Source organism: Cololabis saira, chromosome 21 (genome assembly GCF_033807715.1).
Source record: "Cololabis saira isolate AMF1-May2022 chromosome 21, fColSai1.1, whole genome shotgun sequence".
Lineage (NCBI taxonomy): Eukaryota > Metazoa > Chordata > Actinopteri > Beloniformes > Belonidae > Cololabis > Cololabis saira.
This window is the reverse complement of record NC_084607.1, coordinates 32,172,072-32,243,810: the sequence shown is the minus strand read 5'-3', so window position 1 is coordinate 32,243,810 and position 71,739 is coordinate 32,172,072. Positions and strand designations below refer to the sequence as shown.

General features: G+C 44.4%; 2 protein-coding genes across 8 annotated transcripts in view; both read right to left on the bottom strand.

Annotated features, from left to right (window-relative positions):
* Positions 1–11,301, bottom strand: part of LOC133422159 (oxysterol-binding protein-related protein 7-like) — a 15,075-nt gene extending 3,774 nt beyond the window's left edge. The window contains exons 1-18 of one of the 3 annotated variants that reach the window (XM_061712081.1): positions 11,179–11,301; positions 10,246–10,443; positions 9,956–10,099; positions 9,774–9,827; positions 9,572–9,685; positions 9,328–9,486; positions 7,792–7,930; positions 7,551–7,669; positions 7,271–7,360; positions 6,020–6,176; positions 5,759–5,892; positions 4,337–4,429; positions 3,675–3,855; positions 3,530–3,604; positions 2,612–2,826; positions 1,450–1,587; positions 1,288–1,351; positions 1,135–1,213 (exon numbers count right to left, since the gene is read on the bottom strand). In XM_061712081.1, coding sequence (XP_061568065.1) covers positions 1,135–1,213; positions 1,288–1,351; positions 1,450–1,587; positions 2,612–2,826; positions 3,530–3,604; positions 3,675–3,855; positions 4,337–4,429; positions 5,759–5,892; positions 6,020–6,176; positions 7,271–7,360; positions 7,551–7,669; positions 7,792–7,930; positions 9,328–9,486; positions 9,572–9,685; positions 9,774–9,827; positions 9,956–10,099; positions 10,246–10,413 — 2,123 coding nt within the window. In that variant the 5' untranslated portion in view covers positions 10,414–10,443; positions 11,179–11,301. The remainder of the gene's footprint in view (positions 1–1,134; positions 1,214–1,287; positions 1,352–1,449; positions 1,588–2,611; positions 2,827–3,529; positions 3,605–3,674; positions 3,856–4,336; positions 4,430–5,758; positions 5,893–6,019; positions 6,177–7,270; positions 7,361–7,550; positions 7,670–7,791; positions 7,931–9,327; positions 9,487–9,571; positions 9,686–9,773; positions 9,828–9,955; positions 10,100–10,245; positions 10,444–11,178) is intronic. The other 2 variants (XM_061712082.1, XM_061712083.1) reach the window with 2 other exon arrangements.
* An 11,599-nt stretch (positions 11,302–22,900) lies between these two features.
* On the bottom strand, positions 22,901–60,471 carry nbr1b (NBR1 autophagy cargo receptor b). 5 transcript variants are annotated; one of them, XM_061712076.1, is made up of 23 exons: positions 60,342–60,471; positions 57,449–57,511; positions 56,913–56,931; positions 56,796–56,818; positions 56,517–56,705; positions 54,057–54,146; positions 53,133–53,386; positions 49,214–49,339; positions 48,799–49,005; positions 46,003–46,162; positions 44,343–44,426; positions 42,301–42,486; positions 42,009–42,116; positions 40,467–40,542; positions 39,371–39,481; positions 38,659–38,826; positions 35,216–35,458; positions 33,039–33,210; positions 30,019–30,387; positions 26,083–26,153; positions 25,924–25,984; positions 24,827–24,956; positions 22,901–23,459 (listed from the first exon to the last, which is right to left on the bottom strand). In XM_061712076.1, the coding sequence occupies exons 1-23, from the start codon at positions 60,459–60,461 to the stop codon at positions 23,286–23,288; spliced, it is 3,204 nt and encodes a 1,067-aa protein (XP_061568060.1). In that variant the 5' UTR covers positions 60,462–60,471; the 3' UTR covers positions 22,901–23,285. The 5 variants fall into 5 exon arrangements, with proteins under 5 accessions (XP_061568060.1, XP_061568061.1, XP_061568062.1 ...); XM_061712077.1 differs by having other exon boundaries at positions 26,083–26,150; XM_061712078.1 differs by having other exon boundaries at positions 54,069–54,146.
* Positions 60,472–71,739: the final 11,268 nt, after the last annotated feature.

Below are 71,739 nucleotides of genomic sequence, written 5' to 3'. Positions count from 1 at the left end.
TTTGTTCTTATGAAACTTCACAGTAACCAAAATGAAACACTCCCTGGAACAGCGCAGGACCAAATCTGGGCCTCGTCTTAGATGGCCTGTTGAACCTACGCCGTTCCAAAGTCACAGATCGAGATACCGTGTTTCGGCACCAAATGTTAGGTTCCTAAATAAACATACATAAATTAATAACTTAGGAAATGTGATGCGTTCACACTCGAGTCTGATATAGGACACATCCGGTCATGACGAGTGTCCAGGGAAGCACTCGAGGTGGAAATGGATGTAAAAGATCATCTCTACGTAGACCAAAAAACACCCACCCTGATGAATAAATATGCAAAAAAACACCATTGACTGCAGTCTGACGATGACTATTATTTATGTGGTTGCTCAGCCACAGCAGCTCTGCTCAGACAGGACTAGAGATGGGAATTGATAAGAATTTTATGATTCCAATTCCATTTTCGATTCGATTCTTTATCGATTTTCATTTGGAAAAAAATGACAACAATGAGGCAAATGGTGCTTATATGATAGGCAGTGTTCGTTTGTTAACTTACCTGCAGTATTATTAGCCAAGGACATGCTAACGTTGCTACTGAGCATGACTGACGTTGGCCCGGAGCGGATCGAAAAGGCAACATTCATTGATTGTTATTAGTTGCTGTTTGCACAAATGTTTTAGCATGTTGATAGTATGTTTTCCCTTCGACGATATAACCACTTGGCAGGTATTGCAAGTTTCCCTGGTCTCTTTTACTGAAAGGTAACCAGACTTTTGAGCATTTGTATTGCTTGGGCGCCATGTTTACTATTGACTGTTGGCTTACGTACATTGCTTAGCAACGTGTGTGCTGACGTCATTCATGCCCACTGGAATCGAAAAGCAAATCATTTGCAAATGGAATTGAAACACTGGGGGCCGGTTCTGAACAAGAACCGGTTCTCAATTCCCATCCCTAGACAGGACCAGGTTCTCTTTGTACCCGTGTTGAGCTCAGAACTGCAGACGGGCCTGAACCAGCACTAGTCACCCACAACCAGCCTCAGTGAACATTTATACTGGAATCATCGGTTTAAACCCTTCACGCCACGACTGTAAAGACGTTTACTGGGACTGTTGTGGGTAAAACAATGACTCACTTAGGGAGGGCCACATTCACCATCCCTGACGAGAGGATCTCCACCGACTTCCCCCAGAACTTGTTCTTCCACCTCTGATCTGAAGGCAGAGCAGAAGAGTGTTTGTTTCCTCGTGTCAGATGCAGGAGTCGCCTGTAAACGCGCTGCCCCTACCTTGCCAATAGGAGAAGTTTTCAGACTCTGCGTAGCAGGCGGAGACGGGCGGGTGGTGGCAGACCTGCAAGAGAAACACGACAGTCAGGTTCCCCGGCAGCGGCAGCAGCGGCAGCAGCAGCAGCAGTCATGTCCTCCAACAGTCCCGTTTGTCAGAATTACCTGCTCACTGACGTAATGAAATCCCCGGTCTTCTCTGTGGTTCTCGTAGGTCTCTCCCAGGACGGGGTTGAACGGCTTGTAGCGATATCTCCAGGTGGCCCAGGCATAACCAGAGATGGAGAAGGCAGCCACGTAAATCTAAAAACAAGGATACTTTATAGTAGGGCTGGGGATCGACTCAAATGTCAAGAATCAATTCGATTCTTAAGACTCAGAATAGATTATCACGATTTGATTCCGATATTGATTTGGGTTAGTGTTATTAAAACTGTTTTTTGAGCTGTTGCATGAATTATGCGACTGTAGTTCTGCAACATCTTAATACTAGTATCATATTGAGATTCAACAGCAAGTATTGGCAGCTAATGATGCTGTAAGGACCAATCAGCTCCCAGAATGCTGATAGAACTGCTTTCAGAAACATCGTGGGGCAGAATTACCAAACAGATCCAGGGAGGAAACAGACGGATAAAATCAGTTTGTTTTTCTCACATTCCGTTTTAATTTTTTCCATTTCCGGTCTTTAATTTTGGAGAATTTAGTTTTTAGCATTTTATGAAAATGTAGGTAAAAGTAATGAAATATAGACAATTTATGCAATTATAACTGAAAGCTTTAATGTTTTCATACTTTTAAACATATTTAAAGGCAAAAACATGGCACCAGTTATTCTCATGTCCAACAAAACATTCCTTTTTGGGCATAAACCGAGGTCTCCTCAAACTCCTCCCTCAGACCTCTCCCACCCAGACACAAACTGTTCCAGACTCTTCCCTCTGGCAGGAGGCTGCGGTCCATCAGGACCAAAACCTCACGCCACAAGAACAGTTTTTTCCCATCTGCAGCTGTCCTCCCCATCCCACTCTACGTTACATTAACGTAAAGATTCCAATCCTGACCTTGTGCGTTACATTAACGCACATCCTAAGTCACTTTTGCACAGACTCATATCCGGCACTCTAAAAACCTCATATTGTACATTTTTGCTTATACATTTTCTCTCTTTTTTATATATATATATATATATATATATATATATATATATATATATATATATATACATACATATATATGTGTATTGTATTGTACCAATCACTACAACAAACTCCTTGTGTGTGTTTAACAAACTTGGCAATAAACATTTTTCTGATTCTGAACTCACCATCCTCTCGTAAGGATCATCGATGTGGTTGGCGATGTCCAGCAGGTCCGAGTACTCCAGCTCCTCGCTGAGTCTCTGCAGCAGAGACAGCGGCTCGTTGAGCAGGACGGGCATGGACACCCGGGACAGGTCCTTCCCGATGTTGTTGTACAGGATGGTCATGATGCCAACGTGGCTGTTGTCCGTGGAGCCGGCGGGGAGGATCGTCCGACGGCCTGCGTGCCGAGAGCAGGAAGTCAAGGAAACAGAATTCATCCTCCAAAGAGAGGAAAGAGCAAGCTATTGAACTAAACTAGTCATCTGTCTGAGAGGACTGGATGTCCACGGGTCTGCCAAGTGGCCCCAAACCTCAAACTACTGGAACCCTGGTCGCTCAAGTCTGTTCTGTAGTTATAAACCTTCAAAATGCCTGTCACTTTAGTCTTTTACAAAACAGCTGTCCTGCATTTTTAGTAACAAGATGAACTTGTAAAGCTGCTTCTGCAAACGCCAGGGCGACGCCCATCACCGAGCTTTAACGTCTTCAGCAGTGAAACTCCAAGTGGCCGTATCTGATCCACACAATCAGGTCACTTCAGGTCCAGTTGTAGTTTAGCTGATTAACACCACATGCCAACTTTATCTCTTGCAACAATGATTTATTTATGTTTTCCTGCCCGATCATGGTCTGTATTTAACCGGTTAGCCTGGTTTTCAGTCAGACGGCTGAAGCTCTGGCCTTTGTTCAACATTCCCATGGTTCTAGTCATCAGCTCTTTATCACAGATGACTGACAGGCTGCAGGAGAACACGTGGTGGGGGTGCAGGTGCTTTATCCCGGCATCACTCGCCAGATCAGATCACTGTGTAGTGAGACTGATCTGTGATATGGGTGTACTATGTGTACTATGACCCGCGTGGCAGCGGTGCAGGCGTTACCCGTGTCGGCAGGAACCAGAATGGGTTTGTCGGCGGCGCTCTTCAGACTGGCCCGGTAGTTGACGGTGGCGGCAGCTGGGGAGGAAGAGGAACACACTCAGAACACGGCGGTGGCGGTCGCGGTAATAGTAGCAGCTCCACTCACAGTGGCCTTCCTCGGGCTCCGAGGTGCTGGTGGTGGTGATGTCGCTCAGCCCCGACTCGTCCGACGCGTCCGCCTCAGACGAGGTCTCGCAGATGATCACCTCGCTGGCGTCGAAGTACTCCGCCATCGATTCTGCTACCGACGGGGTGCGGTGAATGTGCCGGCCCGCGGAGGGCGTCCTCTGCAAAACCAGAGGAGGAACACTTCATACCCGAGACATTAACACTCAGCTGAAAGACCTTCGGCTTCTGCCCGGGAAGAGAAACGCGGAGCAAATCCAACCAGCCAAAGTGGTCATGCTCAGGCTAGTTTTCCCCTCGTTTAGGATCTTTTGCTTTAGAAAAGTGAAATTCCAGATGATTTGGAAATGGTTTTATTAGCATCAGGCTGATATTAACACCTGTGCTGATGTCTTCCCCTCTTGGCATTACGTTAACGCCAGTTAACAACCCCCAACTGCTGCACGACTGGATGGAGGAAGCCGACAGCAGGAAGATAAGGCCCTCAGCCACCACCCATCAACCAGCACCAGTCAATCGTTTACACTTTTCTCAATCAGACACATGCCACGATAGCTGCAAGGAAATCACTCCGCTTTTGGGAAATTTTAAATGAAAAACAAAAATAACTTAAGCAAATTACAAGAAAAAGGCGTTACGCACCTGGTCCTGACGGACGGTGTGGAAGGATTCTTCAGTAGAGTCAGAAGACAAGGAAAGCGAGTGGACTTTGGTCAGATGGGACTGTACGTCAAGCTGCAGGCACACGAGCGCACGCGCAAACACACACGAGCGCACGCGCACACACACACACACACAGCCATGCAAGACAAATGCAGAGGAAGGAGATACAGCAGATGAGCGTCATGCAGAAACATGCTCAGCATCAGCGTTTAAGCGACGGCCCTTTGATTCATTTCTTATTTTGTTGCATCATGAGAATTTCTCTCAAGTAGAGAGTGTTTAAAAAAATAAAAGTTAAACCACTAACCAAGTCACTGTTCTGGTAACCTCAAAGAGTCTAAATGTTAACTATGTCAATGATCTTGAAAAGCTCATTAATCCTCAATGTCAACCAATAAGAGACATTTACAACTCACTCACAGGAATCTTGAAACGTGCACGTCCACCAACTTCAGTTTAACACTCGTGTCATCCAGAAATGTTAAATATATCTGAACCTGAATGTTTCCCTCAGATATGCTCAGCTGCTGATACCATCACACCTAACAAACTCCTCCTGCAGCTGAACTTTGATCCAAATGCAGGGGAAAAAAAAAAAAAAAAACCACACACACACACACACACACACACACACACACATTACACAAACCAGAAATAACTTCCTGCACATCATTTGACTTTTGAGACACAAACCTGTGTCGGAATGAAGAATTATCCAAGTTTTGTAGCCAGATGGGGGCACACACGTAAACCACCATCATTGTCCTGACTGAATAAAAAACATCCTCGCATCAAAAACGTTGCTTCCTGTTGGGTGAGGGGGCGGATGACCAGGCTGAAGGTTGGTGGTGTGGTCGCCTACGGGCCCGTTCCCCGCCCCCCAGGTCTAGACCTCACCCAACTCATCACAGCTAATGTGCACCCGAGGTCAGAGGCCACCAGACAAAACATCTGAGACAAGAGTTTAGCAATCTAAACTTACTTCAGCAGCAGTTCCATCAACATGTTCCGCCTCTAAATACGTCGTTTACACCTGAGCACCAGGTGAGATCCTGCTGCTAGGCAACCAGCCACCAAAGAAAAAAGCCAGAAGAGCAGCGTCCTTAAAGACAGGCGGAGTGAGTTGAAGCAGGAACCAACATGAACCAGCGTCACCGCCCCATTTTTGTGCCACACCAGTTTATCTGAGTGTGTGTGTTAGTTTCTAGCCAGCGAACCCCTCCTGCAGGGAAACAGCCCAAACCTGCTCAGCAGTTTCATTCAAACAGTCGCTTTTCTCGTCACACAGATCTGCAGCCACAGATCTGCAGCCACAGATCTGCAGCCACAGATCTGCAGATCTGCAGTTACGCACCGTCTCCTCCGGCAGAGCAGCAGTAGTTCGGTTCCAGGTGCAATTACCTCTGACATAGTGGTGCAAAGCGTAGCCAGCTGGTGGGAGGTGTTCTGCCTCAGGTCCGGTCCAGTCCAGGCCTGTCCCAGTCTCTCCCTCTCCAGAGACAGAACGTCATGGATGGACTTCAGCGAGGAGTGGACTGCAACAACATTATTCATGAGTGGAGTCTCAGAAATACAGTTTCCACCTCAGAGCCAACATAAACAGAGCTGCAGATAAACTGCCGGGTCCTCATGGACCTGCCAGCATCTGCGTGGAGACGTTACCTCTCTGAGAGACGGTGCAGATCTCCTGGTGCAGCTTCTTGGCCTCCGGCGGGGTCACCTGAGGGTTGGACAGCTGCGAGTACACGTAGCCGGGGATGGACTGCACCGACGGAGCCATGCCGGAAACACTGTTGGTACTCAGGTGGCTGGACGTGAACTATGAGAGAGAGGAGCGTCCAGCGGTTAGCCCCAAAGCTTCTGGTGATGGACTCAAGCACATCTGCTGCAAATATCTCTTATCCTAAAGTGTCAATGATGTCGGTTCCTTTTTTTGTTGATACTTAAAACCAAATTGTTGCCATGAAGTCTCTTCTCCAGACTGTCTGCGTGGCTCTGACCCGGGTTCAGGGGCTGCAGATGAGCAGCCAGTGAAGCCATGCAGCAGTAGTTTAGAAAAAACTACCAGAGGTGTCAAGTAACAAAGTTACTCCTTACATTTTCATGCAATTATCTGTACTTTTTACTCTTTACATTTTAAAAACAGCCTCGTTACTCCATTTCATTTCGGCCTTTAAAAAAAAAACTATCCAGTTAAATTGCTCCATCCGGATAGAGTGAATTTGGTTGTGGTTGTTTCAGATGTTCTTGTCCAGTTTTGTTCTTACATCCGTTCCCTCAGATTCCTGCAACTACCGTAAACTTGGATGTACATTCCAATAAAGGTTAGGATAAATGATAACATGCCTCTGAAGTTTGACTTTTTGCACCATTACAATACTTATAGGCAACTAGTCATCATATCTCCTGCTCTCTGAAACACATGTTAATGCTCAATAGTACACATATGGTTCTTTAATATGTTTGCATTATACTAAAATGTATTCATTTCAATGGCTTTTTTCCCCTTTACATTACTTTTACACTTTAAGTAGTTTTGAAACCAGTACTTTTATACTTTTACTTGAGTAAAGACTTGAGTTGATACTTCAACTTCTACAGGAGTATTTTTAAACTCTAGTATCTATACTTCTACCTGAGTAATGAATGTGAATACTTTTGACACCTCTGCTAACTACCCTGAAGCCGATCAGATAAGCCAATCTTTTGAAAATAGTATTTTTTCTCTCCTTTATATTCTTTAAGATTTGCACAGTGTCTTTTTTGTGTTTAGCTGCTGCACCGTAAGGCCTTTGAGGATGACGATTTCAATCCTGTATTGTGTTGCACATGTCAGAATGGACAATAAAGGTGACTTGACAAGGTTCTCTTCAGATTCACCGCCGGGATCTGTGCCTAAACTCGGGTTCCTACCATTCCTCCCATGGCCTCCACACGGGACAGCGTCCTGGAGTGACCCACCATCTTCCCTGACTTCTTCTTGGGTTTCTCCAGGGTCAGATTCTGGAAGAAGAACCAGATCATCAGGATTAGAGCTGCTTTCCAGACGAGCTCATCTCTGAATAGTCTGATTTGCCACAGGCAGGTTTATGACAAACAGGAATGTCAAACCGTTTCAACTGAACTCGTTTACCTTCTCTGAACTACTTCCTAAAACGCTGTAAGATGGAGGACGGAGGAGGCCGGGACTCACCTGCATGCTGATCCTCCTCTCCAGGTCAGTGTTGGTGATGGGCAGGCCTCCCTCCAGCCAGGTGAGTTTCTGGATGAGCTGAGCCAGTTCCGTCAGCTCCGTCTGACAGCGAGCCAGCTCTGACAGATCCGAGGGGGGAGGGGGACTACTTTAGTTTATCATCTGCAAGTCAGGAGGTTCATCTCCCCGCTCATCTTAAAGCCTCCAACATTTTCATAGCTCCGGATCACTCAAGACTCACCATTGGACGTGCTGTCGATCTCGTGGGTCTGCTGCAGCCAGGCCGACACCTTGCGGGCCACGGCCGGGTGAGAGGGGACGGCGTCTGGGCCCGCCGGCTCTGGGTGGTATATGGATGCTGAGCTGGCGTAGTGAGCAGGCTGGAGAACCGACAGATGAAACAGGAGGCTACATTTATGTATACACACACACGTCAGTACGACAGATTTAAAAAAGAAAATGGTCAAAAGGGGCTACGGGCACCGGCTGGAGCATCTAACGTTTGGGGACTGTAGACTACTGCTACAATGATAGAGCAGATGCTTCTCACAAGCTTTTTCATTAGAAACCTGGACCATAAACTACAGAAGAACCCTGTGATGTCACCCACAGGTTTTCTAAAGAGTTATTTTAAAATCTTTTGTCATAAGTGGAAAACCTTTTGCACACGGGATTTGCGGAAAGGTGCGTTGGAAGAGGAAATCAGCAGCCAAACTTAACAAGAAAACTCCCGCACACCTTCTTCTCTGGAAGAAGAAGGTGTGTGGGAGTTTCCTTGTTTAGATCTTTTGTCATACCGCACAGCGGCCCGTTCTAATGAGGGGAAGAAACAGACCACGAACCCGGCAGGAACACGTCCAACTCATGTCAATCCCTTTCTTCGCTGGCTATGCTTACGCTAGCCTATGAGGCTAAATCAGCTTACATCCATCAGAGATGGGAATCGAGAGCCGGTTCTTGTTCTGAATCAATTCCCTGTGTTTCAATTCCTTGGAATCGTTTGCAAGTTTTACAAACGATTCCCTTTTCAATTCCAGTCGTTTGTAAGTCAGCAGTCAATAATAAACATGGCGCCCAAGCGATACAAATGCTGGAAAGTCTGGTTACATTTCAGTAAAAAAGAGACAACAGGGCAACTTGAAATACTTGCTAAGTGAATATTTCGTCACAGGGAGGAAATACTACCAACATGCAAAAACATTTGCACACACACACAGCAGCAACAACAATCAATGAATGAGGCGTTTTCAATCCACTCCGGACCGACGTCAGTAATTCTCAACCCAGCAGCAACGTTAGCATGTCCGTGGCTAATAATACTGCAGGTAAATAATTAACTAAGGAACACTGCCCATCATATTAGCGCCATTTTCCTGATTATTGTGCTTTTTTTTTCTCCAAATGAGAAATGATAAGGGGATCGAAAAAGAACCGAATCGTTAGGCAGAATCGAAAGTGGAATTGGAATCGTAAAAATCTTATCAATTCCCATCCCTATCCATCATGATCAAATCTAACGCAAAGACTGATTTCTGAAGGTCCCACTGAAATGAGTTCTGCCAGAGCTGAACCGACCACCATCACAGCCAGGACCAGCAGTAGCCGGGGCCCAACAGTAACCGGGGCCCGAGCCGGGCCGGCCGCTCAGCGACCTGGGTCCAAAGACCGGCCTGAGCCGGTCATGATATGTCTTAACCATAGCCAGCGGTAAACCTGGAAAGTTGGATCCAGGCCCTAGTGGCCCCAGTGGAGGGAGGGGGGGGTTCTGGATACTAACAGCGGGTCTGTTGTTCGGGGCCACACCCGGCATGCTGTTCTGGCCCAGCGAGAGAGCGTGGAGGACGCCATGATGGACACTCATCGCCTCATTCTTCCTGAAGACGCGGTGGGCGGACAGCTTGGTCAGCCAGATCTGGAAGATGTCGCTGCTCTTCGCCTGTAACGGGGGAAACACGGGGACCGTCAGCCGGGGTCTTTATTTCAGTAAAGGTGGCGTGTTCAGGAGCACGTAGGTACTGTACCTTCAGGTGGTAGAGGTTGTCCCCGGCGTCCAGGTCTATGCTTTTGGACTTCCTGTTGACGGACATGACCGCCAGACTGACGTCCATGGAGCCGTGGAGCTTCCCTCTCTGGATCTACAACAGTCAGGGGGAACTCAGTTTAACCTTTAGTCAGACTGGAAGAGCGAGCGATAGGGCAGGTCATTTTGCGTTGAGAACTCACGTCTTGCTGCGTCTTTGAGTACTTGAGAATCCCCCTCTCCACCAGGAAGTACCTCTGCAGAACAGACCACAGTTACATCACGGTCCCCCCGTTGTGTTGGAGCTCACAGCTCAGATCTTTTAGTGTGGACATCTCTCTGTACTACAAGACTACAAGACCCAACCCCGGGGCTCCAGACTCACCTTGTGCCAGCCTTTGAGTGGGTACTTCCTCCTCTTCATCAGGTAGCCTTCGCACATCCCCGGGATACTGAGGTCCACGGAGGAACCCGGGACAGAAGTGCTGTCCAGGTTTTCCAGGTCACCCATCACCTCCCAGTTACGAGCCTGAAAAAGGAGCATTTGTGGGTCAGGAATGAAAACTCTACGGGATCAGGACAAAACCGTTTGCTGAACCTCAACCCAAAGCCCAGAGAGAGACCTCAGACCCAGAGAGAGTCCACGGTCTGGTCTCCACGGTCAGGTCTCCTCACCTGTTTGGAGTGCTTGGACGAGCCGGTGCTGCTGTTGCGCGAGTGGCCGGGTTTGAAGGTGCTGGTCGGGGACTTCTCCAGGAAGCTGGCCACTGACTGGCTGCTGTTGGCGGCCGGTGGGACCACCTGAGGGTCCATGGGGACCACGTGGTGAGGAAAGCTCTGCATGGAGCTGCTGCTCGGGGCAAACAAGCAGAGCTGTGGAGTCAAAAGATGAACATTAGAGAGGCTACAAGATCCAAACTAATAAAATACTTCAATACTATGTAGGGCTTTTCTAAATGTTAGTGTTTAACACAACTGCAGGAATAAAACCAGTTTGAAGCAGCAGGGGAAATTTAAAACAAAAGACATTCTAAGGCTGATTCCTTTCAAAGAAGGTCTTTTCTATCATCTATATATCTATACCCCTCCCAAACTTAAAACTTACTGACCTAAAAAAAAAAAAAAAGGGAAGAATTAAGCTGGTCAGAGCAGGAGTAGGATAAAAGATATGTTTAAAGGATACCAGAGGAAAGCTTAAGAGTGCAGCAGACACAGGGTTGCAGGAGGCTCAAATGGAGAAATCTGGATCTCCCTTTGTGACAAACTGAAGTCAGGATAAGCTAAGATGGGTAGAGTGCTCCGCTCAAAGTAAAATGTTAAACCAAAAACTACTGACAATCCAGTTAAAATCTGCTTTCATGCCTCAATGATCCAAACCCCCACCCTAAAAAGGTGCAGGTGAAAGTTTAAGAGGAAGCTCATCGCTGACATTCCAGCCTGTAGTCGGACCGGATCCTGGTTTTCAGGCCTGGTTTCACCTCTCCAGAACAAAACAACACATTTCATTCTACCCATTCAATTTCAGACAAACAAATTGATGAAATCAAGCAAACAAAGCAGAGCAGGAAGGAGGAAAGTCCAGACTAGGTGCTTGGTAACGGGACCCACCTGTGTAGAGACCAGGCAGCTCCTCAGGTCCAGCAGAACTCCTCAGACGTTAGACCAAGACCAAGACCAAGAGCTAAACCTGCAGCGCTGCCGTCGCCTTCCTCTGCTCCGAGCAGCCACACCTGAACTAGCACACCTGGGAGCTGATGAGCAGCTTTCAGAGCAGCAGGTATCTGGGCGGGGCCCACGGGGCCACCTGGCAAACAGGTCCTGCCGCCCTGATCTCAGAAGACAGATTTGTGTTATCTACAGGCAGAAGCAGCAAATCTTCTGTTCAGTAACAACTTGTTTTTTCTAAAGAAGTTATAATCTGCTCTTTCGGAAGAACAAATCGTTCACCGCTGCCATGGGTGACGCATATTTCACCATGAGTAAACAGAATCATTTATCAAGAGTCAGAATCAAAACATTTTTACGGTCATGGTGGCACAAGACATTGTACTGTACGTGAAGTGAAGGTGCATATGAGAAATAAGAGAAAAGTACATTTCCTCAAAACTAACTAGAGCATGCTGAAGGATCGCAACTGTTTCTTTGCTCTTTATCGATGTGAAACATCTGATGGCTGCTGGACAGCCGGTACGACCCCGGGGAGGTCTGTCCTCCGTGCTCCTGCAGCGCTGGAGAACCGTGCACAGACCTGCAGCTCACAGAGTAGTAGCAGTAACATATTGGAGTAAGCTTCCACCACATTTAACCATGATGAATGAATGAATGAATTGTCTTTATTTCAACAAGTACAAGTTATTTTACAAAACAAAATGAAAAAAGTAAAATAAACATTGCTTTTGCCGAAAAGGTGTAGGCTGAAGCTTATAGTGCCTACCCTTTTTATCTTGTGATCAGCTTAAATATGAGACATTAGCCTTAATCCTTGGAAAAAAACAATGCATAAAGAAGACAAAAATAAATAAGACAATTTCACATTTTAGAATGTTTTTGTTAATATACTTTATAGTTATGGTGTTTTATATTTATTTACAATGTTTTCTTTAAACATTTTCTTAAACTTGAAGATAGAACTACACATTTTTAGGTCGTTGTCACAACTATTCCATATTTCTCTTGCCTTAATTGATGTACATCTTTTTTTAATATTTGTTAAAAAATATGATAAACAATAAAGTTGGATTCAAAAATAAATTAGGAAAAGCAGTACTTAGCAAAGAAGTCAGTTTTAGTTAGTTGGTTTATTCTGAAATTCTTGGTTTATTCTGAAATTCTTGGTTTATTCTGAGTGTGTAAAATGGAATATTTTTTGTTGTTTGGTTCTGGATGGTTTCAACAATTGAAGGGTTGAATTCCATCACATCTCAGATCATTTTTGTTTAGATTGAGTTATGTTTTAATTGTCAGGATTGTATTGTATTGTTTTATGTGTGCAATGTTGGACTCCAGGAAGAATAGTCTTCACTGCAATGAGGACTAATGGGGATCCGTAATAAATAAATAAATAAATAAATAAATAAATATATAAATACATGAATAAATTGAAGTGTGAGACCCTCTCCACATGCTCTCCAATGAGGATGGGTGCCTGGTTTCTGCTTTCTTTCTGAAGTTCACGATGAGGGGGCAGTTCAGGCTTTAGATGAATGTCTGGAGTCTTATTCCCTGGTTAAATGAAGGTGTAATACAAGAGGAGCTGTTGTTTAGTTGGACATCTGCTTTAACATCTTTAAAAGAAAAAAAAGGCTCCTTGTTGCTGTCGTGGCCCTGGAATGATATCAGTTATGACTGTGGCAGATATCCCTGCAACAAGGTCAAAGGATGAAGTACAGCACAACCATGTGAGGTATGAAGTCTGACGAGTAGAGCAGGAAGTCCTCAGGGAACATCTCAGAGACAAAAACACAGATCCATGCATGCTTTACAACCCCAGCACTGTGCACAGCTGGACCACAGCTGGACCACAGCTGGACCACAGCTGGACCACAGCTGGACCACAGCTGGACCACACTGGTAACAGTCAGCCTTCTCGTGGAGATCTTGGTGCGTTGTAAAGAACCTCTGGATGAAGGTTAAAGTACCTTATAATATTAAAAAAGCATGAGCGCTTAAACTGGGACAACATTGTAAAATATAATTACGCTATTTTGATCTATAACATCTTTCATGGCCAGGCACCACCCCCACTACAAGAATCTGTGAAAAGAAATTCAAACAGATTAACCAGAGCTGGTGTTAGAGGCGACTGTATACTTCCTTTTAGAAAAAGTGCTTTTAGTCAAGCCACTTTTTCGGTTCGTGCCTCTCACACCTGGAATCCAACACCAAGCACGATACGTGAACTCTGACCTCTTTCACCAAACATTTTAAATCATGGCTATTGCAGGAACAACACTGTTATCACAACCAGGCTTAAACTTGTGTAGTTTGTCTTAATGTAAATTATCTGTTTTAATTTGTACGTACTAGGGCAATGTGCAATGCTTTGTATGTCACACTTGGATACTCTCAGTACCATAATATTACCATCACTGGTATTTCATTATTGTAATATGCATTTTTTGCTCAAGTCACTTTAGATACAATCCATACTGCTTTTAAATGCTGCTAAATCTATTTTACTACTATGTATGTTTTATGTTTCTTCCCTTGTTTGTATTGTTTGACTGAATTGAGTTTATGTTTTCTGTGGGGACTGCGGGTGGAAACTAGCATTTCTGCTAAAATCCGGTGTATTTACACTGCTTAATGTGGTGTTCATTAATTAATATGCATTGTCCCGTCTAAATAAACTTTGATTTGACCTGACAAACCTGAGACTGAGACATGTAAACAGAGAGCACCGGTGGGTGTAGTTACCTCCTGCAGCCAGCAGGGGGCTCCGAGCTACAGGCTCAGTGTCAACGTCCTGATTTCATTATCTTACCGTCCTTGTGAAAGAAAACAGATATTTGTTTTAGTTTTGAATGAGAAAGTCTGCAGATATGTTGATTAAGTCTCTATATGCTTAACACAAGTAACTAATGAGATGTCTGCCCTTGCATCAAGAGACCGGTTCTGTTGGTGCTCAGAGTCAGACTTCAGGCCTCCTGAGATTTAACTCTTCAGTCCATCAGATGAACCTCTATCCCGTTTTTCTGGAATGACGTGAGAGTTGACGCTGCATACAGTATTTAAACTGAACTGAGTTAGGTTTGGATAGATTATTTTCCCTGATAACCACTTTGGTCTCATCTGAAGAGTTCTTTCTCTTAGTGGAGAGCTGAGGTTAAAGTGCTCCTGTGGGGTTGAGTTTAATGTTTCAAATGAACCCAACTCAACAGTCAAACTCCACACAAATGTCTTGATCTGTTCCTAAAAACAACTTTTCGTATTGTTGACTGGTAGGAAGGCGAGGCTTGGACCTTGTGACGGGTCTTCGGGGCTCTGAAACGTGGGGTAGAACACCGAGGTCACGAGGTCAGGACAGGAGGTGAACCTGGACTCATACCTGTTACTGATGGATTTACAAAAACCCAAGTCCACATCCATCCCAATGGAAGGACGCCCAACTGCACAGGAGATGGCAGGGCCCGGCTCAGCGGATGGAGACCACCCCCCCAGCAGTACTCGAGTTGTAAAAAAAAATCAGGGGGGATGGTGGATATTATCATATGGGGACAGATAATTTGTGCTGATTACAAATAATATAATATATTACAAATATTAGCACTGACACCTGCAGAAATACTGCAGGAATGACATAGCAGCAGTTAAATGCAGCCTTCTGTAAGCTTTAAATATCCACTGGGCTTACATCAAATACATCAAAACACAACAATAAAAACACTTTTCTGAACTTATCAATATGACTCTGTTCTTCACAGGATAAGTAAAATAGATCACTGCAAAAACTCACAATCTTAACAAGAATATTTGTCTTATTTCTAGTGAAAATGTCTCATTTTAGTAAAAAAAATCTCATTACACTTAAAACAAGACTCATCACTGGAAAAAACAATTTTCATCTGTTTCAAGTAGGTTTTCACTTAAAATAAGTAGAAAATCTGCCAGTGGAACAAGATTTGTTTGCTTGTAATGAGAAGATAAATCTTCTCCCACTGGCAGATTTTTCTACTTATTTCAAGTGAAAATTTACTTGAAACAGGTGAAAATTGTCAAATAAGTTATTTTTTCTGGTGTTCTGGTGCAACTTTGAAAACCTGTGGTACATATCCTAAGTTTAGGGATCGGTTGATCTGGTCCAGTATTGTACCAATAAGAGAAACATTTTTGAATAGTGGAGTTGGGATGGGGTCTAACATACACGTGGTTGACTTAGCTCTATTGACTAGTGAGGTCAGCTCAGGGAGGTCTATAGGATCAAAACAGTCTAGAGTCAAGTCAGAGCGTAGGGAAGTCGCTAAAGCTGAAGAAACGCCCACAACCGATCTGTTTACTGTTTTGTTAAAACTGTTTTAATTGTTATAAATTGTTCTTATGTTATTTGTTTTTGTAACCATGTTGCTGCCTGTCTTGGCCAGGACTCTCTTGTAAAAGAGATTATTAATCTCAACGAGACTTTCTCCTGGTTAAATAAAGGTTAAATAAAAAAAAATAAATAAATAAAATAAAAACAACCGGCTGGTTGATTTCTTCTCTAATTCTCATGATTTTACTGTTAAAGAAGCTCAAAGTCTTCACTACTGAGAGCTGCAGGAATGCACGGCTCAACAGAGTTGTGACTCTTTGTCAGCCTGGCTACAGTGCTGAACAGAAAACGTGGGTTACTTTTGTTATGTTAGGCTTGAGGGAAGGAGGGCGGACCCAAATGCAGGACAACACGAGCAAGATTCAGGTATAACAAAGTTTATTAAACAAAAAGCGCTCCACAAAAGGGGAGGAAGACAAACACAAAATCACAGACTGTAAAAACGCGTCTGGAAAGTCCAACAAAAGGCACAGTCCGGAGTGAAACTCACGGCTGGAAAATCCAACAAAAGGTGCAGGCCGGAGGGAAACTCACGGCTGGAAAAAGGTAATCCAAAAGACCCAGGAAGGGAAGGTCCATGAACGGGAAACTAGGGAAGTCCAGGAAACCGGGCCAAGTACGGGGCTCTGGGCTGGAGAGAATCATCCGACACCACAGCTTGTGCCTCCGGTCGTGATACACCTGCGAGACCGTGGCGAGATCCACTGCCACGGAGGGGGAGGTCAGGTCCCGAGGAGACGGAGGAAGAGCTGAACGCAGGCAGCGTGAGTGGCAAGCCACGCTCCATGCCGTGATGGTGCCTGTCATCCAGTCTATCTGGGGATTATGAGTGGCCAGCCAAGGAGAGCCCAGGACCATCGGAGCTGCGGAGGAAGGGATTAAGAACAGTTGAATGTGCTCCCAGTGGTTACCTGACGTGAGCAGGGTGAGCGAGGTGGTACGGTGCGTGGAACAGGTGAGTGTGCGGCCATTGAGGTCCTGGACGGTGCAGGGTTCCACAACGGGAAGTCCAGCCTGTCTCACGAGGGCCGCATCGATGAACGAGTCATCTGCGCCTGAATCCACCATCAGGGGAACCAGAAGTGAGGAGTTCCCCCGAAGGAGCACCCCCAGTAGGATCAGACGCGACGACTCTGGGTAGGCAGAAACTGCGCTCGCCAGCACGCCTACCTTCGCTGGCGAGCCTGGTCTTTTGGGCGCAACGGACAGGAGGCGATGAAGTGTCCTGTCTTGCCACAGTAAAGGCAGGAGTCGGAGGCAAGACGGCAGCGTCACTCCGCCGGCGAGAGGCGAGTTCCCCCAAGCTGCATCGGCTCCTCGTCGCCAGACGGAGGCTGCTCATGGTGCGACGATTGTTGGGGTCTTGGAGGAGGGGAGCGAACCCGCTCTCGCTCTTGCTGTCGCTCTCGCTGGTAGTTATCCAAATCGATTGCCCGGTCAATCAATTCGGACAAACCACCAGGTCGTTGAGTCCACGGCTAAAAACGCATAAGAGTGCCGGAGGGAAACTCACGGCTTGAAAATCCAACGAAAGTCGCAGGCCGGAGGGAAACTCACGGCTGGAAAATCCAACAAAAGGCGCAGGCCGGAGGGAAACTCACGGCTGGAAAAAGGTAATCCAAAAGACCCAGGAAGGGAAGGTCCATGAACGGGAACCTAGGGAAGTCCAGGAAACCGGGCCATAGTCGTAGGGTCGGTGTGGAGGAAGGGAGAGAGCCACAGTAGAGGCAGGAGTCTCTACTGTGGGGAGGGGAGCGAACCCGCTCTCGCTTTTGCTGTCGCTCTCGCTGGTAGTTATCCAAATCAATTGCCCGGTCAATCAATTCGGACAAACCACCAGGTCTTTGAGTCCACGGCTAAAAACGCCTAAGAGTGTTGGCTCATTCCATTCACTCTCGGCGGCCAGGGTGTCGAACTCTACCGCATATTCCAACACTGAACGGCCCCCCTGACGGAGAGTTAGCAGCCGATCCCCCGCACACCCCGCATGGTTGGGGCAAGGAATTCGGCCAGAGAGTCGAAGAAGAGCGGACGCGTTTGCCTGTGCCCAGGCCAGAGCTCTCCCCCACAGCAAACTGATAACATGGTTAATTTTGGAGCTGTCCGACGGGAATAGGCGTGCGTACTGGGAAAAAACGAGCGCACATTGAAAAATGAACCCCCGACATCTTCGTCGGGGGTTCGTCGTCAAAGGGGTCCGGGTCGCGAGCGCAAGAGGAGAACGCCTCTCCGTCACTGGAGGAACCCGGTGTCCCAGACCTTGGTCTGACCCAGACGCTGCACCAACGTGTCCACAGAACGAGCCAGCAAGGCAATGTTGTCATGCACCATCCGTATTGACTGCTCATGTCGAGCAACGGCAGCGTCCCGGCTACTGAGACCTTGTCGTGTGTCTGCTGGGTCCATAGTGGTCGGATGATTATGTTAGGCTCGAGAGAAGGAGGGCGGACCCAAATGCAGGACAACACGAGCAAGGTTCAGGTACAACCAAGTTTAACAAAAAGTGCTCCACAGGAGGGGAGGAAGACAAACACAAAATCACAGACCGTAAAAACGCGGCTGGAAAATCCAACAAAAGGCACAGATTATCGCTTTCAACATCCATATGAATATTAAAGTCACACACTATGATGAATTTATCTGTACTGATCGATAATACAGATAGGAAATCTGAAAATTCAGACAGAAACTCTAGGTAAGCACCAGGCACCAGGTTGCTAATGGAAAATGTTTGTGCAGATGCAGGTCATGTTCTTGGTGTGTGTTGAATTAGTCTTTTCTGTTTCTTCTGCTGGATGGGGCTAGAACATCCCAGAGAAGAACCCGCAGCTCCTTAAAACATGTCTTTTTGAAGGGATTCACTTCATCCCTTAATTTCTCAGTCAGCTGCCTTGCTTCTTCATCCTGCTGGTCTTTGCTCACAGGTCTTTTTGCTGGAGAATTTTTTTCTACACAGGAAATTCCTTTATATGATTTGTCAGTGGCAGCCAGTTTTTTAAAGGCATCTTGCTCGTCTTCTTTTACACATCTTGGGTCAGATGTTGCATCATCTTTACTGGAGCTGGCATCATTTGACCCCTTTGTAAATTGTAATCTTTTTTTATAGTCTTCATACTTAACTTTCTTCAAAGTTGTTTCTACACAAGTTGCTTTTTGTTTATTAGAGCTGCCTTCATTTGATCCATATTTAGCAGGTAATATTTTAGAGTCATCATGTTTGACTCTCTTGCAAGTTTCTTCAACATATGTTGCTTTTCGTTTATTGGAGCTGCTTTCATTTGATCCATGGTTGATAACAGAGTCTTTCTTCTCTGTAATTACAGCTCTCTGCACAAACCTTGCATCTTCTTTTCTGGAGCTGGCCGCATTTGATCCCTTTTTAACGGGTAATATCTTATGGTCGGCTAGCTTGACTTTCTTGGAAGCTCTTTCTACATATGTTGCTTTACGTTTATTGGTGGTTATCTTGTTAAAGCTGGCTGCTGCTGCTGCTGTTGCTGCTGGTTTGTGAAAGCCGCCACCATCGCTTCCAGAGGTTCCAGCCTTTTTCTTTTCACATTTAACCGAAGTCCACTTTCTTTCATTAAGGTGACACACTGCCATTAAAGTATTTGCTGAGATCATATAATGTTGATCATCAGCAAGAAGAAGGTGTTTCATCGTGATGAACTTATGATCGAGAGCTTTTCTTGGGGTGATCCGGTTTCGTGGATTAATTGCAAACATCTGCTTCAGGAGACTGATGAAAGCTTTCGTGTCTTCACGACAAACAGGGTTCATTCTGTGTGGCTGCATTGCCATTAGTTGATCCAGAGAAAACATATTTGTACAAATACCAAAATAGTTTCCATAGTTCTTTCTTGTTTCCTGCCAGTATTGTTTTGGGGAATTCAGCCACCACGCACGACGAGAATCCTTCTGGACCAGATTAAAGTAGCGACGGGTGTTGGCTGCCTTGTCCAGGAAATCATTGTCAGGTTGACCGTTCAGTTGCACCATCACCCTCATGACCTCATATTCACTATATAATGGATACAAGTGTTGTCCGAGGTACAAATAGGCCAAAACACAACCAAGGCTCCACATATCGACACCCTCATCCAAGGTGGGATGTTCTAGTAGGACTTCTGGGGCCCTGTAGGAAAGGTTTGGAAAAATCCCTTTCTTCCCCAAGTTTGATCCCTTGGTTGCAAGACCAAAGTTCATCAGCTTCACCTTGAAAGGCTGTGAATGATGGTTAACAAGCATAATATTCTCTGGTTTAATGTCAGCATGAACCAGATTTATGCTCTTCAGAGCCTTTAGAGCGACGAGCATCTGCTGAGCAATCGGCCTGATTTCACAAATGCTAAGAGGAGTGTCCCTTCTCTTTTCCATGAAATCAACCAAACTAATGTCCAAACTTTCTAGGACCAAACAAAAATTGTTTTCATACGTGAAATCTTCTGTGAATTTGAGCAAACTGCTCTTGTCAGGCTCAAGTTGTCTGAGTTTTTTCAGCGTCTTGGCTTCTCTCCAGCCTGCTTCAGCGTCTTCTTCTTCCATCACTTTGACAACCACAGGTTGTAGTGTTTTCAGGTTTATACAGCGGACCACTTTTCCAAAAGTTCCTTCACCAAGCAACTTAACAATGATGTAGTTGGAAGAGCCACCACGGAGAACTTTTTTCGGTTGAATATCAAACTGTGAATTTGATACAGAACTGCTGTTGTCAGACTCCATTTTTAAGATTTAAAGGTTTTTAAAGAGAAAAACAAATGCCAACTGTCTCCAAGAGAATCCAGAGAGGGTTCTGACGGATAATTCCAACTGTGGAAGAGCTCACGTGACTGCCTTTGATCTTGTATGACGTCACAGTTGGTTTGCATTCTTAATTGTTTTTTTTTTTTTTTAAACCGAAGCAATTTTTTTATGTTAAAAAAAGAACTAAAAATATCAGCTTGTTTACGTTCATTTTCAATCCAAAACACCATAGCGCAATTATGTGTGTGGGAAAAATGTATAATACACCACGTGACCGACCGCAGCTCACGTTAGATCACGTGATTAAACAAACGTTCGCCACATAGATACATATAAAGGCCTTTACAAAGTTTACAGTATATATATATCTATGTGGCGAACGGTCTCAGTTTTTTTGTACCACGCCAGCAGACTTTATATGAAGCATTAAATGAATTTATAATATAATTGATTGACAGTGGGCTCAGCCAATGGCTAGCCGTTATCAGCTCCTCATCTGTAAACAACACGCCGTGTGTCTCAGCGGAGCAACCAGCCGCTTTTACCCATAGACATAGTACCCGAGTTGTAAAAACAAATCAGGGGGGATGGTGGATTTTATCATATGGGGTCAGATAATTTGTGCTGATTACAAATAATATAATATATTACAAATAATAGCACTGACCAAAACACCTGTAGAAATTCTGTAGCCTTCTGTAAGCTTTAAATATCCACTGGGCTTACATCAAATACATCAAAACACAACAATAAAAAACACTTTTCTGAACTTATCAATATGACTCTGTCCTTCACAGGATAAATAAAACCGATCACTGCAAAAACTCAAAATCTTAACAAGAATATTTGTCTTATTTCTAGTGAAAATCTCTCATTTTAGTGAAAAAAATCTCATTACACTTAAAACAAGACTCATCACTCGAAAAAAAAACAATTTTCACCTGTTTCAAGTAGATTTTCACTTGAAATAAGTAGAAAAATCTGCCAGTGGAACAAGATTTGTTTGCTTGTAATGAGAAGATAAATCTTGTCCCATTGGCAGATTTTTCTACTTATTTCAAGTGAAAATTTACTTGAAACAGGTAAAAATGGTCAAATAAGTTATTTTTCTGGTGTTATTTTTCTGGTGATGACTCTGATGTTGAAATAACAGTTAAACCACATTCATTGATGAAATGACATAAGGGATGGAAAAGGGGGATGGCAGTTTTACAGGGGGGATGATTTGGACCGTTTTTATTTCAGGGGGGAAGCGGCAGGAAGTCCGACATGTGGAATGTCACCGATGACAACCAGGGTGGCAGAAACAAGAATAAGCCAGAAAACATTTGACATGTTTGGAAAAAAGAAGCCAGAACCCAAAACCTGAGGTTAATGGTTGAGTCAAATGATCATTTATTATACAACAACAATCACAGCTGCAACAACTCTCTACATCCATCAACCCTGGAAAACACCACATTTATATTTACACTTTTCTACAGAAACCCACACTTATATTTAAGCGTTCGGGGGAAACCGTCCGGGACGCGTTTTCTCGGTCTGAACAGAGAAAACGCTGTTCTACTCGTTCCTGTCCGAACCAGACTCTGCACCTTTACTGGACCGCCCAATGCAGGAGAAACATTTACCCTGGATTTATGGGTAATTCAAGAGAGAAACACGGTGGTGGAGTGATGGATATGCAATAATATACACAACAGATCATCAATGAGCAGCTTTTATCAGACAAGTCAAGAAAACATCATCATAAATCAATCTGAACGTCAACATTTCTGACAAACACCAACATCAGAGGAAGTTCTACCGACAACTTAGATTAAAACATTCACATCAGTGTGTGTGGGTCACATTACAGACCAGTCCTTCTGCTTTCAGGACTCTTGATCCATCTCAGCTCTTCCTGAAAAGGAAATCAGAGCTGCTGACACCACGACCATGTGACCATGACCATGTAACCACAAGCATATAAACTCCAGCCAAGTCCCACTGAGCTGTGGTCCCACGGTCGTGGTCAAATGGGACAGAGAGCATCAATATAAATACAATAAATAAATTAAAATGTCATCATAAAAGAACTCCAAAAACAGAAGCTTTAGTTTGGATCTTCGGTGAGACACATCTTGGACGTTGACCGCTGCGATGCTGCGCATGAGCGTTGCCAGGGAAACCTGCTGGACCTCACTGAAATGCCCCTCTAACAAACTCTGATGCATTCTGAAGACGTCACGACATCTGCTCTCGTCAGCTTCTAATCACTGCAAAAACTCAAGATCTTAACAAGAATATTTGTCTTATTTCTAGTTAAAATGTCTAATTTTTTGTAAAAAAAAATCTCATTACACTTAAAACAAGACTCATCACTTGAAAAAACTACAATTTTCACCTGTTTCAAGTAGATTTTCACTTAAAATAAGTAGAAAAAATCTGCCAGTGGAACAAGATTTTTTTGCTAGATAAATCATGTCCCACTGGCAGATTTTTTCTACTTATTTCAAGTGAAAATTTACTTGAAAACAGGTGAAAATTGTCAAATAACAAGTTATTTTTCTGGTGATGACTCTTGTTTTAAGTGTAATCAGATTTTTTGACTAAAAATTAGACATTTTAACTAGAAATAAGACAAATATTCCTGGTAAGATTTTGAATTTTTGCAGTGCAGCCAACAGAGGGTTCATGTCAGGAGCTCATCTGTAAATAAAACCATCTTTTTAGTCTGGAACCTTAGGGGTCTGACAGTAACTATAAACACCAGGGCTGGATGGTCTGCTACGGGATCCAGGGAGGATTCTGGGACGTCACAAGAACGCAGTTCCTCCATCAAAGGAAAGATGCATGGATGGAGAGAGAGAACAGATTCAAAAGTCCCTGTTCACTGTCAATCATGACTGTCTTCCCGTCTGGGTCGTATCATCAGGACTCGGGACTCGGGCCGGGACTGGGGTCAGTAGTGCGTGGAGTACCAGTCGTTGTCGGTGATCTGGACCAGCTCGTTGACCACGTCCAGCAGGTTGTACTTGTGTTTCTGCAGGAGCTGCTGGTTGAGCGCCCGGTCGGCGAAGCCCATCTCCACCAGCACCGCCATCATGGTGTCCTGAGTGGACGGGTCCACCGGAGGCTGAAAGACAAGGACACGGACCAGTCTGAGCTGATTCTAACACCTGAACACCTGACCCTCCACCTCGCGCCAATCTGCTTCTGGTTTTATCTGACGGAGCTGCAAGTCCAAACAAAAGATATAAAGACGGAAAAACACTCTGAGTGCACTATTTGGGGTTGCTCCCACTTCCCTCACTAAGTCTAAAAAGGATATACTGGCTTTTGCTACCCTGCTAGCCAGAAGATTAATTGTGATTAATTGGAAATCAGGAATACCGCCTTGTCATGCCCGCTGGATTAGATCCTGATATATTAAAGGTTTGTACTTCAAGTGAGTGCTGTCGGATTTTGATTCGTTGGATTAGATACCCTTTATTTTCTTAAATTGGAGAAAATCAGACTGTCCTTAACTAAACTGGCTTCTCCAGTAAATTTGGTAAATTATGGGGCCCATTTCTTCAATTCGTTAAGAATATGATTAGATATGGATAAGATATGTTATTTCTGTTGTGATGAGGGTTATATGTTGCTTCTTTAACTTGGGATGTCTGTTGCTATCTCTATTGCAAATCACTATTACCTGACTGATGTGCCTGTGCCTTTTTTTTTATTTATTTAAAATGTAATTAATAATTCTCATTACAATTCTTTATTTATTATTTTTTGTAATTGTCCATTTCTTTTTTATTTTATTTATTTTTTATTTATCTATCTAATTATTTTATTGTGGTTGTTCTAGTTTTATATAAATTGTTCGGGTATGCTGCAATACTTAAGTGACTACTGTTTTTTTTTTTGTTTTTCCTAGAAGAAAAATGTATGCTTAACTCTCTGTAAATGTTTTAATATAATTGTATACATCTGCAAAACCCAATAAAAAAAGTTGGAAAAAAAAAAGATGGAAAAACAGCTGCAAAGTACTGCAAGAACGTGTAATCACGGTTGGGTTTGAAGCTCCAGCCAGTTACATCCTGGACATCCAAGTCAGAAACAACAATGGATATTATATATTATAAAGGGGGACAGTGAATCCATGGTAACTCTCCTCACAACATTAAAGAAAAAGAAAATGTAAGGTTTGACGCTTCCGTATTATAGCATCTCACTGATGTTAAAGAACTCTTACTGCCAACTCTGATATCTTTGGTTTTTAAGCATTTCCATTCTATTTATTTTTTTCACACAAAACGCATTTGCTTAAAAAAATGTGCCTCTCACTTCTCACATTTTCCTGTTTATTTGTTTATTTGCTATCGTGGAGTCACATGACCTCAGTAAACGGGACAGTCGTGCGCAGGAGTCAGCAGCCTCTTTCATACGTTTATCGGTCATGTGACCAACACAAGCTGAAACGAACATTCACTGTGGACCCCAGCGGTCTCTGACCTGTGCAGGGTTTTGTCCGGTCAGCAGAGCCTTGTACGCCGACGCAGCCACCGACAGCGCCCCCTTCACCAGCCCGCCGGTGACCCCGGTGACCCCGGTCACCTCGGTAACGCCAGAAACCGCCGAGGTCCTGCGTAAGGATGGAGGTTTGAGGAGTCGACATTTCGGAGAACAAGGGGCACAAACATGTCATCACTGACTACATTTACATGCTATCAAAATTTGGGTTAAGGTCAATATTTCAGTTACTGAAACATCTGGAATAATGTGTTTCCTGCGTGAGCAAACAGGATTATTCCTGTTTACATGGTAATTAATCATTTGGGATATCTGGATCAAACCAGCAAAGCACGGAGAACGTCATGACTCAATTCCCGTCAAATCCAAAACAATAACAATAACAGCAGCACGGCGGATAATGAACAGCCCAGTAGAAGTCATTTATTGTCCCTGTAGTTCGCCTTTTTCAGCGTCTTCCAGCGGAGCTTGATCTGGTCTGGCGTTCGTACAAATCCTGCTTCGCGCAACTTTTCGCTCACCTTTTTGTAAATCTGGCTATCCTGGTACTTTCTACCATCTACAAATGCCAAAATGTTCATATCCTTCATTACATTTATGAAGTGATTAGTCTCCTCCTGGTTTTGCGTTTCTCCACGTTTATAAGAACTTCCTGGACTCAAAAGACCAAGATTCCTTGCAGAAAGGACATGCGCAGAAAACAAATTCCTGTTCCTTTTGATGGGGATATCCCGTTAGGCGTTTACACGACCAAATATTCGGGTTAGAAAAGGAGGAACACGGGTCATATTCAGGTTTTTAAAAACCGGAATATGAGCAAATTGTGGTTATTCAAAGGGTGTTTGCGCAACCTGGTTATTGCTAATATTCCGGTTAGAAAAGAGTTATTGACACATCGGATGATAGTTGGATCTCAAACGGCATCCTGACCAAATTTCTCCGGCGTCTGTTGGTTCCACCAAACTCAATCCGAGGAACCAGACTGGTGTTGATATCAAAGATGAAAACAGTCAGCATGGCCAGGTCAGGTTTGGCCCCACTTGGGGAGTTTTTTCTGCATCTGTGTGCGTGAGTCTTACTGGTTGTCTCCAGAGTCATCTCCTTCAGTATCGCCGGTGTCAGTTTGCTCAGAACCAGAAGCTGAAAGACAACATTTGTGTGAAATCAGAGCTGTTTAGATCCAGCAGCATCAGTAACATACATCAGGTGAGTCAACGGTGAGGGGAAGGCGTTCTTACCTTCCTCAGGTGTGTTCAGATCAGACTCCCCAGCGCTGGTTTCATCCGTCTCTCCGCCGCTGTCTGCACTGCTAAGGTGAAAAAACAGAGTTTTGTTGGATCCATTCTGGGAACTCTGCTCCTCATCTTTAACGTCACTTGAACGTCAGGGCTTCTTAATTCTTCCTGTTCTGTTTACGGTAATTCGCTTATCCGTTACCAGTCGCGGGGGCAGCAGCCTCAGCACAGATGCCCAGACTTCCCTCATCCCAGACACTTCCTCCAGCTCTTCCTCCAGCTCTTCCAGGGGAGTCCGAGGCGTTCCCAGGCCAGCCGAGAGACATAGTCTCTCCAGCGTGTCCTGGGTCTTCCCCGGGGTCTCCTCCCGGAGGGACATGCCTGGAACACCTCCCTAGGGAGGAGGGACATGTCTGGAACACCTCCCTAGGGAGGAGGGACATGCCTGGAACACCTCCCTAGGGAGGAGGGACATGTCTGGAACACCTCCCTAGGGAGGAGGGACATGCCTGGAACACCTCCCTAGGGAGGAGGGACATGTCTGGAACACCTCCCTAGGGAGGATCCAGGAGGATCCGGTACAGATGCCCAAGCCACCTCAGCTGACTCCTCTCAATGTGAAGGAGCAGCGGCTCGACTCCGAGCTCCTCCCGGGTGACCGAACTCCTCACCCTATCTCTAAGGGAGCGTCCAGCCACCCTGCGGAGGAAACTCATCTCTAAGGGAGCGTCCAGCCACCCTGCGGAGGAAACTCATCTCGGCCGCTTGTATCCGCGATCTTGTCCTTTCGGTCACTACCCAAAGTTCATGACCATAGGTGAGGGTGGGAGCGTAGATTGACAGGTAAATCGAGAGCTTCGCCTTTGGACTCAGCTCCTTTTTCATCACGATGGTCCGGTACATCGACCGCATAACTGCAGATGCTGCACCGATCCGTCTGTCAATCTCCCGCTCCATTGTTCCCTCAATCGGGAACAAGACCCCGAGATACTTGAACTCCTCCACCTGAGGCAGGACTTCTCCACCCACCCGGAGAAGGCACGCCACCCTTTCACGGTGGAGAACCATGGCCTCGGTTTTGGAGGTGCTGATTCTCATCCCTGCCGCGTCGCACTCGGCTTCAAACCTCCCCAGCACATGCTGATGGTCCCGGTCCGATGAAGCCAACAGGACAACATCATCTGCAAAAAGCAGAGATGAAATCCTGAGGTTCCCGAACCGGATCCCCTCCGGTCCCTGGCTACGCCTAGAAATCCTGTCCATAAATATTATGAACAGGACCGGTGACAAAGGGCAGCCCTGCCGGAGTCCAACATGCACCGGGAACAAGTCTGACTTACTGCCGGCAATGCGAACCAGACTCTGGACTCTAGAGGGCCCCGGACTCCATACTCACTGACCCCCCACAGAATGGCACGAGGGACACGGTCAAATGCCTTATCCAGATCCACAAAACACATGTGGACTGGTTGGGCAAATTCCCATGAACGTTCGAGCACCCTGCAGAGGGTATAGAGCTGGTCCAGTGTTCCACGACCGGGACGAAAACCGCATTGTTCCTCCTGAACACGAGGTTCAACTATTGGCCGTATTCTCCTCTCCAGTACCCTGGCGTAGACTTTCCCGGGGAGGCTAAGAAGTGTGATCCCCCTATAGTTGGAACACACTCTCCGGTCCCTCTTTTTAAAGAGAGGGACCACCACCCCGGTTTGCCACTCCAGCGGCACTGTCCCCTTCCTCCATGCAATGTCGCAAAGGCGTGTCAACCAAGACAGCCCTACGACATCCAGAGACTTGAGGTACTCAGGGCGAATCTCATGCACCCCCAGTGCCACTGAGGAGCTTATGAACCACCTCAGTGACCTCGGCTTGGGTGATGGATGAGCACGCCCCAGAGTCCCCACTCTCTGCTTCCTCAGTGGAAGGCATGTCAGTCGGGTTGAGGAGATCCTCAAAGTATTCCTTCCACCGTTTGACGATGTCCCCAGTCGAGGTCAAGAGCTCCCCACCCGCACCATAAACGGTGCCGGCAGAGTACTGTTTCCCCCTTCTGAGGCGGCGAACGGTCCGCCAGAATTTCCTCGAGGCCGACCGAAAGTCCTCCTCAATGGCCTCCCCGAACTCCTCCCACACCCGGGTTTTTGCCTCCAGGACCGCCCGAGCTGCGGCTTGCTTGGCCTGCCGGTACCCATCTACTGCGTCAGGAGTTCCACCGGCCAACATAGCCCGGTAAGACTCCTTCTTCAGTCTGACGGCATCAGTGTCCACCACCGGGTTCTAGGATTGCCACCACGACAGGCACCGGAGACCTTGCGTCCACAACTTCGAGCCGCCGCGTTGACAATGGAGGCAGAGAACATGGTCCACTCGGACTTAATGTCCCCCGCCTCCCCCGGGATCCGAGAGAAGCTCTCTCCGAGGTGGGAGTTGAAGATGTCCCTGACAGAGGGCTCAGCCAGACGTTCCCAACAGACCCTCACAATCCGTTTGGGTCTGCCCGGTCTGTCCAACCTCCTCCTCCGCCAGCACATCCAACTCACCACCAGGTGGTGATCAGTTGACAGCTCAGCCCCTCTCTTCACCCGATGTCCAAGACATGCGGCCGAAGGCCAGATGAAACGACAAGTCGATCATTGACCTCCGGCCTAGGCTGTCCTGGTGCCATGTGCACTGATGGACACCCTTATGCTTGAACATGGTGTTCGTTATGGACAAAACATGGCTAGCACAGAAGTCCAACAACAAGCACAGCTCGGGTTCAGATCGGGGAGGCCGTTCCTCCCAATCAAGCCTCTCCAGGTATCACTGTCATTGCCCACGTGAGCGTTGAAGTCCCCCAGTAGAACAATGGAGTCCCCAGTTGGAGCACTATCCAGTACTCCTCCCAGGGACTCCAAGAAGGCCGGGTACTCCGCACTGCTGTTCGGCCCGTAGGCACAAACAACAGTGAGAGACCTTTCCCCGACCCGAAGGCGCAGGGAAGCGACCCTCCCGTTCACCGGGGTGAACTCCAACACATGGCGACTGAGCTGAGGGGCTATAAACAAGCCCACACCAGCCCACCGCCTCTCACCCTGGGCAACTCCAGAGTAGTGGAGGGTCCAGCCCCTTTCAAGGAGCGGGGTTCCAGAGCCCAAGCTATGTGTGGAGGTGAGCCCGACTATCTCTAGCCGGTATCTCTCAACCTCCCGCACAAGCTCCGGCTCCTTCCCCCCCAGCGAGGTGACATTCCATGTCCCCACTGCGAAGGTTTTGGTCCAGGGATTGGGTCGTCGAGGCACCCCGCCACGACTGCTACCCAGTCCACATGGCACCAGACTCTCATGGTCCTTCCTGCGGGTGGTGGGCCTACGGGAAGGTGGGCCCACGTCGCCATTTCGGGCTGCGCCCGGCCGGGTCCCACAGGCAAAGACCCAGCCACCAGGCGCTCGCAAACGAGCCCCAACCCCAGGCCTGGCTCCAGGGAGGGGCCCCGGTGACGCCGATCCGGGCGACGTAACGGTTCTTGCTCTCTTCTTTGCAATGATAAGCTTGTGAACCGCTCTTAGTCTGGCCCGTCACCTACGACCGGTTTGCCATGGGAGACCCTACCAGGGGCGTAAGTGCCCCCGACAACATAGCTCCTAGGATCACTCGGGCACACAAACCCCTCCACCACAGTAAGGTGGCGGTTCAAGTAGGGGCCATTTGTTTTAGTCTTTGAATTTATGTCTGTCTGTCTGTCTTTAATCCTGCTTTTAAACTCTGCTCCGTGAGGCATTTTTCAAAATGTTTTATGTTAAGCACTTTGAATCATCTTGTACATGGAAGGTGCTGTACAAATAAACCTGTCTTGAACATACTGTAAGTAGATTTTGTTGGTGTATTTTTGCCACCGCTAGTTTTACTAGTGAAAAATCGGTAAAGATATCAGGGAGAATGACAGGATTTCATACTGACCTTGGTGTGATGATGGCTTCAGGTGGAGCCAAGTCTTCAGGTGGAGCCAAGTACTCAGGTGGAGCCAAGTCCTCAGGTGGAGCCAAGTCTTCAGGTGGAGCCAAGTCCTCAGGGGTAGCCAAGTCCTCAGGTGGAGCCAAGTCCTCAGGTGGAGCCAAGTATTCAGGTGTCAGGGGTTTATCATCCACCATCTCAGACGTGTGAAGGATTTCACTGGTTCCCACCGTGTTCATTCCCGAAGCCTCTGGAACTTCACCTGTTGAACGAAGCTCCATCTCCTTGGTGGTATTGGCCATGTGGTCAGAAGACAGATGATCTGAGTCTGACATGGACTTCTCTGGAACATCTCCAGGCTGGGACAGAGCAGAGCTGCAGGAATACAAGAACAGGAGAAGCTCACAGGTCACAGAAATCTGTCTGATCTCAGGTCACGAAGACAAACCACACCCACGCACACGGCATACTGCTACACCAGCTGCCCTTTTCTCCGGCTGCTCTTTCCACATCCCGCCAATGCCGGACTGGGACAAAAAGTCCGGCCGGGCGTCATACATTCACTCAGGCCACTCTTACTCATACACTGCACACCTATGCTCACAGTTGAGCAGGTGCTGCACACAACCACGAATCCATGCACACACATACGCATAAGTAATCACAAAAGCTCATTATTCTGTATCTAATTTAAATTTAAACTCAGAACAAAACGTATAAGCCACCAATCCAGTGATTTTCTGTCCCCCACTCATCAAACGGTTCAATGCAACAAACTCAACAGGACTCACAACTTTTATTTTGTCCGTAAATTATTCCAATGCCAGATTACTATAGTAAATTGTGGCTGATATTTAGCTGCTACTGACACAAAAAGTAAATAAAAATAAACAATATGTATGGCTTTTGGTATATAAAATTGTGAAAAATATCGATCACTGTACAAATTACCGTATTTTCGCGACCATTCGGCGCACCGTGTGGAAGGCGCACCCTCATTTTTGTGTGTCATTTTTAGATTTAAAACATACATATGGCGCACCGACCCAAAAGGCGCAGTCTACAGAGCAGAGCTGCACACACGCGTGCCGCAAAACACGCCGGCCGGAAAACACACACACCCGCTGCAGAACGCACACACATGCAGAACGCACACACAAGCACACAAGCGCTTATTTAAAAAATAGAGCGGGAGCAAAACCTCTGTTTCTGCATTAAAGAGCTCCGCTAATTCAGCTGCGCCAGTCCGAATTTCCTCGGTGTCAGTCACTTTCTGCACAACAGTAAATAAACTTTTCATACCCCGTTGTGCGGATCCTCCACCGCGCAGAGCCCGTCTCTCCCCAGCGGGGTGGAGCAGCGCGCGTCACAGCGGCTTTAACCGGGAATGTGACCTGTTGGGACCGGCTGGGACCGAAGCCACCCACCTGTATGGGAGTAGGGGCTCCCGGGGAAAGACCAGCGGCATTTCGGCCGGATCTGCCCCGGGGATGGTGCGCCCTGGCCCGGCAAACCCGCGGCGGGAGCCTGGCGGCTCCTGAGCGCATCCTCTGCATCTTGGTTAGGCTACCAGAGATCAAACCGACAGATTTGCCTGAAAATCTCGCAGGGTGATGTTGTTCCGACCTGGGACAGACCCCTGAATAAATAAAAGGTAAGAAAATAAACGTTTCATACCCCGTTGTGCTGCGTTGTGCTGCGGATCCCGACCGCGGCGGGATCCGCAGCACAACGGCGGAGGGACGCGGCGTCCCGCGTCCCGGGTCCCGCGTCCCGGGTCCCGCGTCCCGGGTCCCGCGTCCCGGGTCCCGCGTCCCGGGTCCCGCGTCCCGGGTCCCGCGTCCCGGGTCCCGGGTCCCGCTCCGCGCTGGTCCCGGGTCCGCTCCCCGTCTGCTCCCCCGCGCTGGACCCGCTCACACACGCTCACACACGCGCTGTCGGGGAGCCGGTACCGGGGTTTGTATCCGACAGGAGCTCCAGTCCGAATTTCCAGACCTGTCTCAGCCACCTGATCATCATCATCCCTTCATCCAGCCCCCCCTTTCCATTCGTCCTTATAATGACTCCGGCTGGAAACGTCTTATGCAAAGTTTTTCTTTTAAAAATCACCATAGGTTTCTGTCCATCAGCTGCGCCAGTCAAGCGCTACATAAATGAGAATCTGTGTGTGTCGCCGCGAATACACACGCGCGCATGTCGGGGTCCGGTACCGGGTTTGTAACCGACAGATTTGGCTGCAAATTTCGGAGGGTGAAGCTGATCAGACCTGAGACAGACCCCAGAAATCTCTGCTCGCAAAGCGGCCGGGAACCAGGTCGATTGGACCGCTTGGGGAACCAGGAAGTCGGGTCGCAGCAGCGCCCATCACCGCGCTGCTCCAGCCGCTGCTTTAACCGGGGAAAGTCACCGGTTCCGACATGCAAAACACACGCGCGCTGCAGAACAAGTGTGCTTATTTAAATAGAGCGGGAGCAAAACTTAGTTTGATTGTATTTTATTTCACTTTACACATCAAGCAAATCCTTAAAAGTTTTCATCTTCTGTTTCGCATTAAACAGCTCAGTGGATGGTCTCATTCAGCTTCACCCGCCCCCTTCTCCCTTTACCGTTCTCATGGCCGGCCTTACATTACCGTAATTCAGGTAATAGACACGGCGCACCGTTTCTTAAGGCGCCCGGCACATTCAAAAAAAAAAAAAAAAAAAAAAGTTGCGCCTTATGGTCGCGAAAATACGGTAAGACATTTGAGGATGTCTTTGTGGGCTTTGAGGAACAAACACGTGTTTTACAAAAAAAACACGCATTCGAGAGACCCAGAACATGAACTTGAGTGATTATCAAATAAACTATAGCAAGTAAAAAAACTTTTGTAGCAGGAGAAAAACCTTACAACCATGATCATATGATCAATGATCCATACATGATCCATCCATGATCCACACATCCTCTTTGATTGAGTGCCCTGTTGCCGTTGGTTGCGGTCTGGCATCAGCGAGTTGACCTGTGGCGGTGAATGTGACTCCTACCTGTACATGGACTCGCCCAGCGGCCGAGTGGTGTCGAAACAGTCGGGGAGGATGATGATGTAATCCTCTGAAGACGTGGAGGAGGAGCGGCTCCTCATCCCCTCTTTTTCCTTCCGTTTGTCCTTGACTCCAGACTCAGAGACGTTTTTCATGCAGGACTGCTCACCTTCACCTGTGATGAAATAAGAGAGACAGACACCCTTTATAAAATCTGCTGTACCAGTCTACCCAGTCCTGGTCCTTCTGAACATCGGTCTAAGGAAAAGTCTTGATAAAGTCTTATTTCAGTAAAACCCACCACCTGCTGTGTCTTGGGAGGGATTTGTTGATTCTAACTCACCTGGGACGTTTTTTTTTAAGTCATCATCATTATTCTATAATAATGATGAATTTATCTATAATAATGATGACTAATGATGATGATCGGGGGCTAAAGCAATGGGGGAAAAATATATTTTGAGTCCGCATTTTCTGTATTTAACAGCTGTCTGTGCATGTGTAAATGATATGATCAATAACAGAGAGGCATGTCACTAGTTAGGCCCCCCCCGTATGTCCAGAACCACAAAGGATTGTCCAATGATGTTCACAAAAATGACAAACCGGGGCTTTGCAAGAAGCAAACCCAGGACAAAAAAAACGCAGATCCCATTATTCATCCATCCTCGTTTTGAAAATGACACCCGTCTGACGGCGTATTTCATCCTGCTGATATAAGGACAATACATCACCCTACACGCCCTGTTGAGCCGCATTTTGTAATAACGGTGCATTTTGTAATAAACGTCCAAAATGTAATAACTTTGTGATTTCATTTTGTAATAAAGCCGCATTTTGCAATAAACTGCCGCATTTTGTAATAAACTACCCCAACTCATTTTCTAATACATTTTGCTGCATTATGTAATACATTATTACATTTTAGAATAGAATAGAATACTTTATTGTCTGTCCCAATGGTGACAGAAATTCCTCTTTGACAGGGCTCACAACCATATTCACAGATTCCCATAAGGACACGTTAAAATATAAAAAGAATAAATACATTAAAAAACAGTAAATAAGTTAGAACAGACATGACAGTGCCTGTTAAAAGTGCAACAATCTGTTTGATATTGTTCAGAATGATTGAGATTGAGAAGATTATAACAAAATGCACTTGCAACTTTTTTATTTTCTAGGAAATGTAATAACATGGTGCATTATGTAATAATACCTATTATTGTTGTTTGTTTAACAATAAATTTATACAAGAGTGACTTTTCTTGTTTTTTATGCAATTTCCCTTAGAGCTATGTAGCCCAATAAATCTATGTATAACACTCCAAATATAACTTTAGTTGCCTATTTGAAGTTTGGAATTATATAGGCCAATAACAAACAAATAAACTATGCTTTAGAATCGTTATTACATGCATCAAAATGCAATAACCTATTACATAATGTGACAAAATGTATTACAAAATGCGGCAGTTTATTACAAAATGAAATGAAAAAGTTATTACATTTTGGACGTTTATTACAAAATGCACCGTTATTACAAAATGCGGCTCAACACGCCCATACAGGTTATGTTATGTTACGCAGATAACGCCTCTTATCTTGACTCAACTCCCCTCAACTCGCCTTCAGGCAGGGGAAGGCAAATAACATGGCTATATTCATTCATCTGCTCAACTAAAGAACCTGGAAGGGGGTGGGGGGGAACGAGTTAATTTAATCTGCTTTTATTCTGTAAAGGACTTTGTGCTGCATCTTATTATACAAAAAAACTGTGATTTAAATAAATAAACTTTGATTCGGTTTGACTCCTTTCTCTCAGTTTTCTTGAGCTTAAAATAAGTCCAAACCATGGTGCTAGCACCGGCTAGTGTCACAGAGGGAATCAGGCTATGTCGTCTGTATGATGCTTTGGCAACTGCACAACTAAATTCTTCCGTCCTCTCCAGCCCAACTGACAACACATCTGGGTCTTCACTACTCACCCGAGCTTGTGCAGATGTTCTTATACAGCATCCTACATACAACCTTTGTTAACGTCTGCAGATACCAGCAATGGTTTTTTTAAAACATCCCAAATTAAAATGTTTAAATGACAGAGTAACATTTCCAACCAGGATGCAAACATGAACCTGTTCCTGCTCAAATGTGAACAAACCTGATAGCAGCTCAGTCACCTGTGGCTGTGGGCTCCGTCGGCTGAGTCCTGGGTGGATGAGGGTGAGGAGCTGGCAGGGAGCTCAGACCGGGCATGGCGGCCGCCGCTAAGGATGGGCCAGGCGTTGGTACCGGGGGCAGAGCTGGGGGAGCAGGCAGGGAGAGGTTCGGCGGGGAGGACAGGGAAGGCTTGATAACAGCTGGCTGGTTTAGTGGACTGTTGGAGGCCGAGGACGATCCACCCTCAGCAGCCGGACACAAGACTGAAAGCACACAGGAGGAAGTCCGTCATACACCCGTCTGGAATCAGACCAGTGCCTCATCCTCAGACCTGTATCTTCAGATAAACCGTCTACAAACCTGAGAACCGTCTCCAGACCTGTGAACCGTCTACAGACCTGTGAACCGTCTCCAGACCTGTGAACCGTCTACGGACCTGTGAACCGTCTACAGACCTGGGAACCGTCTACAGACCTGTGAACCGTCTACAGACCTGTGAACCGTCTACAGACCTGGGAACCGTCTACAGACCTGTGAACCGTCTACAGACCTGTGAACCGTCTACGGACCTGTGAACCGTCTATGGACCTGTGAACCGTCCACAGACCCGTGAACCATCTACAGACCTGTGAACCAGCTACAGACCTGGGAACTGCATACAGACCTTATGAACCGTCTACAGACCTGTGAACCGTCTACAGACCTGTGAACCGTCTACAGACCTGTGAACCGTCTACAGACCTGTGAACTGTCTATGGACCTGTGAACCGTCTACAGCAGTGGTTCCCAAACTGTGTGCCGCGGCACACTGGTGTGCCTTGAGGCAAGTCCAAGTGTGCCGTGGGATTTTGTGACAACCATAGCGGCTATGGCATAGCCTACTGCAATATAGTATACAACTAGACAAAAATAATTATTTTAATTTACTATATACTACTTTGAATGCACTCATTCCATAATACAGAGGCAAACTCTTTATCTAAAAACTATTTTAAAAAATCCTCAGAGGATCCCACATTTCGCTGTTCGCGCAGTTGCGCAGGTGGTTGAAATGGGTGTGTTTGATGAAGCCCAATTTGATAAAGTTTAAATATTTTTGTGAAGTATTTTTTTAATAAATATTTCATGAGTAGGATAGTTGTCTTTGTCATATCTTATTTGGCATTAGTAAATAATAAACTGAACAGATAAACAGATGATATTAGTGATAACACGTGTTATAAGGCTATTTTGCACAATAGGTGTGCCTTGAAATTTTTATTTGTCCTTTGGTGTGCCTTGGGCACAGAAAGTTTGGGAACCACTGGTCTACAGACCTGGGAACTGCCGACAGACCTGTGAATCGTCTCCAGACCTGTGAACCGTCTACAGACCTGGGAACCGTCTACGGACCTGTGAACCATCAGCATACCTGTGAACTGTCTACAGACCTGTGAACCTTCTACAGACCTGTGAACCGTCAACGGACCTGTGAACCGTCTACAGACCTGGGAACTGTCTCCAGACCTGTGAACCGTCTACAGACTTGTGAACCGTCTACGGACCTGTGAACCATCTACAGACCCATGAACCATCTACAGACCTGTGAACCAGCTACAGACCTGGGAACTGCCTACAGACCTGGGAACTGCATACAGACCTTATGATCCGTCTACGGACCTGTGAACCGTCTACAGACCTGTGAACCGTCCACAGACCTGTGAACCGTCTACAGACCTGTGAACCGTCTACAGACCTGTGAACCGTCTACAGAACTGTGAACCGTCTACAGACCTGTGAACCGTCTACAGACCTGTGAACCAGCTACAGACCTGTGAACCAGCTACAGACCTGTGAACCGTCTATAGACCTGTGAACCGTCTACAGACCTGGGAACTGTCTCCAGACCTGTGAACCGTCTACGGACCTGTGAACCATCTACAGACCTGTGAACCGTCTACAGACCTGTGAACCGTCTACAGACCTGTGAACCGTCTACGGACCTGTGAACCGTCTACAGACCTGTGAACCGTCTACAGACTTGTGAACCGTCTACGGACCTGTGAACCGTCTACAGACCCATGAACCATCTACAGACCTGTGAACCAGCTACAGACCTGGGAACTGCCTACAGACCTGGGAACTGCATACAGACCTTATGATCCGTCTACGGACCTGTGAACCGTCTACAGACCTGTGAACCGTCTACAGACCTGTGAACCGTCTACAGACCTGTGAACCGTCTACAGACCTGTGAACCGTCTACAGACCTGTGAACCGTCTACAGACCTGTGAACCAGCTACAGACCTGTGAACCGTCTATAGACCTGTGAACCGTCTACAGACCTGGGAACTGTCTCCAGACCTGTGAACCGTCTACGGACCTGTGAACCATCTACAGACCTGTGAAGCGTCTACAGACCTGGGAACTGTCTACAGACCTGGGAACCGTCTACAGACCTGTGAACCGTCTACAGACCTGTGAACCGTCTACAGACCTGTGAACCGCCTACGGACCTGTGAACCATCTACAGACCTGTGAACCGTCTACAGACCTGTGACCGTCTACAGACCTGTGACCGTCTACAGACCTGTGAACCTTCTACAGATCTGTGAACCTTCTACAGACCTGTGAACTTTCTACAAACCTGTGAATCGTCTCCAGACCTGTGAATCGTCTCCAGACCTGTGAATCGTCTCCAGACCTGTGAACCGTCTCCAGACCTGTGAACCGTCTCCAGACCTGTGAACCGTCTACAGACCTGTGAATCGTCTCCAAACTTGTGAACCGTCTACAGACCTGTGAACCGTCTACAGACCTGTGAACCGTCTACAGACCTGTGAATCGTCTCCAGACCTGTGAATCGTCTCCAGACCTGTGAATCGTCTCCAGACCTGTGAACCGTCTCCAGACCTGTGAACCGTCTCCAGACCTGTGAACCGTCTACAGACCTGTGAATCGTCTCCAAACTTGTGAACCGTCTACAGACCTGTGAACCGTCTACAGACCTGTGAACCGTCTACAGACCTGTGAACCTTCTACAGACCTGTGAACCTTCTACAGACCTGTGAATCGTCTCCAGACCTGTGAACCGTCTCCAGACCTGTGAACCGTCTACAGACCTGTGAATCGTCTCCAGACCTGTGAATCGTCTCCAGACCTGTGAATCGTCTCCAGACCTGTGAACCGTCTCCAGACCTGTGAACCGTCTCCAGACCTGTGAACCGTCTACAGACCTGTGAATCGTCTCCAAACTTGTGAACCGTCTACAGACCTGTGAACCGTCTACAGACCTGTGAACCGTCTACAGACCTGTGAACCTTCTACAGACCTGTGAACCTTCTACAGACCTGTGAATCGTCTCCAGACCTGTGAACCGTCTCCAGACCTGTGAACCGTCTACAGACCTGTGAACCGACTCTAGACCTTTAAATCAACTAAAGACCTGTGAACCACCTACTCCTGGAACTGCTTCTGACTGACCTTTGCTGGTTTCTAGAGGGCCCTCTTTCAGACAGCCATGGTCCTCCTGGAGGGTATCTGAGCGGATCAGAGTCTCACAAACACACGGTGACCCAATGTCATGGTCCCCTTCCTCCTGAGCTGGAACCCCACCTGCTTCAGCTCCAGATCCTGTCCCTTTAGTAATATCTGAGGACCACCATACAAACAATGCAGTCGTCACAAACTGCTGTTACTTCTCCAGGTTAATACAGTTGTGTTGACAAAAAAGTGCACAACCCTTCAGGTCTTAGGACTCATGTATCAGGACAATAAAATAAAGAATGGTCCGGTCCAGTCTGGACATTTGGTTCCTCTGCAACTTGACTGAAGACGTATTTCATTACCACCAGTCTTACATCACTGATTCTTTGCTTAACCTTTTAAACTAAACTTCTTGGAGCATCCAGGGGCTAGAGAGGGCTTCCAGGCTGGCCAATGTAAGACTGTACCTTTGTTTCTTTGTAGATGATGTAGTTGTGTAGGGGAAGGGTTTGGGGTGGGTAGTGGTTGGTGCAGGCAAGCGTGAAGCGTGAGTGGGATGGGAGTTAAAGCCGTAGAAAATGGATGTAACATTGAACTATAGATTGTTTTTATTATGAATTTCATCCGTTTCAACCCACAACAACTGTGGGCTCTCTGTCAATGAAACAGCATTAACCCTGGAACAAGTTTAAAGAGGAAACCCCGTTACCCATGATGCTGTTGATGACTTCCGTCTCCTCCCGTATCAGACCCAAAGAGGGGCTGTTCTTGTCCAGCAAGTGGCTGTCTTGAGGCAGAGGGGAGATGCAGGGAGTCACATCTGGATGGAACAGAAGGTGGGACAGTCATATAATCCACTCCAACTTTTCTGTACTGAACCAAACCAGCACTTTCACCTATAGTTTGTTTTCACGATGGACATCACACTGGAATTTATCTTTTAATAATGTTTACATTAGTATTCATAGCACGTCTTATTATCTTAAGCTGTGAATTCTGCTATAATTTATATGTTTCCCTTACAAACGTATAAAGTATGTATCCATCCATCCATCCATATATCCATCCATCCATCCATCCATCCATCCATCCATCCATCCATCCATCCATCCATCCATCCATCCATCCATCCATCCATCCATCCATCCATGTGTGATGGGTATTCTATTACCATATCATTACAATACTGGTATCTGTTAATACTACTAATTTACACAACAAAATGAAGACATGAACCCTTTCTGCCGTTATGAAGGATCATGTTGGTAACTGCTTACAGGCCCCCAGCTGCTGGATCAAGAGTTTAACCCCCACCCTAAAATGATAGCCATCTACGTAGCGCAACAGGGATGGAGGATGTTTGAAGTTGTTCAACCAAACTTCAGAGCAGACAGTGAACTGACACCATCATAACTGATGCCACCGTTGTGTGTTTTCCTGTGTTGCTCTCATTTCAGACTTGCAGCAGATGCCACCCCTCAACACCCCCCATATATGTTTAAAAAATGCATATATATGCTTTAGGTTAAAATTAAAAATAAATAAATAACTGACGCCTCCAGCTTTGTCATCACCAGTGAACGGTTGCAGTTAATATACATGACAGAAATATCAATAAGCCAAGAGAGGACTTTAGCCAAGTGACACACCAGCACTGAGAAACATTTCATGAACTCCATCACTTGGAGTCCTTTTTTCTGTTCCGTGCAAACGTCACGTCCTCCAGCTCTGCAGCAAAGCTCATAACCAGGATGTTCAGGTTTCAGACCTCACAACCACTACTGAAATGATGGAAGTGATCTTACCAGCAGGGGTGTTGTTGGGGACACACTCCAGCTCCTGGACGATGTTGATGTCCAACAGCTCGAATGACAGAAGATCCTGACAGAAAGACAACAGAGAACCTTCTAAAAATGTCTCTGAGATGCAAAATTCAAAAAATCTTCATGACCCAAAGTTGAACTGTCTGGACATGTCAGCCTGTCATCATTTAGAGAATAATGTTCTGCAGCTTCATCACTGACAAACAGCACATCCGTGGAAGATTCACATTCATTCAAGAATCATATTCTCTGCATTTAACCTCTGCCTTTTGTATTTTCTTAATCTATCAGTATTTATCTTGCAGTGTCTTCTGGAGGATCTTTAACTTCCATTTGTGTCAGCTGATTTCTTAAAGATCACTCACAAACACGGGCTCCAGTTTCTGCTTATTTGGATTTTCTTTCATCTGTTCTACATCTTTTATTTTCAGTCTCACTGAGTTTTCTGTCTCAATCTTTGAGTTGTTCCTGGTTCTATCTGATAGTAAAATGTTTCTACTCATCATTAGTTGGTCGTTTGGCCCTGCAGAAGCAGATGCTATGAAACTACCAACTGATCATGTGACCACAGAGATCAGCTCCCACATTAGCAGCCTATTCTGATTATGGGATGCAGTATGTGAAGCAGAGTGGTCATTTATGTCCAGGAACCAGTGCACTATGCATTATACAGGGATTTTGGAATACTGCAGATTGTGATATTGTCTACATAACGTATACAGTATCTTGTAGTAAAACCATAATACACTATTAAAGTACTACTATTCAAATTAGTAAAATAAACTCCTGCAGTTCATAACAACTCTCTGGAGCTGGTCCTGCTCACTGGAGGTTTATCTGTGTGAACATGTGATGGCTGTGACAGCTGTGACTGCTTTAATGTACCCCGTCCTGGATTCAGAAGTGGAATCACTACAGGCGAGTTTACCGTGAGAGCAGATAACACGCATGTCACCTGGGCAGGTCTACACCTGCAGATGTGTAACTTAAAGGGGACCTATTATGAAAAACAGGTTTTTTCCTGCTTTGACATATATAAAGTGGTCTCCCCTCAGCCTGACAACTCAGAGAAGGAGGAAAGCAACTAAATTCTGCAGTGTCTGTACAGCCGCCCGGATGAGCCGCCCAGTGTCATGTGGCTTCTACGAGCCGTTCAGATTCTGCTCCCGTTGTTATGTAACCAAAATGCAATTTACAGAGTTTGGCCTCCGATGCGTGAAACCACGCCCACAAATAACTCTGCCGGCCGGAGCTTCCGGCATTTTTTCGTAGCGGTGTATCGCATCATTCAGGCAGCCAATCAGCACAGAGCCTCATTATCATAGCCCCGCCCACTCAGAATCCCTCATAGATAATGAGGTTAGAGAATGGGAAGATAAAGACATGGCTCAGAGACTGAATTTCTAATTTATTTAGCAAAAACAATCAAAAGCTTGTTTTTAAGACATTCAAGGCCTGTTTAAAATAGGTATTAGATGCCATAATAGGTCCGCTTTAAGCAGGTCTCCACCTGCAGACATGTACCTGGGCAGTGAGCAGGTCTACAGAGGGAATGCAGAACTCTTCATGGTCCACTGACATTAACAGCTGATCTCCAGATGTGTTTCCCTCCTTTGCAGCTGGATTCCTCCCCTGAAAACAAACGAAACATTTCAGACACAAAGACACACCAAGTCAGCTTTAAGTGAACAGCCTAGAGTCTCCGTGTTTATAAGTGTTTTTATATTTACACATTCATGTGATTATAATATTTATCAATACAATTACAATTCTTTCGTCTTCATTTGTCTCATCTCATTTGTTCAGTCCTTCATACCTGTGGAGTGGCGCAGGGCGATACAAGAATCCCATCAGCCAACATGGGGGCCGGGGCCTGGGGGTCCACCACGATGCTGCACCACACTCGAGGTCCAAACTGCTCTCCATTGTGGGCCAGACGCCAGTGAGAAGTGTAGGATCCGTCGACTGCCGGAGCACAAAGTGCCACGCTCACAATACCAACCTAGAAGCAGAAGAAACAGCTGCTAAAGGAGCTGTTAGCCAAAGGTGACCATAAATCGGGTTAATTAACCATTAACCAGTGGGTCACGTGACCGAATGCTGTGTCCATTGTTGTTTACACTCTGGCCCTATATAGCAGCATGACTGCAGGATGTTTCAGGCAGAGCCGTCTGGGAGATTTGCGAGGCCCTGTGCGAAATGGCTTTTTAGGTTTTTCGGGTCGGATCGGGTGTCTATATGCGCAATTTTAACTCTCCAATTAGCAAAATACTGGATACCTTCCCCTGCCTCATCATCATCTCTTGCCTCGACGTGGGGCCCCACGGCTGCTTGAGACCCGGTCAGATCTGTGATTTGTGTAACAAATTTATCAAACAAGCCTTTCAGAGAGGCATTAAACTCTGTCGTTCTCTCGACATTGTGTGACAGTTTGTTCCAACTCCACCGTCTGGATCAGAGCAGCTTGTGTCTGCGCTTGGTCTGATCAGTTGTATTGAACAACAGACACGCGCATCATTGCACATATATTTATTGATATGCACAGACTAGTACACATTTAGGTCTGTAATGGAACGTGACTGTTGATATTTATAAGGGAAAAAAAAAAAAAAAACAGCCCATAGGGCGAGGCCCCTTGGGGCGCGAGGCCCCGTGCGGTCGCACGGTTCGCACACCCCTTGGCATGCTGTCCGATAATATTACCCAATGGAAGCAAATACGAGGAGAAAAGAATTGGCCCAAGCACTGAACCCTGCAGAACTCTGTGGCTGATACATGAGCTAGTTTCTTCAGTCACGTTAACACATTGAAATCTGTCAGATAAATGTGACTTAGGGCAGTATCTTAAATCCCAATAACTGTTCAATTGTCTGTACTAAAATGTGCTGATCAATGGTATCAAATGCAGCACTGAGATCCAATAGGACAGTCAGATAAAAGTCCAGTATCAGAGGCCAAGAAGAGATCAGTGGTGACTTCCACCAAAGCAGTTTCTGTGCTATGATGCTCCCGGGATCCTCCTGACTGAAACTGTAATACTTTATGAGCTGCACTACTTCACTGATACTTTATAGAAGCATCGTTCCTGAGATAAACACCCACAGCTCAGCAACTGTTCCACATGGCGGTGCGAGAACATACTGAAGAGGTCGCTGATACAAACAAAGCCAAACTGTTCGGTTTGTAAGGAATTAATGCATTTAGAGACATTTTTATTAATTAAAAAATATAGCTTTGGTACCTAAAAAGCCTAAATGACAAGTATAACTAAATATAAAGTAAATCAAATAACATAGTATGTCAATTTTCAGCATGTGTTTGTTTCATGGGCTAAATAATTGAAATGAACAGATCACTATCAGCTGGTCATCAAGGTCTGCACAAGTGTGTTCATGGTCCGTGCACCTCGAGTCAGGTGTGTTGGAGCAAAAAGTATCTAAAACATGCAGGACCACAATGCCTGAGGACAAAACCTGAGGAACACTGACTGAAAGGGACAAAATGCCCTTTCGTCGGTCAAAGTGACCTTAAACTACTGATGCCAGGCTGCAGTGTATTCCCTACCATCCTCCCAGGATCGAATAAACAACATACATTTATTTGAATGCTTCAAAATGATTACATGCTGTTAATAAAATGTCCCCAACTCAGTGGGTTTTTCATGTATACTGTATTTCCATGATGGTAAAACCCCTTAGTGAGTATTTAGTACTAACTAAAAACCCAATACTGACTGTTAATCCTGCAGTCTGCAGGTTAGCCTCTTCATTGTCAATGTAGTTTGTGTAAATAAAAGGTTTTATAAACGAACCATGTGGCCGACTGTTTCCTTGCCGAGCTGGGCGGAGCTCGTCTTACCTGTCCTGGCTGCAGGAAGGGAACAGACACTTCTCTCCAACGGTCTCCGGACGCAACAGCCAGGTTCCCCCACATGAACTTCAGCTGCATGGAAAACAGGAAGCATCACGGTACAGCAGAGCTAAACCAGCTTATATGTTTATAAATTTGCGCTGGAGCTGAAATGGGCTTAACTGGTCAGAATTCATGATCACATGCACTACGGCACTAACTCTTCTGAAAAGTGTCCTGGTGACATGTCACAGGCTCTGAAGGTGTACACAGTCATTTCTGTTTATATAACTTTCAAATTCAGCATCAGCAATTAGGAATCAGCAGCTTACAAGTTCATGCGGTTTTTACATTTATTGAGAACTTCACTGGTGTTTTTCAAACCTTGTTGACCACTCAAATCAATTTATACAACATCTACATCCACATAATTACATTTAGCAGTTGCTTGTCTCCAAATCGACTTACAACAGGGGAGTACAATCAAGCCACAGTAACACAGTAGATCACAAAGTAGGTGCACATACAACAGTATTTAAATAAGCGCCACTAAGACGGTATTCTATTGAACTTTAGTAGAAATTGAAGAGTAAAGTTCATGACAGAAGGTGTTCTTGGAAGGGGACGGTTTTCAACACCTTCTTGGACACAGATACCCCTTATTCCTAGAGCTGGTTCTGGGCAAGTGCTGGTTCTGGTTCACAACTCGTTCAACTTGCAGACCAGCTGAGAACCGGTTTGCTTTTCCATAGTTCAGGGTGCTAAGGGGACCACGGCGCTGCCGGGCTGCCGCCGAGTTGCCGCGGCAGCAAAGCGCAAATCGGCTTTTCACCTAGAATGGCGTTTTACGGCACAGAGCAGGGAGGAGAGCAGGGAGGAGAGCAGGGCGCGCCTGCTCGCATCGCATACATATTTGTTGCAACTTCCTTGGCGACGGAAAAAAGTTTCATAACCATATATTGATAAATGATTCAATTGATCCTGATATGAGGCATGGAAATGCTATATTGTATTTTGAATTAACATCTTATTGTTAAAAGAGCAAAAGAATATCACATTTCTACCACTTTTAAACACACCAGGTATGTCCAAATTCTGTGAGATTTCTCTCCATCTTCTTCCATCTTGATCGTCTCTGATCTACAAGCTGCAAGTTTCTTTTCTCCCTCCAGCACCTTCTCTCCTATTGGACACCGCCGAGATACCGTCACAGGGCGCACGTGAAATTAAAAAATGTTCAACTGCAGCGGCAGCTTGGGCCGTCTTGCGCCGTCGTGCGCCCTTGCTGCCGCGGCAACCCAGCGGCAACCCGGCGGCGTGCGCCCTGTTGCGCGCCGCCGACCTCGGTGCAAAGCCCTGCGCCCTTGCGCAGCGGCAGCACATACACAATGAATGGGAAAACGGCGCCAGACCGGAAAAACTTTTTTTCGGTCGCCAAGCAACTTGCAACGAATATGCGCGCTGCTCTGCGCCGAGTCTGCGCCCACTCGCCGCCGACTCTGCTCCATCTGCGCCGACTCTGCGCCGAGTCTGCGCCACCCCGGCGGTGTTGCCGCGTTCTATGTGAAAGTAGCTTCAGGTCCCGGGACAGACGAGGAATAAACCCAATGACCTCTTGACTGGCGGGCGGCCGTTCACCATCATTTCCTAAATGATGTCAGGTGTTTACCTTGGTGTCGGAGCTCCAGCTGACCGTTCCAGTGTTCCTCATCTTCCAGTATTTGATGAACTTGGTTCCAGGACGTAACCGGGTCCCATCAGGAAGGTTCTCATCCAGAAAAGCAGCCATCATGGCTGGGACCCCCATGGGACAGGGGCACTTTGGGCGCCTGAGAAACCAATACAATATGTTAACCTTTCTTCTATCTAAGGTTGTAAAGAAAAAAGTTATCCAAACTCATTTTAGACCTTTTTTAAAAGACTTTATACAGCCTCTTTTCTAATATTGTAGCTTTCTGTCCATTTGACCCATTTTTGGTATTCTTGGTATCAGGCTGGAATCAGACTCCCAGCCTGAAGATCAATATACAGGATTATCCCTGTTACCATGACACTTCCAATCATTGGTATTGATATAAAAAGGTAGTGATTTTGTTTTCCTCCCATTTCTGGACATTTGATTGTCTTTACAGACAGTTTGAATCCAAGATGTTTCGTGGCTTCACTCTATTTCATCTGTTGAAGTAGCAGTTTGTAAGTGTTTTTTTTTTGTCACATTTGCTGAAATTGTGCTTATTTTCAATAATAGCAGGGTCATTTGATAAACAAGGGTGTGTGCTTGCCAAATGTCAATCACAGTCGTGCACGCACTCAAGACAAGCCCCCTACTCCTTCCCTCCAACTCCATGCTTCATGTAAACATTTACACACTCCCACTTTAGAAAAGCTACATTTGAAGGGGTTTTAAGAGGATTATTGAAACAGTGGACAAACAAAGACCGCAGGAAAAGTTGCCGATTTCTTCTTTGCCAGTTACTACTTGCACACGTAAGCAAATTAAGCAGAGCTGCTGCAAAAAAAAAAAAAAAAAAAAAGAAAGAGAGAAACTGACTGCCAGAAGTAAAAGTCCAGTGAAAGCTGCGGGACTTGAAAGGCTTTTCTTGGATATGGAATAACAGTATTTCTTCTTGACAGGTAGTCATCTAATTTTTGCTCGTCTCAGGTTTATTTTTTGGTGTTTAGGAGCAGACTCCAGACCAGAAGGTTCTGGAGGTTAAAAGGGGCATGAAAGTACGTTCATATTTTCTAGCTTGTTACTGGATTTTTGGTCTAAACTGGACACCTGTGACTTGTGATCCCTCAGACAACACTGAATCAAGAACTATCATTTATCAACAACTGATAGAAGAACACGGACAAGGGTTACCATGGAAACCTCTGTCAACAATACAGTACTGAGATAGATTCACTAATGACACTTAAAGTTATTCTATGCAACTTCCTAGAGCTAGCAAGATTTGAAAGTGGCGCTTCCTCTAAGCCCCGCCCCGCCCCGCCCCCACCCACGAGCGCTCAGTCCAAAGCCACGCCCCCACAAACACGAACGCGCATACGATTATTAAACATTTTGGACAGCAGATTTACAGCAAAACTACCCCATGTCTCATTCACCTGTAAGCGAGGCCGGTTTTAGGGGGGGCTGTGCCCACCCAAACGTGCATCCTGCCCACCGGCGTCTCCATCCCGGAGAGCGGCGGTGCACGGCACGGCAGCGCTGCGGTGCGCTGCAGGCTCTAAAGCCACGGCTACGCCGTACCCTACGGCGTACCCTACGGCGTACCCTACGGCGTACCCTACGGCGTACCCTACGGCGTCTACGCCGTACCCTACGGCGTCTACGCCGTACCCTACGGCGTAGCTGTGGCTACGTGTGTGTGTGTGCTCCCGCCGCGTCCCCGGCTGGCCAGCCGCTGCGGTGCCGTGCCGGCGCTCTCCGGGATGGAGACGCCGGTGGAGCCTACATCCCCACGGACCCCATACAGCTTCCGAGCTGTATGGGGTCCCGGCAGCTCGGGACCCCATACAGCTTCGTGTCCCGGCGGGCTGCTGCTGCTGCAGGAGCTGCTGCAGCAGCCCGGACCGACGCTCTGCTCCCCGCTCTCACACAGCGGGACCGAGCCGCTCTGGAAATAACTACTGGGCTCCGTGGCCCCTCCGAGGGAGGGGGGTTACACTGGGACACTGTGAGCCCAGGAGGACCCGTGGGAAGTGGACACGGGGGGCTGGAAGCGAGTGCGCGCATGGGACAGGGCGGGGGGGGCGTGGTTTAAAATGAAGGCATCTGATTGGTTCTTTCCCTTCCTGGACCTGGACCAATCCATATCATTCGGACCGAATGGGGGGGGCTTAGAGGTGCCTCTTTCAAAATTCTTGCTAGCTCTAGGAAGTTGCATAGAATAACTTTAAAACCTAACGGTGAAAAAATAAGCCTCATGTTAACCTTGTCAAGAGGAGCCATCTCAGGACTCCACGCCATCAACATAGAAACATGGATTGTACTAACTGAGGAGTACCACAAGGCTTTGTATGAACACCTCTGCTTTTTAATTTTGTAAGATAGTGCTGCTTGGTGTTAATAAATACAAATGTCAGTCTATATGAGGATGACACTGATTCATGTTCCCAATATTAGTTCCCAAGATATTTTTGGAAGAAATGGACTCTGTATACTCCAGAAAGAGAAGAATGATCCAGACTGTTATTAGAAACAGGTCCAGTACCCAGATTCTTTAAAAGTCTGGGGTTGTATCAGTGTCCAAAAGCATATTTCCTCTTCTATGAGGGCAGCATTAATAAAATAAAGTGTAATACAATTTTTGAGCATCTGCTGCCTTCTTCAAGATCATATCTGTTCTAGAGATATCCATACAGTTTTCAAAAACACTATGAGCATCACTTTCTGCACACATTTGAGTTGTACGTAGTACAAATTATATCCATTTAATTTTTTCATCTTGAAACTTACTCGGGGCTGCTGTGCTGGGTAGCGCGAGGCTGAAGAAGGATGGGGGAGGAGCTTCCATCGGTGTGGGAGGAGCTCCACTGTATGCCCCGCCTCTCCATCCTCAGCTGTTTTCTGATCTCTTTCACCTCGGCCTTCAGTAGACGTTTTTCAGCCTTCAGACGCTGTTTCTCTGCCTTCCGGAAACTGCGGTCTCCTCGTCTGTGAAACCTGTACAACAGAGTTGAAAATGAATACTTCAACAGAAAGATGACTGCATCTATATTCTGTTACGTCACACTTCCTGTTATCAATGTAAGATGTCTGATTTGTAAAAATGTAATGATCTCTGAAGCTACCTTGACTTTAAAACTAATCAAAACCCTTTTAAATGAACAGGAAGTGATGTTATGATATGTGTGGTGGTGTGGGGGGGAACCTGCTGTGGTCCGGTGCCGGAGATCCGTGTTCTGGGATGGACAGGGGGGTCCGTGCTCTCACCAGGTTGTGACTGGGATCGTGGGAGAAGCTGCAGGGCTCGCACAGAGTACAGGAAGTACAGACACTGGTGGTGGATGGGAATGAAAGAGGTTGAAGATAGAAAGGGGAGTGGAGTTGAAGAACAGAGTGAAAGAGAAGAAAAACGTCAAAATAAAGACCTGACACAAAAACCTGGAGGTGATGCTCAGTTTTATAACCGACAAACACAGTCATCCCAGTACACTTCTTTCTGTTATCAAGTGATATGATACAGGAGGAAACCCGGGACCTGCCGATGGCCATGATCATGTCCAGGAGGAAACTCAGGCTCTACTAAAGTCCAGGGGCCAAGGGACAAAACAGGGCTTGAAAAATGCACACGCCACCTTCTACGCAAAGGTTGGGATTTAAAAAAAAAAAAACTAACGGGAAAATGTGCGTATCTTTACGCAAACTTTGATCCTAGCGCACAAACATTTTGAAGATATGGGGGACTGGCGATGCAGGCGGTGAGGGGGTGAAATGAAGCCAGATTCATGTCATACTTTTAATGTCATCACATATCAGACTTGTAATATAATAGCACTGATAATAGCACTCTGTGTTGTAAGCTCAGCGTCAGTCAGGACTCTGGTGCTGCTGGTGCAGCCGCGGTGCAGGACACGCCGGGAACCTCCTCTTCACCCGCCAACTGGAGAGTGACTGAGGACAGAACAAATAAGTGCCGGGCCACTCTCCTCTTGGCCTCCACCTTCAGATCACACCACTTCTTTTTTATTTCTGCCACAGATCTGTCCGTGGCATTCACAGCGTTTAGCGCAGCAACAACGTGCTGCCACTCACTCGCTTTCTTTTTGTTAGTGATGCCACTACTGTGACCCCCAAATAATGTGGTTTTCCTGCCTCCACCTCATCAACAACATCTCAATCTCGGTCTCCGTGAAATTTAGTGGCACGGTGGCTCGACACGTCTCATTCATCCTGACGCAGAGCAGAAACAGGCTGCAGGTGGCGCTGCGCATGCTCAGCAGGCTCATTTATATGCTAATACAGTCATGAAGTACTTGTTATTCACCATTCATGGTAGGGCTGGGCGATATGGACCAAAAGTCATATCTCGATATTTTCCAGCTGAATGGCGATACTCGATATATATCTCGATATTTTTTCTGTGCCTTAATTGGGGTTTCCCCCAAAGCATTATAGCATAGCATCTCTGTTAGCTTAATTTTTTTCTGAGGCAAACCCTTAAAAAAACAGTCAGTTTTAAGTCAAAGCCTCGTGCCAAATGTCACACAGGTTCCTTTATTAACAGAGGTCTGCACAATATCAAAATGTATAAAACAAATGAAATAAAAATAAACTGCCTGCATATATAGAATAAAAATGCTTCTTGAATAAAATAAAACAAATATCCCTTTCCTGCATAACAAATAAATTCAAATACACTGTGCAATTAATACAATGTAGACAGTAACAGGCAGACTTTTCCACTGAGGTTGACAGTTGTGCAAATAACAAAACATTTGTGCAAATCTCAAATAAAACATTCAAGTCAATTTGTCACAAAATAAGCTATATCAAAATCGTTAAAAAAAAAAAAAAAAAAAATATTTTTAATAATCGATATAAACGATATTGTCTCGTACCATATCGCGTTTGAAAATATATCGATATATATTAAAATCTCGATATATCGCCCAGCCCTAATTCATGGTACAAGTGGGCGTGTAGAGGGCGGGATATGAGGCGAATTCACGTGCGCAACCTTCCAGCTGGACTGTGATTTATAAAGAGAACATTGCGTGCAAGTGTGCGTGCACACGGTTTTATAAATCAGGATTCTTTTGTGCGCACGGCATTTTCGGCTTTTGAGCGCACGTACACTTTTAGTATGAATTAGGGGTGGGCGGTACACCGGTGTCATAGTCATCACCGGTGTGACACTGCGCCACGACATGGATTTTGCAATACCGTCAATACCGTAATAAATCAATTATAAAATAATAAGCCTAAATAAGGCATTAAAAACTTCGGTGATATGCTGCCGTGTTGTGACAGCAAGAGGTGGAAACACAAGCAACCGGTTTCATCACTTAAAAAACACGCACGCCCGTGAATATGAAGAAGCAACCCGGGCCAAAACGAGCGCAAGTGGGACCAGCAGCTGGTCCCGCTGCTCCGCTGGTGCTGCTGAGCAACACCAGCGGAGCAGCGGTCCCAAGACTACGCAGCTTTCACTGCAGGCATCGTTTATGCTGCTACACCTTACGACAAGAGTAGTAAGACATGCAGGGCTTAAAGTATTCCGGCACCGTGCCGGATCTCTGGTGTACGGAGTTTTTTTTCTCGGCGTGCGAGTTTGACTGCTTTAAAAAAAAAAAAAAAAAGTTTGAGAGAAAAAAAAAGGTGAGTCAACCGAGTTCGTCTACCAATGGAATGAGAGGTAAGCAGCTCTGGCGCTCAACCAAACTAACACTAGCCAATCAGAAGTAGAGCGGGGCGGGTCTTTGACGGCAGCGGAGCGCAGAGCGCTGTTTCAACCTGCTGGAATACGAATCACCGACTTCAAAATGGAGAAAAAATTAATGAATGTCGGTTTAAAAGAATCTTTTTGCCCAGAAGAAAAAAAGAGTGACAAAAAAATACCCATAACCATGTTCTTCTCTCGAAAAAACACACCTGTACCGCAGGCTTTAGAAGAAAAAGACGCTGCAGCGCGAGTCGGATGCAGCGGCATCAGAAGAGCAGGGGAATACGTGCGAGGCGGTGCTGATCTCCGCAATTTGAAGCTTTGTATAATAATTATTTTTAAAAAAAGGGTTGCTACTATGTGAATATCACTTATCACGGGTTCCTTTTGGAACGTAACCCTCTCGAAAAACAAGGGATTACTGTATATGAATACTCATGGCATAAACCTGTCAAGTTTTGGATTTAAAATTAAGGGAAATTTTCCACCACCCGCTGTCCAACCAGCCCAACCGAGGTCCAGTATTACATTTTAAGAGAGGTTTACAAAATATTTAAAATATAATATAATAAAAATTATTATATATATATATATATATATATATATATATATATATATATATATATATATGTGTAAGATCTTTAGGTTTTTTGCCAAATAAATATGTTGAGAATGCATAATACTCTCCCATGTCTCAGGACAGGCTACTCCTCCCAAAACGTACCAAAAAATACCGTGATATTATACCGTCACCGTTCAAAAGATGAAAAATACCGTGATATTAATTTTAGGTCATATCGCCCACCCCTAGTATGAATCCTACGCACTCTTTTATAAATGAGGCCCCAGGTTCCACCAGACAAACCCAGAACTGAGATTCACAGGTTCTTCTCTCACCGGGCTCAGCATTTAGTTTACGATAAATCACAAGTGTGCTTTGTTGTTAGCATTGACTAGTTCCGGCCAGCGAGTTTTTACCCATTTCAGGCAAACAGAAACAAACAACAGCTTTGGACTCGGTCATAAGTGGAACAAGTCCCCTCATCCTCCAGGTGGTAGTGTTTGAACGTCCACGCCGCTGGCACCTTTTTTTCTCTTTTTTCTTGCTTTTTCCTTTCCTTTTTAATCTTGACATTTCGACTTTTTTCATGAAATTTTGACTATATTCTCAACATTTCGACTTTTTTCTCGACATTTCGACTTTTTTATCGCAGTGCATAATGAAAAAAAAAATCTTCCCCCAGTTATAACTAAAATAGATACATGCAGCATGTGTTGCCTTCATTATAAGGCTTATACAAGACTTTTCATATTTTGCGGCTCCAGAGATATTTGTTTTTTGTGTTTTTGGTCAAATATGGCTCTTTCAACATTTTGAAAGCTGTGCTAGCTGAAAGTATGGTACCTGCACTGGAAGCCTCCTCCGGTGGTCTGGCCCCTGCAGGAGGAGCAAGAAGGTGTGGAGGACGTTGGAGCTCCAGGCAAGGTGGAAGATGCCACCTCAGGAACCTGCTGGGCCTCTGTGCCCCGACTTGCTGCTGCTGCTCCTCCTCCTCCTCCACCTACTCCTCCTCCCCCGAGTGGTTTGTGGATGCAGCACTGTCCGGAGAACTCCCGGCAGATCTTCTCCACCGCCTCCCGAACCACCTGATCCTTAAACTGGAGGAACGAAGAGGAAAACAGCGCCATCTGGGTTTACGGCAGAAAAACCCACAACTTCAAGTTTTGAACCCCACATCAACTGAGAAAGAGCGCAAGAACAGCAGAAAAAACAAGTTTGACTGTTTTTTTACAAGTATCCATCCAAGGGGGGCTAAAGAGATGCCAAACATCAAAACCCATCAACCAATAAATCAATATTTATCTGAGGGATACACTGTAAACCCTTCCTTTGTACTTTTAGGAAGAGTTGTCAAGCTGCCATTGTCCCTACTATCATCAAAAACCACCAAAGGAACTTTGGACTGGAGTCCCAGTCGTCTCAGGTGGTTCATCTAGGTAGGATGTCTCCTGGACACCACCCTGGGGAGGTGTTTCACTCCTATCCAACTAGAAGGAGCCTTGCCAACTGGACGTTTTGGTGGATTGAACAGATGGACAATATTTAGACATAGACCAGGAGACAACGGGACTCAGGGCAGGATGAGGATCCTGTTCAGACCTGTTCAGTCTGATGGATCACATGGTCTGCATATCCATTTCTATGGCAGAACCCCACCACCACCACCACTACCACCACACATCCCACCACCGCCTCCTCCGTAAGTCAGTAACAGACCAGCCGGGACGAGTTCTCAGTTTAGTCAGACAGCAGCCAACGTGACTCTACCGTGGTCTTCACCTTTTCCATGTAGGAAGTGAACCAGGCCGGGGGGGTTTTGTCTTCTTCTTTGGATCCTTTAATCTCTTTCATGATGACCTGGACAATACAGGAAGACAATTAGAGATACTATATCAACAGACAAACGTGGGTTTTAAAGCTGCTGTGTGCTGACTTTTACATTTTCACTTTAATCAGAATCAGAATCATGTTTATTTGGCCAGGTCAGGTCAGACAATACATGGAATTTGACTCGGTTATTTTCACTCACTCTACAGTAAATATGTAAATAGGTAATAGACAAATGACTACGGTGGCCGAGACCCCGCCATGGCTGAAAATTAAAGAAACGCTGCAAATATAAAGAAACGTAGCTCCAAATAAAAAAAACAAACGACGCAAATAAAAAAGCCACAATGGAAGTGAATTACCGGGGACTATTTTTGCCGACGCACCGGTGTTGCACATTAAAAATTACGTGAGAGGAGAAGAAGAAGGCGAAGAGGACGCAAGTGAAAAGGAAGAAATAAGAAGAGCAAGGAATAAGAACAACGAACGAGAAAATAAGTGAAAAGGTTAGTGTTCAACGTCACTACGTGTAATTTTTAATGTGCAACACCGGTGCGTCTGCAAACATAGTCCCCGGTAATTCACTTCCGTTGTGGCTTTTTTATTTGCGTCGTTTTTGTTTTTTATTTGCAGCGGGGTTTATTTTATTTGCAGCGGGGTTTCGTTTTGATTGCAGTGTTTATTTTATTTGCTAAGCGTTTATTTTATTTGCAGCGGGGTTTCTTTATATTTGCTAAGCGTTTATTTTATTTGCAGCAGCGTTTGTTTCTGTTTGCAGCGTTACTTTTATTTTCAGCAATGGCGGGTCTCGGCCACCGTAAATGACAGCTCTAATTAACATACCGGTATATGCAAATTTTAAAAAGTGAAAGGTGCAGCAGTATGAGGTAGACATGAGTATTGAAGTTGCATTGTCACAGCATATGATTGTGTTATTATTATTCTTGTTATTAATATTGGTATAATATTGTTATTATTATTAAGGTTTTGTTTGTGGAGAACTTGAATTTTTTTTCCCATCCCATTAGGATCTGAAACGCTTATAGCACTGACAGAAAGAGGTGAATTAATGTCAAGAACTCACTTTCCAGCATTTAAAAGCTAAGTTTTATCTCAAATAAATGCAGCATATTCTGTGGTCAGCTTCATTTTCTGTCTCTGTTGCTGGCGTTGATGCTCTGCCGCTCCCTAGTGTCTGTAGTTAACAACTGCAGCGCATATGTCAGTCCCTGTTTACCTCCACGCCATCCCTTCTTGAACTTTACATTGATTCTAGTGTGAACTTCAGGGGTCAGGTCAGGGGAGAACTTTGAAGGAGTAGCTCGTACGTCAGCCATGAGGACTGTTGTAGGCCAGGAACATCAGCTCTCTTCTTGCTGTCGGTGAAGGCGGACGGCTTTTCTTCTCCCACTCCCTCCCCATATACCTGCTGCTGCTGCACTCTGTCTGGTCAGTCTACTGTTGTCTGAGTATGTTGCTCTTTTTGTGCTGAGGTGTTTTTTCTACCTTCACACTGTGTTTTCCACAGTCCCAAGATGTTTTTTTTTTCCCTCACTCTTTCCTGGTGCCATCCTTTTTCTCACCTAATGAAACGGCCACACCTACCCATGTCTTATGTTATTTGTTTGTTTGTTTTGTTCTCTTTAGACGAGTTGTTGTGCTGGAACGCTGGCTCAATGACTGTGTTTCCATGCAATCAATAACCCTTTTAAAACCCCAATATTGGCAATAACCCGAATTTGCACGGCCATGTAAACACCAATAACCCCTTTGAATAACCCGAATTTGCTCATATTCCGGCTTTTAAAAACCCGAATATGACCCCTGGGTTACTCCTTTTAAAACCTGAATATTGGGTCATGTAAACGCCAAACGGAATATCCCCATCAAACGGAACATGAATTTGTTTTCTGCACATGCTCTGTTCACAAGCAATCTTGGTCTTTGAGTCCAGGAAGTTCTTATAAACACGGAGAAACCAAGACCAGGAGGAGACTAATCACTTCATAAATGTAATGAAGGATATGAACATTTCTGCATTTGTAGACGGTAGAAAGTACCGGGATAGCCAGATTTAAAAGAAGGTGAGCGAAAAGTTGCGCGAAGCAGGATTTGTTTTGAATTTGGAAGAAGAAGCGGAAATGACGGAAATTGCATCATCACGTTCTCCGCGCGTCGCTGGTTTGATCCAGATATCCCAAATGATTAATTACCATGTAAACGGAATATTCCCAATGTTTCAGTAACCGGAATATTAGCAATAATCCGAATTTTGACTGCATGTAAACGTAGTCTATGACAAATATAGAATATTGAATCTTGAACCTAATGGACCCGACACCCTTACGGATGAGGGCACAGCTGATGGAGCTGCAGGCCGGACACAGACTCGGTTCTCACCAAGCTCTGCTCCGGTACTGCGGCCTGGACCTTACGGCTGACCACCTGAGCCAGGGTGGGGCAGTGTTGGGGGGGTCTGAAGCCCCTCTTGGGCTCCGCTCCACTGGTCTTGGTGGCCAGGACCCTCGCCGGCTGTCCCCGGGCCTCGGAAACGTTCATGTGCAGGCGGTTCCCCTGCCGGCCCGCAGTCTGGACAAACAACCGTGTGTTAAAAACATCGGTAGAGGGGAGTGTGAAATGTGTGAATGTGAACACTGAGTAAAGCTTAAAAGAGCTCACCTTCAGGGCCTCCTCATATTCAACTGCGATTAAAGCACAAACCAAACATGTTTTAGCATCTCATCAGCATGAAGTCCAGAAAGGTCAAGATATTAACCCATGTTTGTTTTTACTCACCTTGACTGTTGACACACACCTACAGATGAAAGGAGAAAAACGAAATATTCAGATATCCAATGTTCAGTGATGTAGTTTGTTTCTAGCATTAAAGGATCAAAGGACCAGTATTGACATTAATCAGCAATTTTAATTAATTTAATCAGGCTGACCAAAGATTGAAGACACTTGAGATGTTCATTACAGGACAAGCTTTAGATTAACATACCACTATGGTAACATTATTTTACATCTTTTCTTGGAGGACCAACTCATTTGTCTATTAAAACAACAGATTCTTGGGTTTAGCTTTTAAAATGTTTGCAGAGAGAAGGGAAAATAGATTGTTTTTGTTGATCGAACAGCCGGTCAGAGTAAAACTGGGATGCTTAGAAGACATGGCCTACTCAGTCGGGGACTTGAACCCGGACTGGCCGAATGAGGACATCGGAACATGGACCACACCCTAACCAGGTGAGCTATCCAGCACCCGCTAAACTAGTGGTTTTTTAACTTTATCGGATCTAAACAAACATTTTCACAAGCAGAACACTCACCTCCTCGTTGTCCTCGTCAAAGTAGGTAAGCTGAAGGCTGCAGAGGCCGAAGGAGCGCTTCACCTGTGAGCGAAACACAGACGGGTGAGGTGAGCCGTCAGCTGACCGTCACAGAGAACACCTGACAGCAGGTGTGATAGTTCTCGGATCACAAAAGTGAGCTGACTTCATTACAACGGGAGGAGTGATTATGAATGAGACACAAAATTGAAATATTTGAGGTGTGATGCATAGTTAAGGCTGTAACCAGGAGTTAATTTGTGCCGGATCCTGCCGGAACAGGATCCGGCACCTCTCGATTTTGGCCTCCCTGTGTTCCGGGACTTATTTGGGCAGATCCGGCACCTCTCGTATATATATATAAAACAATAATAATATAAAAAAGTTTTTTTTTAATGTATAAAAAATAATAATATGCATAAATTAATTTACAGAATAAATCCCAAGAATGTCATGTTGTTTATAAAGATTTAACGTAATTTGAAAGAGTCAGAGATTTGTTGATGCTATGAAAAGATGGGCCAGCAAACCACGCCCCCGACCAAAAAAACTTTGGAAATTTGCTGGATCTGGGGAGCAAGCAGCGAGCAACGCAAACATGTCAAAAAGACAGCTGAATTTACTGTCTATTTTCAAAAAGAAGGAAGAGTTGCATGATTCTTCAAAACGAATCAGAAAAGCAACAAGCGGCGATGAGGGCAGCTGCAGCGGTCAGGAGACCAGCGCCGCAGCAGCTAGCCAGGTTAAGGCAGCAGACACCCTATTATTGTTATTCTAGCTTTCCAAAGTGCACCAGATTGATGCATTTAAAGCATTATGCTCAAAAAATTTCCCGGGGGGAACGCACCCACCGAAAAACCCCCGACATTCAAGGCCTGATTAAAATAGGTATTAGATGCCATAATATGTCCCCTTTAATTTGGCCCCCATCCTGCTCTTTCCTGTTTATTGAGCAATAGTGGAGTCCAAGGGCTGCCCTCTTCATTTGCATAATGAGTCAGAAATGCATAAAGTACAAAAAGGAGAGAGGGAATGTAAAAATGACAAATATATGTATGAGGAAAACTAAAAACAATATATATATATTTGTTGGCCCGTTGGGGCAACTGTAGGGTGATGACGTCACTGGATGACAACACTTTGTGAACGTTGGGAGTCCGCGCGGGTGTTAAACCGTAAATGCTACAATAAAAGCCTTGTGAGGAATACAAGTCGTGTCTTCTCTCATATCATGACATTGACGACAATGCATGTATAAGGAAAAGGAAAAACAAAAACAAAAATGTGTGCATTTATTTTTAATGATGTCAGTTTTGGTCCTCCACATCTCCAACCTCTCAATGTCATTTACAACAGTCTCTGTAGATTTGTGTTAAGGTGCCCATATCGAACTCACCACCATGTATCATTCACACATCCATGTATCATTCATTAAACTGGTTACCCCTCAGCTCAAGAAGACAATACCACTGGCTCCAACTCATATTCAAATGTATCCACTTTAGTTATCCTTCTTACTTAAAACAATATCTGATTCCATATACATCCTCATATTCTCTCAGAAACACTCAGAAACCCTTATTTTTAGTTCCTTTAACCTTTAAAGAAATTAGCAGACATGCTTTTAAGTTCAAAGCCCCATCAGATTAGAACAACTTACCCATCAATATAAGAAAAACTTAATTCATTACACCTCTATAAAAACTCACTATATTCCAACCTCAGTAAACCATGTAGTTGCCTCTAGTGGTATTGCCTTCTCATTTTATTTGTATTTATTTATTTTATATATAATGTATCTATTTCTTCATATATTGTATCATAATGATGATGACAATGATTATTATTAATATTAATATTGTTGTTCTTGTTGCTATTACTGCATTGTATGCAGTGTTTACCTGTGTTCTTCAGGTGTGGTGGGTCTTAGGGACTGGTGTGTGGGCGGGTTTGTGTGTGAGAGCCTTATGTATTATGTATGTAACTGTTTTGTAATGTGTTGTATGTTTTTTGTTGACCCCCTCGAAAACAGGATGATTCATCTCAAGGGGCTATCCATTAATAAATGTACTTTACTTTAACACACAGCTGAGTGGATATCTGTGCTTCAGCAGACACACAAAACATCCTCCAACAAAAATCCACGGTGCGTTCACCTTCATTTACTCAGCTCAGCACAAACGTCAGGCTTGTTTAAACCGCCAGGTGCGTCACGTGACAGCACGACCAAAACACAGGTGATGCTACTTTACAAAAGGGTCGCGTGTTATTCAGCGGCTCGGTAGAAAATAAGACACGTAGGACAAACAATGAGAAGCTTTATGAATTAAAATGTAGCAGTGACGCAGATGAGGAGCTCAGCTCGGATTCTCTCAGCCAATCAGAGGACGAGCAGCTCGCAGGCCCCGCCCACCACCGGACAGCGCTTAACGCTGATTTATGGTTCCACGTCACATCAACGCAGGGCCTACAGCGTACGGTGCGCGTCGCCGCGTACCCTACGCCGTGGACTACGCCGTCGATTTAACGCGGACCATAATTCAGGCTTTATTCCGACGTTTATTTAGTCTTTTCATCCACAGCTTCCTCGGAACTCTGACCCAATTACTTGTTTTATTAAACCCTTATCTAAAACACACGTCTTCATCTCTCGTCCAAAATAGAAAGCGCCCCATTTCTGTGTTCTAGCTGTCTGATAAATGAACATAAAACGGTACCAAGGTGTGTAAAAGGACTACAGTCCTGCAGCGGGATGGGAATGGGTCGGAATACAGACGTCTCTGAGCAGGGAAACAGCAGAACAGATAAACCCGCACACACATAGATGAGCACAGGTTGATGGAGGACAGGGACCAGCACCGGCCTGAGCCGGGCCGGGCTCGGCTCGTCTTACCAGGGCCTCCACGGCCTCCCAGCTGCGGCTCTCCGGCCCCGTCAGGACCAGGCTCCTGTAGTTTCCTCTGAAATTCACCTTCAGGTTGATGTTGGGCTCCATGCTGTCTGCTGTTTGCATCTTAACACCTGTGACGTCAACGCGCTGTGGCCGCAATCTCGCTTCGCTTCCGTTAAGGCTGATCTATGGTTCCGCGTTAAAAAGACGGCGGAGCCTACGGTGACGCCCAACGTACGGTTGCGTCGCCGCGTACACTACGCCGTAGGCTCTGCGTTGGTGTAACGCGGAACCATAAATCAGCCTTTAGTCAACGCATCCGCCATATTGGTAGAGGACAGAGTTCCAGGTTCCAGGTCCAAATAATAATAATAATAATAATAATAATTACGACACAATAACAAATTAAGACAAAAAAAAAGGAAATTACGAGAATAAAGTCATAATAATATGAGAATAAAGTCGTAAAATTACGAGAACAAAAGTCATAATATTACGAGAATAAAGTCGTAATATTTTGAGAATAAAGTCGTAATATTAAATATATTATTAATATAACTTCACAAGATTCTCAACATTCCTCATTTTAACACAAAGAGAAGACTGCTCTTCCTGTTAGAGTTCTCATAAATTATATTATCATAATATTACGACTTTATTCTCATAATATTACGACTTTATTCTCGTAATGTTACAACTTTATTCTCGTAATGTTACAACTTTATTCTCATACGACTTTATTCTCGCAACATTATGACTTTATTCTCATTAAATTATGACTTTATTCTCATAATTTCCAATTCTTAGTTTGGCCCTAATACTCCATCGTACTCTAGGCCTCAAACCCAGGCTAATAATCAGTAGACGTTTCCAGTTTCAAACAAATACAGCATGTTGACTTTCATTGATTTATTTTTAACATAAATCCACGCTGTTGACCATTTTTGGTCTGCAGCGATGAAGATTGTTGAGCTATAAAATTAAGACTGCAATTAAGTAATAATTACTGATGAAGAAGGAGAAAAAAAAACTTGTATTGAGAAAAATAATTTGGTCACTGGGAGCTTTAAAAACCTATTATTGTAAGACTGGATCTGTAATTTTTCTTGATCATTGCTGCTTTGTATATAGAGTACCCTTAATGTCATGTAAATTTACAATGTTTTTAACAAATAATAATTAAAAACAGTTAATAAAATAAAATAAAACAAAACTGCATTGTCCCTTTTAGATTTTGAGATGCTTTTTTTCTTCTCGCTAGTTTATTTTTAAATCATAGCAGTGTAATTCTTGATATAAAAACAGACCACTGACAAGATTTATTATGGTAGTCTAAAATACTGGAATACTATACACACATACATTTATATATATATATATATATATATATATATATATATATATATATATATATATATATATATATATATATATATATATATATATATATATATATATATATATATATATATAAAATCAATCACAAGTTCTGACATCTTTTTTGTTGCAGATGTAACTTAATTTATTGATAATTTCACAGAGAATCCAGACGTGCAGCTCAAATGTGATCCAGCTGTAACAGGAAGATGAAGCTGCTCCTCCTCCTCCTCCTCCTCACCACTGCTGGGTGTACTGGAGAGACTGAAATATGACCACAGGAGCACGCTCAGATGCAATCTTCTCAGAAACATGGGATTCTGCACACTCCACACTAGCTTTAGGTCACCATACAGATGTGGACAGATGTGCTGGTCCTCCCAAGGAGGTAAAAAAAAAAAAAAAAAAGAAAAAAGTAATATGTAAGAACTGCAATTAATGTGTGTCAAGATTTTCAAGGATCCTCCAACAGGATGATGAATTAAAATCACACAGCTGAAAGTCACCAAAATGACTGATGAAATTCCCAGGAATGTTCTCAGGTGTGAGCCGTGATCCTGACCAACAACAGATGTGAAAACCACGGCATTGAGAAGAAAGCCATAAACCTGAGAAAAGTGGAGAGTGGACTGGAAGATCTGTCAGCAAGCAAAGAAGAAATGAAAACATCTGTCTGCACTTTGAAGACTGAACCAGACACCCTGTCAGCAGGAAACAAGTGGACCAGGACACCTAGCAGCAGGTGAAGACTGGAATAGAACATCTGTTAGTGGGTGGAAACTGGATCTGAACAGAGGTGGGTAGTAACGAGTTACATTTACTCTGTTACATTTACTTGAGTAGGTTTTGGGAAATTTTGTACTTAGGAGTAGTTTTGAATCACTATACTTTTTACTTTTACTTGAGTAGATTTGTGAAGAAGAAACTGTTACTCTTACTCCGCTACATTAGGCTACGTTGAGCTGTTACTTTTCTTTTATCCCTTTTATCCGCGTACGCGTCAATCTCATGACATCACTGAGTGATTCTTTGGGTAAAATGTTTGTTTTTGCATGTTTTGTCACATTTACACAGACTCAAACACACACAGAGTTTCTATGAGTTCATGGGCTTGTTCTAGTTCTGCCTGGTTAAAAAGGAAACGTACAAAGGCTTGAAATTTTGTGCTACTTGTGCTTAATTTATTTTTTTATTCTGTTATTATTTTATTTATTTTATTATGTATTAAAGTACTTGAATTTACTTTAAGATTATTTTAATTTAAGCTATTTTTTATTTTTTATTTTAATTTATTTATTTTAATTAATTTTATTATTTTGTTGATTTAATTTGCCTGAAGATGATTATTTTGTTTGAATGGTTGTGTTAAAAAAATAAATCAGACGTTACTCAACAGTTACTCAGTACTTGAGTAGTTTTTTCATTTTACTCAAGTAATTATTTGAATGACTACTTTTTACTTCTACTTGAGTCATATTATTCTGAAGTAACAGTACTTTTACTTGAGTACAATTTTTGGCTACTCTACCACCTCTGGATCTGGACATCTGTTAGCAGGTAAGACCAGAACAAAACATCTGTCACCAGGTGAAGAGTGGACTAGAAGCCCTGTGACGAGGTGTAGAGTGAACCTAAAAAACTGTCAGAAGGTAAGGACTGGACCAGAACATCTGTAAGTGAATACTTAACCTGAACAGCCTTTAGAAGGTGAAGAGTACGGGTAAACCTGAACATCTATCAAAGGGTGAAAAAGTCATACTGAAAGCTGCAGAGAAGCTGGTTTGCAGTGTTTGATGAGGAAATGGAATTTCAAGGTATCATTATCTTTTCGTCCAAAACATTTGAATATGTCTTAATGTGAGAATATTCAGATGGAAATAAAAGTCTGATTTGTATTAAATATGGAAAAATCATGCTGAATTAATTAATTTCTTAAAGTAAACCACCAGATTTGTCCACATCAGTAAATGTCCTGACACCCTGACACGTGACATCATAGGGGAAGGGCTGATGCTTACAGAGTATCTGTTGGAGATCTTTGCGCTGGTTTGGACAGGAGTCTTCCTCTCCGCACTGGGATTGACAGGAGTCTTCCTCTCCGCGCTGGGGTGGACAGGAGTCTTCCTCTCCCCGTTGGGATGGACAGGAGTCTTCCTATCCGCGCTGGGATCGTCAGGGATCTTCATATCAGAGTTCGAATGGGCATCGTGACTTCCAGCTAGAAACAAAATAACATGAGAAACGGGTTCCACCCTTTGATTCGTCTTCATGATGATGTTATGATACATCTTGTTTGACAGGAGGACGTCTGTAGGCTGTAATAAACACAGAGTGTTAGAAAGACATTATCTTTTCTGAACATCAGAGATATAACCTTATATAATTTTGAACTTTCCTGGTTTAAGGAAATACCAGATATTACATTTTTATATCAGATTCAACTAATTTCAGCCGGTTTGCGCAAACATACAAGGAAATTGAAGATGGACCCAAGACATACAGACACAAATATATTGTAGAAACGCTCTGTGACAATTGAAAGTTCAGCAGAGTGACAGTCTGAGAGAAGAGGCTGTCCCTGAGACAGTGGTTTTGATGTGTGGAACTCCATAGCTCCAGATGGGAGAAGTTTGAAAAGTTTGTGTGCAGGGTGTGAGGGGTCTGCTGAGACGTTCCTCTCAATCCTGTAAAATCAATAAACGAGCCTGCATTATCAATAAACCATCATGTAGAGTGTACAAACCCATCCTCTGTAGTCTATAAACCATTGTCTGTAGTCTATAAACCATCCTCTGTAGTCTATAAACCCATCCTATGTAGTCTATACACCATCGTCTGTAGTCTATAAACCATCGTCTGTAGTCTATAAACTATCGTCTGTAGTCTATAAACCCATCCTATGTAGTCTATACACCATCGTCTGTAGTCTATACACCATCGTCTGTAGTCTATAAACCATCGTCTGTAGTCTATAAACCATCCTCTGTAGTCTATAAACCATCGTCTGTAGTCTATAAACTATCGTCTGTAGTCTATAAACCAACCCATGTAGTCTATAAACTATCGTCTGTAGACTATACACCATCGTCTGTAGTCTATAAACCATCGTCTGTAGACTATACACCATCGTCTGTAGACTATACACCATCGTCTGTAGTCTATAAACCATCGTCTGTAGACTATACACCATCGTCTGTAGTCTATAAACCATCGTCTGTAGACTATACACCATCGTCTGTAGTCTATAAACCATCGTCTGTAGACTATACACCATCGTCTGTAGACTATACACCATCGTCTGTAGACTATACACCATCGTCTGTAGTCTATAAATCCTCCTCTGTAGTCTATAAACCATCGTCTGTAGACTATAAACCATTGTCTGTAGACTATAAACTATCACGTAGAGTCTATAATCCATCCTGTAGATTCTATAAACCATCCTCTGTAGAGTCTCTGTACTCTGCAAACCAGTGGGTGGAGCACATAAACCATCCCATAGAGTCTATAGACCATTTTCTAAAGTCTACTGACAAGTCTGGAGGTCTATAAACCATTCCGGCATTTATAAACCAGTGCTCTTTGTTGGTGATATTTGAGAACCCTTGGGAACCACTTGTGTGGTTTCTCCTGAATCATTTAGCAGACTTCCGTTAATTCTGACACTGTGGTTCTGATTAGAAGATGAGACTGCTATAAACGATGCGTTCGGAGCAGAAAACAGGAGTCATGTTATCTAAAGATACTTGTGACTGTTCTGTTTGCATGAGGTCTTTATTCAGCCACTAAGATGACCTGATAAATGTCTCCCGGGTCCTTCTCCCACTCACCGTGTCCCATCTCTGTGACATCATCACTGGAGGCCTTTGTAGTTCTTTAACACATTCAACATAAAGCGACGCCATAACATCACGCATCAAGTTAATTTCCACCTGTAGTCCTGGAGCTGGTTGATTACAAGTGGTTACAAGTGGGCACAAAAACCATTAGACAAAAATCTACATACGTATGTAAAACATAAAAGGTCCCACAGTCAGAAACCATTCCCGAAATAATAATCATCCCTGCTCATCACTCACAATCTCTGTGACAAGTACAACACACACACACACACACACTCATAACGAATGACTGCAAATGTGTTTAGATATCAGCCACTTCTTTGTCACTGTGGCGTTAATCTGTTTCTCTCAAACTGCTGGGGAAGCCTGTGTGTGACCTCCAAGTTAATATGACTAGAAGAGTGGCAGTGCTACAGTTAGGGTTAGGGTCATACATACCAGTCAGCAACTGGAAACACTGGGTTAGGCTATACGTGAATGAAATGAAAACGTGTGAAAAGTTTAAATTAGTACTGAAGGTTGGTGAGGCTCAGAAGAACCCAGTGGTGAATGAGTGGACAGAGGAAGGACAACTGTTAAACATGTCTGCAGGGGCGTCAATTGGGTATGACAAGGTACAGCAGCCGCCACACCTCGGCTTCAGGGAAAAATGTATTTCGTATTTTAAATGTTTTTCATACATTTATGGAATTACTCTGTGTCTATTTGTATTGATTTATGCATATCAGAACAACATGATCGATTTTACCAGGTATTATCTTTCCCAACATTTGTACCCCCCCCCTCATATGTTGAAATGTGATGTCCCAGCGTCCCTGACGACAGTGGTGGCTATCAATCTCGTTTTTAGCCCGCTCTGCAGTGTTACTAACTTACAAAAATGATAGGAAGCAGACAACCACGCAATTTTAAAAAAAGAAAGAAGGCAAGTGATGGGTCCAATGTTGCCCCAGCAGCAGAAGATATTAACAAGCCTGTAGCCACTGATGGATTAATTATGCAAATTCATCTTAAGGTAAGATATCAAATCATCCTACCCTCTTATAAATCTGTTTAAGGGAAATATTTGACTTTTTTTTTTACTCTCTCTTTCTCTCTTCTGCTCCCTCCCTCTTTTGCATTTGGACTTTAACTGTTTTAGGTTAAACTGGGATGTCCACGTGATATTGTTGCACTCACATAGTGAATGAAGTGAACAGAATGAGTTAAATTGCGTTTGTTACATACGCTTTTACTGCTCTCTAACTCTGCCGCTTGCTGTCCGTGGTGCAGAAAATGGATGTGTATTGCGTAAAGGCGCATTGACTGAATTGATCAACACGTTGTTAAAGTGTAGTGTTTATAGTTAGCAGGATGTGAGTGAGACTGCAATTGAAAAAGTTCAAATTTTCTTGACCACACAGATAATCTACATAGCAGACTTCTGTGATGAGTATTTGCTCGGCATGTTGATTGATACTGTAGTTCAGTTCTGTGACTCGTAACCTTGCCATACCTTAGCTTTGACTGAATTGACGCCACCGCATGTCTGAGATGACGAGCACGTCTGGTTCTGAGCGTGTTCACATGTTTGGATCATACCTGACGGATCTTCAGGCGTGTTGGTTTGAAGGACGGTCCAGATGGTGTCAGAACCTCTTTGCTGCAGCTGCAAAGACAAAAGATAACTAAAGTCAACCCTCCATAATGCAGATCAACATTTGCAAGGAGTCTTGGCACTAGTGGGCAGAAACACCTGCCAGGTGGACAGAAACACTGGGCCGATTGACTCACTTTTTAACTGTATTTTAGATATTAAGGCCTGGATGTCGCAGAATTTTTTACAGCTAAACCAGGAAAAGACTGAAGTACTGATCGTCGGTTCAAAAGCCCAGAGAGAGAAACTGGCCTCTAAACTAAATACATATGGAGTAAACCCGAGCAAAGAGGCAAGAAACCTAGGAGTCATATTTGACTCAGATTTTAATTTCAAATCACACGTACGCTGTGTCACAAAAAACAGCATTTTATCATTTAAAAAATATTTCTAAGGTGAGGCCGTTTCTCTCTCTGAGCAACACGGAGAGACTAATGCACGCCTTTATAACTAGCAGGATAGACTACTGTAATGCTCTTCTTACTGGTCTGCCCAGGAATAACATCAACAAGCTGCAACTGGTTCAAAACGCTGCAGCACGACTTCTGACTCAGACCAGAAGGAGATCACACATTAGGCCCATTTTAAAAACCTTACACTGGCTACCTGTTAGTTTTCGTGTTGATTTTAAAGTTCTTTTATTAGTTTTTAAAGCGCTACATTGGCTTGCGCCAGAGTATATTTCAGAAATGTTTTTATTCTATGAACCAGGAAGGCCCCTCAGATCCTCTGGCTCTTCTTTTCTAGCTGTTCCACAGAGTAGAACTGAAAGATTTGGTGATGCTGCTTTTAACCACTATGCTCCAAAACTGTGGAACAGCCTGCCGGAGGATCTGAGAGGAGCTGGAAATGTGGACATTTTTAAACGTAGACTAAAAACTCATCTCTTTGGTCTGGCTTTTATGTAGCATCACATTTTATAGTTTTAGTTTTATTCCGTTTAAATTTTTTTTTTGTTTTTTTCAAAGGTATCTGTTTTATTTATTTATCTATCTCTTATAATGTTTTTATTATTTTTATTGTTGTGTGGACTGATTATTTCTTTTTAGCCTTAATCCTTGAACCTTTATCTTTTTATAAATTTTATATATTTTATATTGTATGTCAGGGTGCATTGGTCTCCCAGTTTTTATCTTTTTGGTCTCCCAGTTTTTATTTGTTTATTATGCTTATTTTTCAATCAAAATGTCAAAGCACCTTGTATTTCATGTACCTGGACGAAAGGTGCTATATAAATAAAATTTGATTGATTGATTGATTGATTGAAACAAAAATCCATTAAACGTGTATAAATGTGTTAACAATATTTACATTATTTATTCTTTCTTGTGTCTTGCTTGTGCCAGCGTGCATGTGACTATGGGTGTGGCCCAGGAGGACTGGCAATCATCAATGATTACCAATATCCATCATCACTGATGGATCAGGAGGTTCATGCACAGGTTAGTGGGTGTGGCCTGCTACTTGAGGCTCTTTTCTTTTACAAACTTTATTGAAAAAAATGAATTAAAAAAAACATTCATATTGTATGTAAAATAAAATCTCTCATTGTAGATATTTACAATTGGATAATAAAAATATAAAAACATAAGAAAACATAAATTAAAATAAGGCACAAAATCTATCCTTATTCTGGATTTACTCACCGTAAGCTATTAAAGTACAGCAGTGTTTGTTCACTTTTATTATTTGACGTTAGCTCTCAAGTGTTTATGTAAAAGTTTAATTCCACTGTAAATATATCAAAGTTTGGAAGGGACTTGGAGAACTTCATCTTATGAATATGAAATTTACCCATGTTACAAAGCATGTTGGTTTGTCATCACATTCAAATTTGGAGATAATATCTTTGGGTGTGATTGTGATGGACTGTCCAGTTTTATCACAGATACATGTTTCCATGTCCCTCCAAAATACAGTTGACGATGGGCAAACACAAAACAAATGTAGAATAGTCTCTGGCTCATCTCCACAAAAAGTGCACATTTCATCCACTTCAGCAAACCTAGAAATTATCTTGTTACAAAGCTAAATACGATGCAAATTTCTAAAATGAACCTCTCTAATTTTATTTGAAATACAAAATTGAGAGGGACGCAGCCATGTCTTGCGCCAGTTTATACCGACAAACTGTGAATCCCAAAAAATCTTCCCTCTGGGCGAAAACTTATTATGTCTCTGTAATGATTTCCTTATTTATTTGTTTGTACGTTTTCTGTCTTTTATGCCAATCCCTTCGACCTTTAAAAAAGGTGTCTGAACAATAACATTATAATAACTTAATCTTGAGGCTCATTCCCGGGGTCTTCACTGGTCTGATGTCAGTGAGGGTATAGCAAGCCATTAAATGGAACATTAACATGTTTTGTAATAGACATGACAAGTCAGTACTCAAACTAACAACAACCGTTTTTTATGTGATGGATGAAAATGTCATAAAATGCAGCGTACAATATCCAAAAACAGCCATTTCTTTACTGTGTAGCGCAGTTCTCTGAAAATGGTGGAAAACCTTCCATCTTGAGGTCTTTTTTTCTTTTTTTTAAACACTGTCTTAAATGTGTCACATTTAATGTAAGAAAAAGCTGTTTTGTTGGAGTGAAATGTAGATTGTCATGACCCAATAAAGAGGATTGACAGGCTACACCAATCCATCACTGATCTCTACTGAAAATGACACATGTACAGGTGTTTACACACTCTTCGTCATTCTGTACCACTCCACATCTCCTATCTGAGGGAGAGTCCAGCCACCTTGCAAAGGAAACTCATCTCAGCCGCTTGATGGTGAAGGAGGAACCAGCTGATTCACCTTGTAGCTGCTGCTGGGCTCTTTCAGGGTCATGAGATAAGGTTTGGTCAGTGGGAAGGGAAGGGAAGCCGTGGTACACGCCGTCTTACATCCGTCCAACCGTGTTAGAGGTTTCTCACAAGAACTCAGAACAGCAGGCGATTTACCTGTTTGTTTCTGGCCATCCTGCGGTCCAGGAAGCTCTGACGGCGTCGGGCCTCCCAGTGCAGAGCGGACATCTTGGTTCACAACAGCTACAAGGTCCAGATTCAGTCACGAGAGAGTCTGAAAATCTTCCTGATGCTTAAAACACTTGAGTTGTCATGGAAGATGTGAGATCACTGAGACCTAAAGTGGAGGATGTTGGAGGTCAGATGAAACAAATGTCAGGAATACACTCTTCTGGGTTTGACGTGTGAAGGAACATGTCATGGACTCCAACCGCTTCCCAACTAGATCACTAGGAAGACAGAGACACGGACAAAGCCGGCAGACAGACGAAAAAGATGTCAGAAAGGAGGAGGACAGAGACATGGACAGGGAACAGAGACAGAGGATAGGACAACAAAAAACAGGTACAACAGAGACCAGGTTAAATGTCCTGGTGAGATGGTTATATAGATGTATGTGCCATCTGCGTAGTTATGGTAAAACATTTAGCTATTTTTTTCATAATTTGAGTGAGTGGCAGCATATAGATGTGAAATAACGGAGGCCCCAGAATTGAGCTCTGAGGAACTCCACGTTATTTTTGTTAGCTCCTGTGGTGTCTGAACTCTTTGTTAAACAAAATGTGTGAGTGCCAGAGTGAATGCTTTCATCCAATCAGGTAAGTGCTCTGCCAGAAAGTCCAACCCAATTTATTTTAAACCGGTCTATCAAAATGTTATGGATAACCTTGTTAAATGCATTCAATAAGTCGAGTTTTTAGAAATAGTATCAGAAAATATTATAGCCTTGCATACCCCAGCTCTGTATTATATATGTTCAGTCTCACTTTACATGTCGTAATGAACCTGTGATTTAGTTTTTCACTACCTGCGTTCAGTTTTTCCATCCTCTCTCAACTGGATAAGGACCAATGGTTGAAGGAGGAGACAGAGAAGATGTAGGAGACAAAGACAGAAATATACTGTGTATATATATATATATATATATATATATATATATATATATATATATATATACCCGTTGCTGCTTCCGCCTGCCTGCCCCCCACCCCCCTCTGGTCATCCCGCTGCTGCTTCCACATGACTGCTGTGTGCTGCTGACGTCCCCGACTCCCCCAGTCTGGCTTCGGCAGGAGGGTCCCCCCTTATGGGCCTGGTCCTGCTCAAGGTTTCTTCTTCCCACCTAAAGGGGAGTTTTTCCTTGCTACTGTTTGGCTTAAGGCTTTTCTCCCACTAGGGGAGTTTTTACCTGCCATTGTTTATGTAATAATTGCTCGGGGGTAGGAATGGGTGATATTTTACTGTTCATGATATACCGTCAAAAAAGTTCCCCACGGTAAGAATTTGTCATCTCACGGTAAAAATGATAAATTCTCGTTGATGACATTTTTGTGTAAAGCTGATTTATGGTTCTGTGTTAAATCCACGTACAATGTACAGGAAGGAAGGAAGGAAGGAAGGAAGGAAGGAAGGAAGGAAGAAAGAAAGAAAGAAAGAAAGAAAGAAAGAAAGAAAGAAAGAAAGAAAGAAAGAAAGAAAGAAAGAAAGAAAGAAAGAAAGAAAGAAAGAAAGAAAGAAAGAAAGA

Coding starts and splice junctions, on each gene's coding strand:
- nbr1b (XM_061712076.1), bottom strand. CDS start 60,461: ATGCAAACAGCAGACAGCATGGAGCCCAACATCAACCTGAAGGTGAAT. Junction 44,427..46,002: donor GCTGGAGCTCCGACACCAAG/GTAAACACCTGA, acceptor TTTTCCATGCAG/CTGAAGTTCATGTGGGGGAA. Junction 26,154..30,018: donor GAAGCCATCATCACACCAAG/GTCAGTATGAAA, acceptor TTTTCACCTTAG/CAGTGCAGACAGCGGCGGAG.